Source organism: Mustela nivalis (genome assembly GCF_964662115.1).
Source record: "Mustela nivalis genome assembly, chromosome: 1".
In the NCBI taxonomy this organism is placed as follows: Eukaryota; Metazoa; Chordata; class Mammalia; order Carnivora; family Mustelidae; genus Mustela; species Mustela nivalis.
The window spans coordinates 71,360,228-71,421,175 of NC_139020.1; the positions used below are offsets into that span (position 1 = coordinate 71,360,228).

The 60,948-nt window shown below is 38.4% G+C and overlaps 1 protein-coding gene, 1 long non-coding RNA gene and 1 pseudogene across 11 annotated transcripts; 1 reads left to right on the top strand and 2 right to left on the bottom strand.

The window, feature by feature from the left end:
• The first annotated feature begins 4,359 nt into the window (after positions 1-4,359).
• Positions 4,360-8,330, top strand: LOC309854387. 3 transcript variants are annotated; one of them, XR_014306194.1, is made up of 3 exons: positions 4,360-4,443; positions 7,140-7,301; positions 7,719-8,330. It is a non-coding gene; the product is annotated as an uncharacterized lncRNA (long non-coding RNA). The 3 variants fall into 3 exon arrangements; XR_014306196.1 differs by lacking the exon at positions 4,360-4,443 and adding an exon at positions 5,005-5,247; XR_014306195.1 differs by lacking the exon at positions 7,140-7,301.
• Positions 8,331-12,681: 4,351 nt separating this feature from the next.
• PLSCR4 (phospholipid scramblase 4) lies at positions 12,682-58,866 on the bottom strand. 7 transcript variants are annotated; one of them, XM_082713274.1, is made up of 12 exons: positions 58,413-58,866; positions 57,904-57,952; positions 49,560-49,710; positions 35,332-35,568; positions 34,728-34,755; positions 33,322-33,432; positions 23,641-23,876; positions 20,279-20,321; positions 19,074-19,300; positions 16,467-16,628; positions 15,141-15,299; positions 12,682-14,279 (listed from the first exon to the last, which is right to left on the bottom strand). In XM_082713274.1, the coding sequence occupies exons 5-12, from the start codon at positions 34,732-34,734 to the stop codon at positions 14,232-14,234; spliced, it is 993 nt and encodes a 330-aa protein (XP_082569400.1). In that variant the 5' UTR covers positions 34,735-34,755; positions 35,332-35,568; positions 49,560-49,710; positions 57,904-57,952; positions 58,413-58,866; the 3' UTR covers positions 12,682-14,231. The 7 variants fall into 7 exon arrangements, with proteins under 7 accessions (XP_082569400.1, XP_082569399.1, XP_082569401.1 ...); XM_082713273.1 differs by having other exon boundaries at positions 35,332-35,571; XM_082713275.1 differs by lacking the exon at positions 57,904-57,952 and having other exon boundaries at positions 35,332-35,571.
• LOC309854344 (large ribosomal subunit protein uL23 pseudogene) lies at positions 26,834-27,339 on the bottom strand (annotated as a pseudogene). Its single transcript has one exon. The product of its transcript is annotated as a large ribosomal subunit protein uL23 pseudogene (transcript).
• Positions 58,867-60,948: the final 2,082 nt, after the last annotated feature.

Below are 60,948 nucleotides of genomic sequence, written 5' to 3' on the forward strand. Positions count from 1 at the left end.
GTTTAATTTTTTTAAAAAATTTCATGAAAACTGTTATAGTAGACTTGAATCTACAACTGGTAAGTTGTAAATAAACACATATTCAAAATTAGAAGAGCCTAACATAATGCAGTCTCTTTGAACCCTAAAAACAGAATTTGGTCTGGTTCATAAGGGGAACTTATATTAAATAGCTAATCTCTCTATACATATGGAAATATGACATCCATACACATATTTTTTCCATTTCACTTACTTTACCACTCAGACTTTGGGAATCTTCCCGTAAGTTGTCTATGACTCATCCTTGTGTCAGATGACTTAATGCTTCCATCTAACCAAGAGACGGGAACATGATTATTTAAGAAATCCACCATTCCCACTCAGGATGCCAGGAGCCTCTATGGGGGCTAATCTTGTGGCTTGGCACTTTTCATCTTTTCTTTTTCCTTAGAAAATCAGTGCTTACAGTTGGCCTGCTAACTGGCATTTCTTTTATCCCTTGAGGGTATTTCTGGGTCAGTATGCTTTGATAGTGTATAAAAGACTATAGAAGAGCCCAGCTAGATTTCTTTGTGCAGAGCAAAACAAACCCTGTTCCTCCTCTTCCTTCTTTTCTTTTCTAGTAAAACTGCTAATGTTTGGAGTAGTCCATTCCTAGCCACATAATTATCTCACTGGAATTTTCACAAAAACACTTATCAAAAAAGAAAAAAACACTTATCAAAACAAGCCAGGCACTGTGGTTTCAATTTTACAGATGGAAAAGTGGAGACGCACAAGAGCTTCATTTCAAGCCTCAGGTCACTTAATTATCAAGCGCAGCTGCTAAGCTCCAAGCAAAGTCTGGGCCCCAGAACGTCTTGTACACTCTTTCTGAAACACGTCTCTCCAGAAAACATCTAATACTTGCTGGAGACTTGCTTCCCCACCCCCAACTGAATATTGGACACGGATACAGTGTAAGCCTTCATTGTTCCTGTATACTTGTTATCTATAGTGGTGATTTTTGTGGTTAATAACCAATTCTAGGCATTAGAGTTCTCAAGTTGGTACAGAAAATTGTACTTCTTGATCTTTTTCAATAAACCATTTACTGAAGGAGAGTCTGTGGTTTATGTTTGAAACTGGCACCGAAACCAGCAGTTAGAAGATACATTTACCTAAATTCCTAGTTTAACACTGACAGGATATACCCCGAAGGTTACATTTCCACATCTTTTTTCCTTTAAGAAAAAAGAAGGTCTTAAGAGCACACACACACACACACACATACACACACACACACACACACACACACGGCAATCCAACTCTACATTTCCTTCGTTTAGAATCTTCTCTGTCTGGGTCAGAAAAAAAGATGATCAAAATCTTAAAGTAGGTTGCTTTAGTTGGCTAGAAGGAAAGATTAGGGTGGAATGAGAGAGATAAGAGCGGGGCTGGGAGTTACTTGCTTATTCATTGAGCTGGGCAGGGGAAATTGGCAAAGGAATTGAGCCAGTTATAAAATCCAAGAATACTGGGGAAGAGAGAGAAGGAATGACAACTTGTAAATTGTTTTACTGGGCATTTGCAAGGGGATCACTCTTCGCATCTTCCTTAAGTATTCAGTCTTCTTCTTCTTCTCCTTTTTTTTTTTTTTAAGAATTTAATTTTTTATTTGAGAGAGAGAGCATGAGCGGGGGAGGGACAGAGGGAGAAGCAGACTCCCTGCTAAGCAAGGAGCCCAGTGAAGACTCTGGATCCCAGGACCCTGGAATCATGACCCAGGCCCAAGGCAGCCACTTAACTGACAGAGCCACCCAGGGACACCAAGTATTCAATCTTCTTAAAGCTCCTTTACATACAGAGAAGTCTATAGTATCCTTCAGTGATTTTTGGAGTACTGTTTTTACTTTGCTTGTAGGGTTGCCAGATTTCATAAGTAAAAATATAGGTAGCCCAATTAAATGTGATTTTCTTACAAGCAATGAACAATATTTTGTGGGTGCAAGTCAAACATTGTATGGGATGATCTTCTACGAAAAATTAATATTTGCAATTTGAATTTAACCAGGCATCCTGTATTTCACCTAAAAACCCGATTCATTTGGCTAAGCTCTAGATAAAACAACAAAGCTTATTTTATCAGCTTGCTTACAAATTGAAAAGAAGTTTCCAAGAGGTTTCTGGGGAGTAACAGCTGTTTCTAAACTTAGCTGCGCCTTGTAACCATCTGAGGAACTCCAGATTCTGGTGATTTTGCTCTGAAATATAATCAGGGCATGAGATTTTTCAAAGCACTCCAGGTGACACTAATGTGCCCCGGTGAGGAGTTGGTGACTGATGTCCAATGGTTCTTATCCTGCACTACACCCAACAAAGACCTAAGAAGAGACTTTTGGAAAGTACCCATACCCAGATCCGACCCCAGAGCAAATAAATCGGGGTGGGGGGGGTTAAGGGAAGTGGGATGGGTCTCCTAAGTTGAGATTTAGGAAAATCTCCCAATGAATGCTGTTCCTTCAAAAGTCAGAAAGTCCTAAATTAGAGACTAAAATATGGCATGCGAGAGAGGGCAACTATAGGAAACAGTTAAAAGTTGATGTTTAATATTTTACATTATAAAATTAATATTTATTATAATAAATTCAAGCAATAAAGAAGTATGTAAAATAAAGATGACTCAGCCAATTCCACTTTCCAGAAGTATCCACTGTCAAAGCCTTGATCTGGTTTTCTTGGGCCAAGCATAAAGGGAGGAGGAGAGGACCAATGAGAAACAAACGATAAGTGTCAATTACTTCACTTTTAATGGACTAGAACTTTGTCATGTCACCACTTCAGGGAAATGCTGTGTTTCTTCCAGGCTTCACTGTGAATCTCTGAAATTGGGCGCTATATAACATAAGGGGAGAAGGGGAAGAGAGATGGGGGAGGACCAGACAACCTCTACCACAATTATATTCCCATCTGGACATCCCCCATGTAATGGCAGTGGCCTTAGCACTCCTGGCTGTTCCATCCTCTCATGCACTGGCCTCAGAGAGTAGGAATGACTAACCCAGACACTGAGTTGGAAAAAGGAACTGGGCCAAAGTGTCTCAGACCACTCTTTTTGTGTCTCTTTGAGGAGGCAACTTATCTTGCAGAAGGCACACATTCCTAGCTCCTCTTTGCGGTATGTTTTATAGGGTCAAGCTTCTACCAGGGATCACTCTGTTTTTCTGGCTCTGCCTGAGACAGAGAGGGTAATTTGATTCTACACCATTCTGTAAAACTTTGCTGCAGAGAACACCACATGTCCTTAAAATAGCCTTATCAGAATAAAAATACTTTGTATTTCCTTTCTGTGTCTGTCTCGCAAGTGGTTTCATTCACAAAGTAATCTCTCAAAACACCAGCAATATATAGTTTCCCTTAAAAAGTTATAGAGCTATCAGTAAAGAAAACAGTGTAAGTCCTTCCTGATTTTCATGTCGAGGCAGGTCCCATGACCACATCTCAAACCAGTAGCGTGAACATGTCATAAACAGAAAATCACAAAACCAAATAGAATGGAGAGAGATATGCAAACATATGAGATGCAGAGAAAAACAGAAAATTTTTACTAGTAGAGAAAATAATAGCAAAGCAATTGAAGGGAATAGAATAGACACTGAAATCTGCCAGGTATATAGCTGACTGTCAACTTGTATGCCTGATTCCTTAATAAAATATCCCCCATCAAACCATGTCATCTGTATGCCACCTGTCAGGACAACATGAAGCTAAATTAGGTCCCATCTAGGCAAGCATTGTGCTCAATTTCCCATTAGCTGTATTAGGTTTCCTTACTTAGAATAATGGCCTCATTGTCTTTGCTGGACTGACACTCCTTTCGAACTGACAATAACAGTTCTTCAAAGCAGGAAAATCTAGCAAACAAATAATAGCCTTTTACACGTACACAAATAAATATGCATATACACGTCCATCATTGTATCAATGAATGGATGAATACATAAACTTCTATGTTCCCCATGACGTAAACAATTTAAATATTTCTGTTGCTGTTGTACGACGGTAATTTAGTTTCCTCTCTATAGTTAGACTGTGAAATCACTCTGGTTTGTTGAGGTAGACTATAAGTATGTGCTTTAAACCGCGTTGGAACATTAGAACATAGAGGGCAGCGGCCGCCAGATCCGTACCATGGTTCCAAGCCCGAGGCTCGCGCCGCTCCGGCAGCTCCTGGTGCTGGGACTGGAGCGGGCGCTCCTGGGCGCCTCGGCCCAAGAGCAGGTGCCAGGCACCAGCCCAGCCCTCGGGACAGCTCCTGGAGTGCAGACTTACGCAAGTTCACGGACTGCACGTCATGCCCTCCCGGCGACTTCACAGTGCCTTCTGCCTGGGCTTCTCCGCAGCCCTTCCAGCTTCCTGTGGAGTTATTCTTAAGAAAATACATTGCAAGCCCTAAGGAGTAACTGTGCAAGCAGCTGAAACGTAAGCCGCATTCCTGTTCTCGGGCTATTGAACGCAATGGCCGGGTTGGGGCAGGATCCCACCATCTCCATGGCACACGATGCCCAGGGACGGGGCATAAGCTAGGAGCTATGAAAGGATGTGACCCTCAGTCCCTCCTTTCTGCACCTGGAGACTGCTAGCCCAAACATCCCGCTCCTCCCTTATCCCAAGACTAACTCCCTGCGTTCCTACGCGTAGGGGAGAATGCAAACCTGCTTTAAGATATTTGACGTCCTGTGCACTCCTTTGCCACGCTTTGAGGCATCTGTCCTTGCTTCTCTCTCTCTCTCTCTCTCTCTCTCTCTCACACACACACACACACACACACACACACACACACACACACACACACACACACACCTATGTGCAGGATTCAGCTGCTGCTGCTCTCGATCGCAGAAGCAGCGTTGCACGGCCGCTCGGATTGGTGTAGGAGAACTTTCAGTGCGCGACTACACTCCCATCCCGCCGCTGTGGCCCATCTTGTGGCGGGAGGGCGTGGGGTGGGGAGGTAAGCCTAGCCCTCCCGCTGGGTGGGACTGCTTTCTGGCTTCTTGGTCAGCAGCTGGTGCTGCAGGAAAGGGAAGTTTACTACTCCCATCCAGGAGGCCGGCGGGAGTGCCTTCCAGAAAGGACAGGGACAGTCCGGCGCGCCGGCCAGCAGGAGGCCCCACCCATTCATCATTCCTTCTTTCATCAGGAGCCAGCCCCTGCCCCTCAGTCCGCCCTCCAGACAGCCAAAGCCAGACTCGACCGAACAGCGGTGTGGAAGGATGGGAACGGGTATGACCTTTGTGAGGCCTGGGTCTCTGCTCAGAGGAGCCTTAGAGGGTCTGCGACTACCCTGTCTCTGGTTCCAGCATAGAAAAGGAGACCTGCGCTGGCTCACACCAGACAGTTGGCACTAAGGAAGCTCAGCATTTGCACAAGCCCTCCGCCTCCAACACCACGCCCAAGGCTTGAGCGCCAGGTTGACACAAGGCACAGGCACACCGCCAGGCCCCACCCTCTCAGATGTACTGAAATTCCACCCCAGCCCCTCAGCCTGAGGGATTAGGCACCAGCTCCGAACTGGCCCTAAGACGCCTCCCCTCCCCCTTCAAATGAGGGGATATTTATTTCGGGGAGAAAGTTTGGAGGGGAGCGAGAACATATTAATAAAATCAATTTTAACTTTAAAAAATGATTTAGAACATTAGAACAATTTGAAACAGTTTTTTTTATCGCTAAGATTCCAATGTTATGAAACATCACAATGTTTTTAAATCACTGCTAAATTTTTGGTGCGGTGGAAGGAAACTGGAATATAAGTGGAGATCTGTACTTTTACTTTTGGTTCTAAGTACGAATTCATGGTGTAACTTTGGGCACTATCTGGGCCTCTCTCAGTTTCTTCATTTATACCATAGAGTGTAGAGTAGACAGCCCTTAGTGCCCCTTTAACTCCAAAATCCCTTGATTCTATTTATTAAAAGTTCTAGATTAGTACCAATATATTCTTGGCTGAAGAAAAAAACAATGAGCAGAGTTTACTGAAGAGCCCATGAGCTGGTGCTGCCCCCTCTAGTAGACTGACAAGGGTTGGGGGTGAAACCAGAGAAATATTTTGTCATTCAAATTGCTTCTTTCAGTCTCTCTCTATGGGCCTATTCCTTCATAGTCAAGAATTCTAAAAAACAAAACAAAACAAAAAACAAAACCCAAAACACCAATTTCTGTTTGTTTCTAACAGTTATAATGAAAAGAATTAAAACTCAAATAAATTATGTTGAATAACTATTAGCTAAGACAATTTGAGCAAACATGTTAAAACTACTCAAGGCGAGGATTGTTTCTATAATTTTCCAAAATAAATTTATCTGAGCCTGGATTGCAGGAGAGATCGCACCGTTTTAGGTGAATCTGTTTTTAATTTAACAACAGTATTAGAGACATTAAACATATTTTAAGAGAATCTGGAATTCGATAATATGATAGAAAAAGAATTAATATACATAATTTCAAATTGAAAACAAACATTTAGTTGTAGATTAGGTCTACACAAATAGTAATAATATGAAAGTTCAAATTGTTTTAAATTTTGTGTTTAAAGCATTATCCCCTGAATATTTTATTTTATAATAAAATTATGTGCTGTTAAAAAAATAGATCAGTTCCATTGCTGGCAATATTGCAAGATCATCTTAAAACCTAGCATACCTACAAAGTCTAGCTAAAGTATAACCAAAAGCTATGTAAATGGGAAGTGAAGCTCCTAAGAGAGTAATAAAATTCAGTAGAGGTCAAAATCAGGCACAATCTGAAATTTCTGACTATTAAACACAGGCTGACACTTGCTTTGGCATCTCAGAGAAGAGTTACCAATCTTCATTGGCCGTGGCTTAGATTTCAGCTGCTAAGATGAGACAGGAGATGAGTCATGGGCTGAAGCAAAGATGTAGTACTGGAACAGAGACTACCAATAAAACAGGAACTTTCAAAGGGATACACTTCAGTGTAAAGTGTGAGCTAGAAAAGAAAAAATTCCACTGGCAAATAGAACTCAAGAGAAAGTTTGACTGTTCAGGCTTGTGCTACAGGTAAAGAAAAAAATTGCTCACTGAGAATTTGTCACTAAGACTTATCCTCATTGTTTTGATTTTCCTATTTAAAATGCATAATCCATTGGGAAGCAGCAAACTGACAGAACAGCATAAAAGTGGTCTTCGATCGGAAACACCACTGGGATACTAGCAGAAGCAAAAGCACATCTCTAAGAGAGAGCATACCCTTAAACAAAACCCCTCAAAGCCGCGTGGGCATCCCATCATAAACATCAACTTGAGAGAACACATGAGGTAACATACCATCGTCTTCCTTTATTTCTGTTTCCTATGTTTCTGAGTTAACACACAATGACATACCACATACCGCACAGAGATGAAAGAAGCACAAGGCATAGTGGTTTAGAATGTAGCCTCTGGAGCCATGTCAAATAATGGTTTTGTGGACATAAGCTAGTTGAGTTCCTTGGTGTAAGACACTTTTTAAAAATTTCATTTGTAAAATTGGGGTTATCTTATCTCACAGGATCATGAGAATTGAAATGAGTCAGTACATAGGAAGTCCATGCAATCAGAATGGTACCGGCAGTATAGGAGCACTAGAAAGAGCTCGCTACCACCACCACCACCACCACCACCATCATCATCATAGTTCGTTAGTTGCTCACATTATACCACCTGTCTCATGATTAGGCTCTTTTTCCTCCACAGGTGCCCGGATGGATATTCATCTCTGCTGGAATTGAATCTTGAGGTAAACCCAGCAACTACACATCTCAAAGTTGTATGAGTTCATATGACTGGCTCCCTTGTGGAGAAGCAGCAGAACGAACTGTAAGAAAGTTTAATGAACTGTAAGAAAGTTTACCACTAAGCGAGGTAATTACAGAATATTTTAGAATCCACTGCTTACTTTTTGTTTACATAGTATGTGAAGAGGCACCACTGCCGCTTCAACCTTAGCACCCAGCCCATCCCTGCCACACCCTCCAGTGAAGACGCAGCACCATGCCATTCTGGACCATTGGAAAATGGAGTGAGGAGATTAGCCTGCCTGATCAGATTTCTAGTAGGACTTTGAGACTGGGCAACTCTCCATGCTCTTCCATGAGCTGTGCTGTCTTCCAGGAGCTGTCATGTTTCTCACCTTTTATCCAACATTTCAATTTTCCTTCATTGCAATTACAAGAGGGAGGGGGAAATTCCTTAGCATTCCATCTTTTGTCATTACCTCTTGATAAAGTTTATTCCTCTGAAAAAATGGTATTGATGTTTATCTTGTGATGCAAATGTGAGAATCAAGTAAAACATATTTTCAAACAGAGTAATTTTTAGCTTCTGTAATAATTCTTTAAATCTGTGCTGTAATTGCATACTTACTGGCTTTATCCTTGCTGAGGGATAGAGGACTACCTCTTCATTTCTGTCTCCTTTAACACCTAGCACAGTGTCATACTTGCATTAGAACTATTTTCACTCATTCGAAAAATATTTGTTGAAGATCTCGGATGCACCACTCTCTTGGGTTCTGTGTTTAACTGTAATAAACAATCAATTCCTGCTTTGCTTGATGAAAATTTGCTAAATTGACCTTTTCAGGTATACTGACCATGTATTCAGCTTACAGACAAGACTGTAAAATGTACCTTATTCACCTCCAGCAGTGCCAGGAAGTGTACCTGGGCAAATGACATACCCAGCCAGCCTGAACCTTCTGATCGAATGGGGACAGAGATACATTAGATGGCACCTGAGATGGTGCGAGGGACATGGTCTCTACTGAATGTGCCAACATCCCATTGAACACATATTCATGTGGTCCTCATAGATGGGTATTTTCTTTAAAAGTCTGTCTCATCCATTAGTGTGTGAACCTCTAAGGGTAGTATTTGTGTATTTTTTACCTTTGCATTACCCTCTGCCTTCGGAAATAGTTCAATGCCTGAATTTAGGAGGTGCTAAATAGAGTAATTATAAATAGAATGAAATAGTGGAGAGAGGGTATATTTTTTAAACAGCAAAACTTTTTACTGGTTACTATAAAAAATATTTCAAAAATATAGCCATTGATTGTTTTGTTATTCATTGGGCAGATACTGAGTGAATGCCTAAGAGGTACTATTCTTAACCATGCTAAGTGTTATCATGGATAATACTATGCTATCTCACTGATACATACTACATTGGAATGTATTATTCTGTTTTTCTCTTTTCTGGGGTTTCTAAGACATCTAGAGGCAAATAAATGGGGAACAGGTTCTGTGAAGGTCAACCAAATTACGGGAAAGATTCACTTTCAGTGTTCATTATCACTAGCCAAAAAGTTGTATTTGGTTTAGTTTATTAAATTCATACCTATGGATTTTCCAAGTTTGCACCTTCCAATATAAGTTAAATTAAAGCTTTAACACTGGGGCAGGGGGCAGCAGGTCCTAAAAAGCAGCCAGCTATCCCAGCAGAGCAGGCTGCTATCCCTGGAATCACTGCTCATTCTATACTTGAACTTAACATCCAGCTGGTTGAAAAATTAGACTGGTAACCAGCTTATTGTATACTTTTTGGGAAATCTTGTCATTAAAATTGTTTTAAAATGTATCCTTTACTGACAGTTATAAATTCCGGCAGCTTTCCTGCATGATACACTACTGCTGAAACCATACCTAAATTTTAATGTGTCTTAAGTAAGTGGATTAGGAATAAGCATTTATAAATAACTTGGTTATATCAGAAAGCTAGTCACTACTATAAAACACTACAAAAATGACTTTATTGGAATTAAACATATACGAAAACAAGGATCCTGAAGGAAACTGATATATAAGAAATTCCTTTAAAAAATCCCTCTGAAGAAAAGTTTAAAAAAAAAATAACTGTCTTAGTCCATTTTGGCTGTTATAACAAAAATATCATAGACTGGATGGCTTATAAACAGCAAACTTATTTATTGCAGTTCTAAAAAAGTCCAAGATCAAGGCCCCAGCAGATACTGTGTCTGGTAAGAGCCAGCTTCCTGGTTCACGGATGGCTGTCTTCTCACTGTGTGTCCTCATGTGGCAGAAGGGGCAAGGGAGCTCCTTGCCTTCTCCTTTGTAAAGATACTAATCCATTCATAAGGGCTCCACCCTCACATTCTGATCATCCCCCAAGTCTCACCTCTAAATATATCACATTAGGGGGTTAGATTCCAACATACTAATTTTAGGGGACACAGACATTCAGTCAATGGCATTCCACCCCTGGTCAGGACAAAATTCATTTATTTCATCCTAACAGCCAAAAAGTCTTAACTTGTTCCAAACTCAAAAGTCTGAAAGTCCAAAGTTGCATCTAAATCAGATAGGGGTAAGAATCAAGGTATGAGTCATCCTGAGGCAAAGTCCTCTCTATCTAGGAACCTGCAAAACCAAACAAATTATGTGTTTCCAAGATAAAATGGTGGGACAGGCACAGGACAGACATTCCTAGTCCTAAAAGGAGAAATAGGAAAGAAGAAAGGAGTGACGGGTCTTAGGTAAGTCCAAGACCACACAGCACAAACAACATTAAATCTTAGGGCTTAAGAATAATCTTTGACTCAATGCTCTGTCTTTTGGGCCCCTTTGGGATGGCCTTGTACCCACAGGGCTCAGAATGGCCTTCCCTGCAGAGACTCTCTACCCGGGCCCTGTGATCTCCAGGACTGGGGTTCAAAGCCCGAGTTTTGCCCAGATGGCCCCTTTTGAAATCAAGGTGAAGGCAGCCATACCCCCTTGACCTATGCACTATGAGATAGGGCCACATGGACCTGTACCCTCTGGACAGGTGGCCAATGAAGTCCATGCCATACCAGGGCGCACAAGAGCATAGCTGGAGTGGCAGAAGCACATGGCAAGAGAGTGCAGAGAGCAAGCCCCCCGGCCCCACCATGTGAAGTGGTGCCAGGTACTGTGCACAGTTCCCATTGGTACTGAAGGCCCTTCCTTTGAACCACTCAGCCCCCTAGGCCCTTCCATTATAGGCCTGTCATGGGAGAGGTGGCTCTTTTGACCACTGATGTGCCGTCAGGGTCATTCTTCCACTGTCCTGGAGAAGAGTTTCCTGGCTTCTGTTCAGAAGGCTCACTCACACTGATCTTATCAGTACTTTGGCCATACCCTCAGTGTTCTCATTTTTTGCTATATGGATAGGCTGAAAATTTTCCAAGTCTTTACATTCTGCTTCCTTTTGCTTAACAATTCTGCCTGTAAGTCATTTCTCACTGCTTGCATTTTACTGTAAGTCAGAGGAACTAACTGCACCTTCAACACCCTGCTTAGAACTCGCTTCAGCTAAACATCCAGTTTCATCACTTGCCAGTTCTGTGTTCCGCAAAACATGAGAACATGAACATAATTCATCCAAGCTCTTTGCCACTTTATAGTAAAGAGGGCCTCTCCTCAGGAACAAGTTCCTCATTTCCACCTGAGGCCTCATCAGAATAGCCTTAACCGCTCACGTTTCTACCAACATCCTGCTCAGGATTACTTAGCTATAAGAACACTGAGGCTTCCTCTACAGCTCTCTTTTCTATCAGAGCTGTCACCAGAATCACCTTTAAAGTTCTGTTAAAATATCTAGGCTTTTTTTTTAAAATGCAACTCAAAATGCTTCCGGCTTCTCCCCATGACCCAATTCAGTGCTGCTTCCACATTTTTAGGTATTTGTGACAGCAGCACCTCCAATCTCTGTCTGAATACATTTGGGTAACTGTACAGAAATACTGTGGATGGGGTGGCTTTAATAACAAGTATTTCTCTCTCACCGTTCTGGAAGCTGGGAAATCAAAGATCAAGGGGCTGGCAGGTTATAAGGACACTCATCCTCTTGCATGACCCAATACTGCCCCAACATCATACACTGGGGTAAATTCTCAAGTTTGGGGTGTGGGGAGGGATACAAGCATTCAGTCTACAGCAAAGACTTAATCCCAAGTCAAAAAATAGAACAGTATTTTACTATAAACCAAATTATATTTATTTAAAAGCCAAAAACGATATGATGAAGCATGAAAACACACAAATTTCAGGGCAGTTTTTGTTTTTAGTCAATCTGATGAATTTTACACAATGAAATACCATTAAGACATATATAGAAACCATAGTATAAAAATATAAGACATATTGTATTACTTTTTTTTTTTTAAAGATTTTATCTATTTGAGAGAGTGAGTGACCACAAGCAGGGGGAGCAGCAGAGGGAAAGGGGGAACAGGCTCCCTGGTGAGTAGGGAGCCCCATGCAGGGCTCGATCCTAGGACCCTCAGAATCATGACCTGAGCCGAAGGCAGATGCTTAACCAGCTAAGCCACCTGGGCACACCAAGATGTATAATACTGCTTTTAAAGAAAGTGGAATTATAACTGTAAGAGACAACTTAATACCACAAAAACTTTAAGCAGAAATTTAAAATGTCATATGTTAATTTTTTTTTTTTTTTTTTTTTTTTTTTTTTAGTATTACACAGCAGATCTTGAGATGTAGGAATATGGGCAAGTAAAAAGAAGGTTTATAGAGATAAACTTTCTCAGTACTATTTGTCTGATTTCATATATAAAATGTCAAACATTATTATAAGAAATAATATATATGTCTAAGACTGCAATTATACTTTCAAATATAATTATTTTTTTTAGAAAGCAGCAGTTTTACTTTAAAAAAAAAAAAAGCAAGTAGTAGCACCTAAAAATAAAAATTACCAGAAACTGAGTAAAACAACTTCACTATGAAAAGATAAATATAATTTAAAAATGAAGCACCTTTCTTTGACTTCAAGAGGAACTATGGGCAAAGGCCCTCATCTCTGAATAATCCCATTGGAGAACACTCAGGCTTGTTTTACTTAACAGTAAGTATACATTTCATTCAATATACTGGCTGTGTTGAAAGAACACAGTCCATGTCCAGATAGGAAGGTAGAATGCAAAAGAGACAGGTTGACTCATTAGAGTTTATTCACTAATACACTATGCTTTTAACTAGATAATAAAAACAAGTACATACTTTAACTATGGTGATCCTACATAATTTTACTGGTAAGCTACAGTTCACAGAGAAGCAGCATGTTTGCTGTGTTTTATTCTTTTCTTTGCATAGATAACAGATTTATCATCTAAATAAAAAGCAGCTAAGAAATATTAAACAACGTCAAGATTTAGAGGTTTTGCTTTTACAAAGTGCTACACAGAATGTCACATTTCAAAATTTAGTAACAAAACCCTAACTCTTGCTATTAAAAAAGCACAGTGGTTATCAGGGATCTTCTTGGAAGTTAAAAAAAAAAAAAAAACCAATTATCTTCTCTGTGTCACATCAAATGAGAAACAAAGGTTCAAAAGGCAATCTTAGAGATTTGGCCAAACATATTTTATATATAAGGCATTTGTGACCAAGAGAGATGAAACATTAAATGCAACCTCCTTATAAGGGCACTGGTATCTCTAAGATGCTCAGAGATCTAGAATGGCTGTAGCCCTTGTCACCTCTTTTCTTGAGAGTCTGACCCTGACTCCATATACAGGCAGGTCCTGACTGACCATTCTGATGAATGAGGGAGTACACATGGAAAATACAAACCTTATGATTAAAAAAAAAAATTATTTGGTAAAAAAAATGAAAATTTCCAAGGAAACTTAGAAACTTGCAAAACAGGGTTTTGATACATATACACAAGTAAATGTTTCCTTGTACAATAAACACATAGTGTTTCGGTCTGTCCTCCTTTTTGTTTTTAAAGATCAAGAGTATCATTCTTTTCACCTGGAATCAAATTTGTCTTCAGTAACAGGACAAGAGGTAGGAGAGGGAGGACAGGGTTAGAGATAAAAGCTCTATTACTCTATCTCAAAGACTGCTCTAAAAAGCTCATCATTTCATGACTTATTAATGTGAGAGCTCTGGGATTCATTTTCCCTTATGTCATGGTAAAGTGTTTTCAAGCTTACTGTAATATGTTTACCTGGTTATTGAGTCATAGCTTTTTCAAGGTGAATGCCTAGTCTACCAAAGGGACAAAGGACAGATAAAATCAACTGAAACATGTTTAGATTGTATTCTTGCTCTTAACACTCTTAGCCTGTTAGAGCTAATACCCAGTGAAAAAAACCTGCAGAAGCAGACACATATATTTGCAAATAATTCAGGGAATAATAAGCCCGATCCAATTTTCTACTTTTTTTATGAGCCATAATTGCTGATTTTCGGTGTCCATCTATCTTGATGAATGCTGTGGTGGGGACCTTTCAAAATACATGAAGTCCTGAAATTAGAAAAATAATTATAGATACATATATTTATATATATATTATATATAGAGAAAGATAACTGTATGTATATAGATACATACATAATTAGATGCAAATCATGAAGTATTATCCTCATAATTTATCAGGTGACCCTGATTCTAATTAAGAATAAATAAATCTAATAAAACCTTTATGAAAAGGACCTAATATGAAGACCAGCAATTACAGACTTGGAACTGTTGGTAACCAGTAATATCTCCATTTGGGGATTCCGATTAACAAACTCTTCATTGTTAAAAGGAAGAAAAACTGGACACTCAATATTAAATACGTTAAATATACCAACTGCAATATGTTAGCTACATTTTGAAGGTAAATATATCCATTTTATTTCCACGTAACCACTGATCAGTCAGGGTTACAGCAAGGGAACTGTACCTAAATAAATCGAAGGAAGATACAACACCAAGGAGCCCACTGACAGAGAGGTACGGGGTGGGGGAAATGGGACATCAGCTTTGGGTTATTTATTTCATTAAGAAGTCATAGGCTAGGCATCTTTAAGTAATGGAAAAGACATGCAATGAGGGCAAGTATACCCCCTGGAGGCCCCATATTCTCCAAGTACTCTTCTGGCCCTCTACTCCTATGATAGCTCATGGTCAGTGCCCTGAACAATGTAAGTATTTTTATCTCCATTTTATAGGTAAGACAAGTGAGGCCTGAAAGTGCTAACCGCTTTGCAAAATACGCAACTAGTCAGCGGTAGAGACAGACACTGTCCTAGTTTCAAAGTTTACTGCCTGTCTCTTACACTACACTGCATCGCATCACAAAGAGTGATTCTCTCAAGACAGCTCAAAAGCAACACTTACAATGAGGAAGCAAGCTCCAAAAATCATGGCTTTCATCTTCACGTCCAGATCTAACGGGAAGTGAATTTCAAAGTGGTCAGCGTCCCCCATTGCTGATAAGAGACCGTTCCACTTCCTAATAATGCTGCCGATGCTGGACATGCCGTCAAGGGATTTGACCTAGAAAGATAAGAATGTGACTTTAGGATGATTGAAAAATATTATAATACATTTCATTCTTCTACTTAGAAGCAGCTTGCACTGCCATCGCATAAATACAGGACAGGAAGTAATAAATTACTGTAAAGTAATAAGGAATCATGGCCAAGAAGGCTTGAGTGCCTTGCAACTGGTTAATAACTGAGCGGGGGTATATCTGACAGTTTGAAGCACAGTTCTATGTACTTCACAAACTTCAAGTGATCATTCAAGTTTCTGTGTGCCAAATCCACCCTGTCTTCTTAAAGCATGTAAGATTTCTGAGGGGCTTCAGCTTCCAAAAGGGGGATTCTGGCACTTGCCAGAGAGACAACTTCCAAATACTAACTTTGGGGGATCAAAATGACCCTATATGCCTGTCCCTAAAATTTGGCTTATCTATATTTTTCTATTTCTCTACAATGGTCTTTTAATAAATAAGCAATACTTGAAGAACTAAAAAAAAAGTTTATTGGGTACCATAGGAAATATATGAATGAGCAAATTGAGATAATGAAGCTTGCTGAAATTGCAAGGCATTCAAGAAGGATTCTCTAAGAAGCTCAGGAAATATTTCTAGGAATCTCCTTTGTCAGATTTGTAAGATAATAAGCACTTATTTTGGAGTCACTGAGATAGAGGCAAAACAAGAGGATTTTTCATTTTTCTGAGAAAATATAACCCATTACGAGTTTTATCCTATCTCATAAGGACAGAGACAATTTCTACCATGCAAATAAACAATGTGTATAATCTCGGGGTACTCCAAATGTCCTGTGATATGTGGGGTACTTTCATCACTCAGGACCTACATCCCAATCCTGCAAATTGTTGGTAAAAATGGTTAATTAAATATGACCAAGAAGAAAGAAATGGATTCAGTTGGGCTATTTACTTTCAGGTTTAGTGTTTTAAATGGTTTCTTCTTATCTTTATCAAACACTGAAATCATAAAAAAGTAGCTCACACTTTGGAAAACTGTAAGCAATCCACTAACAATACTTTGAAAATGATTTGATGTCAACCAATAACCCTTTCCTCATTCTGTTTTATTCATTCACATGAAAACATAATCTGAAACCAACTCATTCCAAGGTCTGTTAGTACATATAGAAATCTAGTAAAAATGTCATTTTTACACTTGTTTACCTCAAAAACTGAATCTGAACCACAGCCATAGGTTGAACATGGCCCGCGCACTCTCAACACATTGTCTTTCTTCTCATTCTGGATGCTGTAAACTGCCCTGCACAGGTTCCAGTGTTCCGCAACAAAGCCAATGGTGACACCGGGAGGACACTGTACCTCCAGCTGCAAATGAGGAAGTGAGAGAGGGGAGGAAGCTATGCACCGATGTATATACATGGACACACCACCTAGATGTGCTCTGAGGTCTTTCAAGGACTAGAAACAATGTTACTAGTTACTAGTTCCATTTTACCCAGGCTTGCTCTTATGGCTGTAGATGAGAACAGCCTGGAGAGCTGAGGTCACCTTTCCCATGGGAACAAAAGGATTGCTTGCTATAAGGGACAGTTCTCAAAGCTCAGTATTGCTCAGCTGTATGCAGCACCTGCTTGGGCTCTGCTGATTCAACCCTATAGACCTTGGGAGCAAGGGGACTGACCCCAACATACTGCTCATGGCACTCACGCTGTTTACTGTGCTGTAGTAATGTTCTTTGTCTCTGCTCTAGGTGTCTCATGTCTTCTGGCACAATTCATGACAAAGTAGCAAGGTAACGTCTTAGATTTGAATCTCAGACAAGACAATTATAAGAGAAAACAGAAAAAGAGGCATTCTGAAAACTGAATATTGTGAAAACAACAGAATGTGTGAGTGAATATATAAAGCCATTTTATTTGTTTATTTGACAAACTGACAGAGAGCACAGCAGAGCGAGAGGGAGAAGCAGGCTCCTCGCTGAGGAGGGAGCCTGATATGGGACTGGATCCCAGGACCCCAGGATCATGACCTGAGCTGAACGCAGACATCTAACCTACTGAGCCATCCAGGAGCCCCTATAAAGCCATCTTAAAAAGAGTTTCAAAATTGTCCATGGCCCTGTTTTAGCTAAACATCTTTATAATATTCCTTTGTGAAGAACTAAGATCTTCATATTGATTAATAACAAGAGTCACAAAATTAAATTATTTAGTAAAAGCCCAGAGGTAAAGTTCTACTGGTAGCTTTTCTGGTGTCATATATAGTTTTCTAAGAGTTTTGAGTCCACTAGGTCTCAGCATGGGGCAGGACTACATAGCTTCATGAACTGTCAAGTAAAGATATAATATTTTAAAAAGATGTAACTGTTCATATATATATATTCACACATATACATAAACATACACATTTGATAGCTGCCTAGCATTAATATCTTTTACAAGTATAGGCCTAAGAGCTAAAAAAAAAAAAAAAAAAAAAAAAACCCACAAAACTGTATACAAGTAAATTATTTAAAGATTTATTTGAAGGATGCTTGGGTGACTCAGTCTATTAAGCATCTGCCGTCCCCTCAGGTCATGATCCCAGGGTCCCAGGATGGAGCCCTGCGTCAGGCTCTGGCACAGCGGTAAGCCTGCTTCCCCCTCTCTCACTCCCCCTGCTTGCATTCCCTCTCTCTCGCTATGTCTCTCTTTGTCAAATAAATAAATAAAATCTTAAAAAAAAATTCATTTGTGAAGAAAACCCAACTCATGAATATGAAGAATTCCTAGTATATCCCAAAGGACTAAGAATTAAAGGTGAAGATTCATCTCAACTATCAGGCCATCTATCAGTAATGATAGAGGATCAGTAATGATAGAGGAGGAAGACACCTGGGAACAACGTTCCCTGAGCACTGTACTATCTGCCAGGTCTGTAATGAACAGTTAACTTTTATTTACTACTTAATCCTCAAAGCAATCCTGTTTACAGGTGCTATTATTACCTCCATCTTACAGGAAATCAAAACACAGAAAAGGTTGTAAATAAATTAACATTTAGTATGTGCTGGCACTTACTATGTCTTTAAAATATCCCAGGAATCCTATGGGGTATTGTCGTGCATATTTATGTACCAGAGCACTGAGGCCCAAAGAAGATAAGTAAATTGCACAATTTAAGTAGGTGACATATCTGGAATTCAAAATTCTGGTGGACCTCTCACTAAAGCTGCTTCTTTCCCTACAGCAAACAGCTTTCCTAGAGCCACATGGGTTGTAGACAAGGAACCCAACTGTAACTCAGAATGCCTGCTCTGTAGGTCCGGCCCTCAGGGGACTGTAACCTCACCAGGCACTTCATCTTTTTGAGCCACCCCTTCTTTATCTGTGGCAAGTGTGGACTGGGATGCGGAGTGTGAAGTCATCCAAGGTCTCTTCCAATTCTAAAAGTATTTGATGATGTCTAGCGACATCTTATCTAGGGATACGTAGCTACATGTAGACAAATGTGTGTGACTTCTGTTTTAGGTCATAAATACATTTCCAATTCACTAGACACAACTGACAGAATTACAGTCACTGAATAAATAACCCTAATTTGTGCTTGACCCCCCCAACTAGCACTGGAAGGCAAGAATCCACAAGAAAAAGCCCTCTGTGTTTTTCCTTGCATGAGACAATGTGGCTTCCCCCCACCCCCACTCTCTTCTTTCATTCTGATCATCAGAGCCAGTGACAATCCCCTCCTGTGTCATTCTGGAAGGAGCACAAGGATGCTGGGAAGACTTGGATCAGGAAGAAACCAGGGATAAGACCTGCATTCTCTGACCTCTTGCCTGGCGGAGGGACAACAGAGGCAACAGCAGGTACATCTGAAAGGTCTCTGCATCGTCATGATTTCTCGGCCCATACAGTCGGTGACCCGGAGGACGAAGGGCCTTAGAGTCCGGTAAGCATTTCTGGTAAAGTCGTCTGTGTCTTCAGTTACGATGTAAACCATCTGGTCCAGACTGTTTTTAATATCGTATCTATTATTAGTTTCAAAAGATGTCATCACTAAAAATAATAAAATGAGAAAGACACTTTAAATTAGAAGCAGTTAAAATGGGCCTCAAGAAGTCCTTCTGTAGTATTTCTTAGGGGATTAAAGCAAAACAGCTTTTTAAAAATTTAAAGTGAAATATTACAACTGATTAGGTCACCAAAATAATTCAGACACCCAATACGTATTTAGTAATTTTGATTACGTATTTAGTACATATCTAAATACGTATTTAGTAATTTTAGTAATCTAAAACATTTCTTTTAAGGAGGTAGTATAAAATGATTTTTAAACTTTTCCACATAAATGCAAAGACTAAAACTATATTCCTGCAGTACCTGAATTTAGAAAACTTTAATTATAAAACCATTTAAATGAAATTATACATTTTACCATCAAGTAGTCAGCTCAAGAAATATACGGAGACGGTCAGAGTCATTTCTAATTGCAAATAAGAAAATGAACCAAGGAAGCTCCGAAGCTCTGTGTGGTGGTCACACGAATGTGCACATCTGGTGGCAAAGTGAAGGTCAGGAATCCAGTGAGGATGAACTGAGATTAAGCAGTATGTTTACTGTGATTTCTTTTTACTTCTAAACCAAGGGCAGTGGACCAGAACTTAGCAAATTTAGATTCTATTTCCAGCTCTACCACTGATTAGCTGACTGTTATGCCCCTGGCTAACTCATTTAGTCTCTTGGCTCCTTCTTTTCCTTTTCCATGAAAGATGAATATGCAAAATAGAGTGTTGGGGAGGGGTGACCATATAAAACATCTTTTTCAAGCCTAAGAACTTATTAGGTATGATACATAAATAGATACAATTATACAAAATAATTCCCTTTATACTTTCTTGAAGAAAGAGTAAAAGAAGATAGTCTTTTCTCCTTGAACCATTAAGAAATGATCTATATTAATAAGGAACTAGATTTGGGGTGATGCAAATTTCCACCTGATTCAAATACTGCTGAACATTATGAAATTATACATACTTTCCAGAGGCTCAAAATGCTGAAGGACGTGTATGCTGTCCAACTGTTGGGATAGAACAAAGAAATTAGGAAAAATAGAAATAACAGAATTAAATCAAATCAGTGTTAGAAAAGAAGCTAATGAGAGGTACAAAAATGTATTCATTGCTACCAAAATATCTTTTTGAAATTGAGTGGAATAAAAAAAGTTATTGAGTGAAATTAGTCTATCTGTATACCTGGTGAGCAGAGCTGTCCAGATAGGAATACCACTTTTCTCCAGTTCTATTTCAAAAGGTAAACAGTTGCCCAAAAAAAAAAAAAAAAAAAAAAAAAAAAAAAAAAAAAAATAGATAAGGTTGCCTGGTACACTGACTGTATGGAAGAACATCATCTTCCTGCTACAGTAACAGCATCTAGAACAAGCTGTGTTGGCACAGATTGTTTCTAGCTCAGCTCCTACTCCCTGATCTTATGGACATGTGTGTCACTCACACTCAACAGCCTGGAGATGCTCAGGAAGTTCAGGACAGTTTAACATGGACCAGCCACAGCAGAAGCTTTTTCTCAGTGGCTTACAGAGAGCAAATGTGCCAGCCAGGGACCTCACACAGGAGTATCCAGTTTTATTTTCACAGGTACATCTGGAAGATGTTCACACGCTGACTTCCATTCATTTGAGCTACTAATGGCAGGGTCTTCCCTAGGTGCATACTTTAATCAGGAGAGGGTCCATAATGCTGGAAGCATGTGATTAGGGTTAGGATAAAGGAGAGGAAACATTCTGGGATGGGATCTCTTAAAAAGGGTGTTGGGAACACCACTAGATACACTTCCATCTTACCTTCACTTAGGAATCACTCTAAAGAGAATTTGATGGGCCCACTACCTGACATTTTTGAGAATATTCTAGCAGACAAGAATAAGCCTCTTTGAGGACAGAGTAATTATATCTATATAATTTTAGATGATATAGATCATTCATAATCCCTGAGCCCAGAATATTGCCTGAAATTTGTATTTCACCAAATATTCATTGAATACATTAACTAAAAAAGTACATGAATGTGGTAATAAAGAACGTAAAAAACAGCTAGACATAAATATTTTGTGGTGTAACTGACTACAAGAGGGTATGGGGAAGATACAATACAATACAATACAATACAATATAATCCTTCCTTCATTAAAAACATTTTCTTACATGAAAACACAATCAGGTGAGGGGGTCTAAACATGTCTTATAATAAAATTCCAAAACTGGCCACTAAAGTGGTTTATAGTTCCTTTAAAAATCCAGAATGTTAAAGTCTAGAACTCAAAGCAAATATATTCAAAAATATTCAAAAAAATATGCTGATAAAAACGTCCACTGCTGAGCAAAATATTCTAACGAAAAATGACCTGTTAATGCCAAAGAAGGTCATACAATCAGACACTATGGTTACTATGACAAACAAACTGATAGAGTCACTGGCCAAGCCAATACTCTACAAACAATAGAATCCTGCTACTTTGCTCCAGGTTCTTGACAGTCCTGATAATGATGCACAGAATCTACACTGGAGATTGTAAAAGGCTAAGATAAGGAAAATGATAAAGCAAATGACTGGTTCTGTCTTCTGTTTGCATATGTGTTTCACCTAATAACATCCACAAGCTACCACCCATCGGATGTACCCTGTGTGCCCCAAATAGTAGGCACACTATAAACCTTAGCTCTTGAAAAATTCTCCTAACAACCCAGTAAGGTATGTATCGCTAGTACTACTTTATTGATGAGGAAACTGAAGCACCAACATGTTATGAAAGTTACTGAAGGCTGCCGAGTGAGGAGGCAGTACAGCTAGAATTTAAAACCAAGTTTGTCTGCCTCCATGCCTTCACTTGAGTCTTACGCATTCAACATGAAAGCAACTGTTGAAGATGAAAAACTTCAGGGCAAGATAAATGATGAAGACAAACAGAAGATTCTTGACAAGTGCAATGAAATCATCAACTGGTTTGATAAGAACCAGACTGCAGAGAAGGAAGAATTTGAACACCAGCAAAAAGAGCTGGAGAAAGTCTGCAACCCCATCATCACCAAGCTGTACCCGAGTGCAGGGGGCATACCAGGAGGAATGCCTGGAGGCTTCCCTGGTGGTGGAGCTCCTCCCTCTGGTGGTGCCTCCTCTGGGCCCACCATTGAAGAGGTTGACTAAACCAATCTGAGAATAAATAGGTTGAGCGTTGTTCCACACACAATATTCAAAGGACCCAAATTTGTAGCAAATTCCATGGCAGTTATAATGTTGAGCTGCTATAGCAAAAAAACTGGGCATTCTTGATACTTGAATATGGAATATGTGCACAGGGAAAGGAAATAAACATTGCACTTTATAAGCACTGTATTGTTAAGGAGAAAATGCAATGTCTTAAATAAAACTGTATTTAAAATTGGCACCAAAAAAAAATGCCTGTTGGTTTTGTTTCTTTTTTCACTTTTTTTTAAAATTCGAAACATCCCTGAAAGAGAAAACAGAGTTCATAAAATACTTTCATTTAACTCCCATCAAGAGTAGGAGAAGAAATTCAAAAACTAGGCAAATTAAGAAAACCGACAAGTTCCCTTGCTTATAATGTATTTCAACATCTCCTTTTTCTAAAACCGAACATGATTCAATAGGTTCTAAGGGACTTCCAGGACCAGCTTCATCTTATTTTCATTAAGCAATCCTTTCAGAGTCTCTGACATGTGGTTTTTAGCGATACCATATGGTACATGATCCTGACACACTGCCCCGGTTTCTGACCCAGATTTCCTGGTGCCTTCAGAATGTCTGTATCAATGGAAAGTACGAATCCACTGTGTTGTGGGAAGGGGGTCCCTGGAAATTTGCCTGAAGCAAAGCCCTTGCCTGAAGCAAAGAGCCCTTCTCCTCTTTTTATTTACATTATATGTTGGAGGGTGGCAGGAGTAGTTAATGAAAAGTGTGCAGTAATGAGAAAAAGGGACGGGCAGAGGCACTCAGTGACTCACAGTCTACTGTTCTGTTCTTTGTGTTGCTGTTCTTGGTGTTAACTCTTTACTTCTATGCAAACGACACCTCAAAGAGCATCTTCGATAGTTTCTCCTCTGTTCCTGTTCTTTAAACTGCCTTCCACAGGACACCTTGCATATCTTAAAATTCAACATGTATCCTTTAGACAGCCGTACCGATCCCTGCACTCACTTGCCCTTCACATTTCTAAAATCAGGACTGCCGCTCCTACGGTCTCACAAACAGGACCTCTGTCATCACCGACCCATCACCTTCATCCACTCTGTCCAGCTGTGGATCTCTTCTGTCAGATCCCCAGTCATACTTCATCAGAAAATTATTTGGACTTGTGTGGAGTACCTGGGTTAAGTATTCCAGACCAGGAGGACAGTTCGGCAGAAGAGCAGGGCCTGGCATCCACGGGATTGGAACAGGCTGATGTGGCATATGATATTTGCCAGGCTGGTACTGGATAGGATGGATACCAGCTGGTAGCTGGTATGAGGGGAAGGCACAGGGCTGCTGCGGGCTGTAGTATCCCAAGGGCAAGCCTCCTGGGTAGCCTGGGGGTACAGGGAGAGCTGGTCCAGGGGGTCCTGTATCCAAGAACAATGAAAGCATTAGACACTATTAACACTACAATACATTGGAAGTTAGAATGACCTTTTACATGAAAAATGTATGTGTCACACAACATTCACTATAACATGATCCATTTTCTGAATGGGTACCATGCACCAACAACGTACTAAGGAAGGGGCTTTACATATTAACTCGTTTAATCCTCTGAAACCTTATTTCTGAAAGTCTGAAACATCGAATAACATGTTGGCTTCTCTGTATTAGGTTTCTCCCTTGGAGATCGTAGTATACCCACCCACTGCACTAGCTTGTGGTGGGATCAGCACAAGACTTAGCAAACAATTAGCCCTGTACACTGATGTCGTCATATTTATGTTTATTGTTATTGTTTAAGGTCACAAAGACAGTAACTTCAAAGGGATGTTTTTAATGATGGCTATGAAATTCCAGAACAGTTTTATCACTCCAGAAAGCAAGCCCATACCCATTAGCAGTCATTTCCCATCTTCTTCCCTGGTCCCTGGAAACCACTGTCACTGCAGAGTTCCCTAACCTAGACATTTCCTATAAATGAAATCATGTAACATACAGCCTTTGTACCTGGTTTCTTTGATTTAGCATAATATTTTCAAGGTTCATCTGTGGTGTAGCAAGTACTAGTATCTCATTTCTTTCTATGGCTGAGTAATATTTCATTGCGTGGACATATCATATCACATTTTATGTATCCATTTCTCAGTTGATGGGCATTTGGGTTGTTTCTACCTTTTTGCAATTATTTATAATAATACCGCTGTGAAATTAGTGTACCAGTTTTGGTGTGAACGTAAGTTTTCAACTCTCGAGTACATACTTAGGAATGGAATTAGCCTTAATGTTTTAAGGGAATGCCAAATTGTTTTCCAGAGAGTGGCTTCACTGTTTTACACTCCTACTGCTGAACTCATTTATGAAGGCTAGTTGTTTGGACGTGTGTGTATTCCTTAGGGTTTTCTACATACAAGATTATGTCATCTGCAAACAGAGATAGCTTTGCTTCTTCCTTTCCAATCTGGATGACTTTTATTACTTTACCTTGCCAAATTTTCCTGGCTAAAACCTCTAGCACAATGTTGAATAGAAGTGGCATGAAGAGATATCCTGTCTTGTTCTTGACTTGAGGGGGAATGCTTTTGGCTTTTGCTATTGAGAATGATGTTTTTCATGGATGCCTTTTATTAGGTTGAGGAAGTTCCCTCCTAATAGCTTGTTAAGTGTTCTGAATCACGTGGGATGTTTCACTTGGTCAAATACTTTTTCTCTACCCAATATGATCATATGATTTTTGTACTAATCCCATTAATATGGTACATACATTGACTGATTTTCATATGATAAACTGAACTCTCACACTTGTCACAAACTGCACTTGGTCATGGTGTATAATTCCTGTTACATGTTGCTGGATTTGATTACTACACTGCTAGTATTTTGTGAGCATTTTTGTCTCTGTATTTATAAGGAATATTGCTTTATAATTTTCATTTTTTGTGATGTCTTTGTCTGATTTTACTAGTAGGGTAATACTAGCCTCACAGAATGGGTTGGGAAGTAAGTGTTCACTGTTCTTACATTTCTTATAAAGGGCTGGTATTAAAATCTTCATTAAGCACTTGGCAGAATTTACTAATGAAGCCATCCAGACCTGGGCTTTACTTTGTGAGAAATTTTTAAATGACTAATTCAATCTTTTTGCTTGCCATATAGCTCTATTCAGAGTTTCTTCTTGGAGTCAGTTTCAGCTGTTTGTGTTTTTCTAGGAATTTGTGTATTTCACCTAGGTTTTCCAGTTTGTTGGTATACAACTGTTTATTGTATTCTCTTGTGATACATTTTAATTTCTGTAAACTTGTTAGTAATGTCTCCATTTTCACTCATGATTTTTATGCATTGAGTCTATTTTTTTCTTGGTCAGTCTGGCTTAAGATTTCTCAATTTTGTTGATATTTTCAAAAACCAACTTTTGGTTTTGTCAGTTTGGCTTATTACTTCTCTTTTCTCTATTTCATTTACTTCTATTTTAAATTCTGTTATTTCCTCCTACTCGCTTAAGATTTGACTTCTTTCTAAGGTGGAAAGTTGGGTTACTGATTTGCAGTCTTTTTTTTTTTTTAATGTAGGTGTTGATAGCTATAAATTTCTCTTTGTGCTTCTTCTTAGATTTATTTATTTGTCCAAGAGGCCGCATGGGGGAGGGGAGAGAATCTTAAGCAGACTCCCTAGTGAGAGCAGAGCCTGAGTGGAGCTCACAGCCAACTGAGTCACCCAGATGCCCCTCTCTATGCTCTGTTTTAGCTGTATCCCATAAGCTTTGGTATACTGAGACTTTTATTTACCTCAAAAATATTTTCCAATATTTCTGTTGTGATTTCTTTCTGCCCTTTTGGTTATTTAAGGGTGGGTTAATTTCCTCAGATTTCCCAACTTTTCTTCTACTTTTATTGATTACTAATTGTATTCCATTGTGAAATGTATCTGATTTTATTTGTTTTAAATTTATGAGACTTGTTTTATGGCTTAATCAGTAATCTATCTTGGAGAATGTCCTACGTGCACTTGAGAAGAAGGTGTATTCCGCTGTTGTTGGGTAGAGTGATCTGTATGTGTCTATGTTTAGTTTGGTGTTTGGAGTATGGTGTTGCTTAGGCTTCTATTTCCCTTTCAACCTTCTGCTTAATTGTTCTATCCATTACTGTAAGTGGAATAATGCAATTTCCAATTCTTATTTACTGAATTGTCTATTTAACCACTGAATTCGGTATTATATATAATTGTTATGTCTTCTTGATGAATTGACACTTCTATTATTGTAAAATGTTCTTCATCTCTAATAACAATTTTTGCCTTAAGGTATATTTTGTCTGAGGTAAGCATAGCTATTTAATTCTTCTTTTTTTTTTTTTTATCATGAAAAAACTGTATTTAGATTTAGCCAGCTGGACTGAGTTTAGATGATCCCAATTTTGTTGGCAACATCCAAAGCATCATAGTCATGGGCCAGCCGAACATATGCCTTCTTCTCTCCATCAGGCCTGATTAAGGTGTTGACCTTGGCTACATCAATGTCATAGAGCTTCTTCACAGCCTGTTTGATCTGGTGCTTGTTGGCCTTGACATCCACAATGAACACAAGTGTGTTGTTGTCTTCTATTTTCTTCATGGCTGACTCTGTAGTCAGGGGGAACTTGATGATGGCATAGTGGTCAAGCTTGTTTCTCCTGGGGGCGCTCTTTCAAGGGTATTTGGGTTGCCTTCAGAGACGCAGAGTCTTGGGTCATCGGAACGTAGGTGATGTGTGGATCTTCTTTTCTTTGTGACTGTGGACGCCTTTCAGCACCGCTTTCTTGGCTTTCAAAGCCTTTGCTTTGGCTTCGGCTTTGGGAGGGGCAGGGGCTTCCTTCTTAGCTTTCGGCGCCATCTTTGTAAAAGCTATTTCACTAATTCTTATCAACAACGAAGTTGGAGAAACATTATTCTAATATAGTGTTTTACAATCTGTACATACATTAGTGGTCTGTGAAATCAATTTAATGATTCACAATTAAAATTTACTACACTAGAAAAAATAGAAAAAAATCAAACTGTATTGCCCATATGCTGTTTATTCACTATGCTGAGTATTACTTGATGAAATATTATATTTAGTGTATATATCGTAAATATATATGAATTTTTTTTATATAAATATATACATAGTTTACTGTGGGTCATAGTAGATTGTCATCAAGAATGTTTGGGGGGGTCACCTGGCTGCTTTAGTTAATACAGCACATGAATCTTGATCTTGGGGTTGTGAGTTTGAGCCCTACACTGGGTGTAGAGTTTACTTTAAAAAAAAAAGAAAAAAAAATAAATAAAGAAAAGAAGTTTGAAAGTCAGGGATTTAAAGAACCTTTTGTTTAGCCAATGTAAAAAAGCCAATATAGAATCCATTTCACTATTCTAAAATGGAAAAGATGGAGAAAAGGTCACAAAACTGTGATGCATAATCACACAGGAGTTTGTTTTCACCATGGTTGGAAACAGTTTTGTTGGAAACAAATCTTACCTAAATATAGGTAAACCTGAGTTTCTTTCTGAAAATTGCTATTTGTTTATAAAATTACTGTTTATAATGTGCGTATGTGCGTGTATCTATGTTTTCTTATACTGGGATGTTGGTCCAGAAGACAGCAAAGGGTGTCAGAAGCCGAGATTCACCTCCTGTCTAAGTAAGTGCATGGAAGGGAGCAGCGGGGAAGGCTGTAGCATGGCCTGTGATGCTGAAGCTCCACAAAGAGGTCCTATTTCCCGAAGCAACCCAGGCTCTGGGCCTGCGGCTCTACAGACTGGGAATCTGGTCTCTTTCTATAATCAAAAAGCAATGCCACACAGCTGTGTAGGGTGGGGACTGACACTTCCTGACAAATGTGAACAGTCCACCAGTGGCTGTTTTTTGAAAATGTCACTCCTGCAGAATGGAAAAAGACCCGAGAGAGGGAGTCAGGTGGAGACAATGCTCTCCCTTGGAAAACCCAAAGAACTGGATCCCAGACACCGTGCAGAGCAGGAAGGAGCTCCTATTAAAGAAAGCAAGGTTTACTATATATGACAAAAAAGGTGAGAGTTAATACTTGCTAAGCTGTTAATATGTTTTAGGCACTGTTGTAACTACTTCACATGTATTAAATCTTGTTAACTAAGTATCAACCTCATGTGGTAGGGACTATTATCATTATTATCCTTAACTTACAGTGGAAAAAACAGAGGCACAGGAGGATAAGTAACTTGCTAAAGAATCAATAGTATCAATATGTGACAGAGTCAGAATTAAAACTCAAGCATTCTTACTGCGGGGGCACCTTTAATTAAATTATGCGAATACTGCCTTTAGATCAGAGGCTAGGAGCATCCAAAATAGGACTCTGTGGATGGTCTTGAAACTATAGACTAGAAGAGCAATTATAGCTGGCAGCTGTTTTTATAAGGTGTTAAGTTTTGCGTGCACACACACACGCGTGCGTGCACACACACACACACACACACACACACCTCCTATAGGATGTCATGGTACAGAAAACATGGCTCAGCAGGTAGAAAGTTGGCTTTGGAAAGAGAAAGCAGTCACCAGCATATAGGTAAAGCAGTGGTCTGGGATCAGCCAATGCTGAGGAAACCAGCCACTACCAGGAAGGGATATTCCCCAAGACTTCCAGAAGTTGTCTGGGATGAGAAATAAAGACAGACAGCACTTCTTTTAAGGCAAATTGGACGGAGGGTCAGATTCCAGTGATTTGGGTATTAAAGGTAAGAGTGGCTTTTGATGCTCATGAAGTCTGGGACATTTTGGTTACTGGTTACATTTTGGTTATCAAAATCCCACTCAGGAGCATATGAATTGTGGAACCCTTTCTTCTAATACTGTCTGAGAACAAAGATATGAAATAAATCAAACATTTGTCTATTTGGAAAACACAGTACCTGGTCCATTTCAAGGACCAGCTACTGTGTTTGATGCTTTACACAGAAAGATGTAGAAAGATATGTCTGAGGACATTCAGTTCTGCAGAAAACACACAGATTTTTTTTTTTTTTAAGTGAATGGTTATCATGCGGCAAGTAACTCGTGGGATCAGAGGTAGATTCATAATGTGTGAAGAGATTAGAGAGGAAAGGAAGGGTGCCCAACCCAGGAAGAGGAGGATGTTAGTGCTAACACGTTAGACCCAGCCAGTGCCTCCACAACAGGCAAAGGTTTTACAGGGAGAGCAGGTGCTCAGTATTGCAAGGGGCAAGGCTACATACTGAGATTTAGCAGACAGGCCAGAAAGGAAGATGGGGAGGGACTGAAGATTACTCTGTGCAAAGAGTAAACTGTATGCCAGTAAAATAGAAAGTGAAGCAACTGGACTTACATTTAGACCCTTCATGAATGAGGTTCAATTAGGCAAGTTAATTACAGGAATAGAGATGGAAGGCAAGTTAATCTGTAATGTAAGAAGTAGTAAGGGGAGCAATAAGAAGGAATATTAAAGAGATGGTCCTGTCTCAGTAACAGACTGGATATGAGGAGAAATTCTCAAGTTCTGAGATAGATCCCTGAAACCTCCAGAGGAGGGAAATAGTAGAGGGTATGTGTATGGTGCAACAGGCCAAAGTTGAATTGCAGACCAATGAATTTGACGTCCAGGGCCCTTCTGGGAGAAGTGGTCTATAGGCAGTTGGAAATGCAAGTTCAGAGCACAGGAAATTGATATGGGTGAGTGCTGATAGATCCTTAAATGGTTAAAAGTAGTAAGTGATCTTACAAAGATCACTCAGGAGAGTGCTTGAAAGGTTAGATAAGTGAATAGGTGGGACAGGGAGATAAGGCAGGGCAGGGGAGTGACCCAACCGTGGGGAATACCAGTTCCTGAGGACAGAGGACATACAGGTCTTGATAGAGACTGAGAGTCAGGAGAGACTAAAGGAAACATAACAGTAACTAGAAACAATGTCAAATTAGAGCTACATGAGAAAAAACAAAGACAAAAAGCCCTAATGTCTTTAGAACAAATGGAAGAAATTCCATGTTTCAGTTCGTCATGAAGAATATACTTCAGTTCCTTTAAGAACTGTGTTTAAGAGCACCCAAATTAGACTGGAAATCAGATATCCCTGCCCCCTTTTTCTGAATAACTAAAAACAATGCAACTAAAAGTCATATAAATAATCTTAAGAACACTGTTTTATCACTTCAGTGAGTTGCTTAATTCTTAAAATATTAGCCACGTGATTTTAAACATAAAAGTACCTCATATAATAAAAATTGGGGATCATAAATTAGAAAATTATTTAGATTATGGGGCTATTCAGTATAGATTATATTTCTAAGAAAAATTATATATATGTTTATGTAATCAAAGGATTTCAATTTCCTTCTTGTGCATTACAGCGCCACAACTGGCATCAATCATCATAAATAAATATATAGTTCAGCCACTAGGTGGCGATCATAGTGAATTTTTTGTTAAAGGTATTTCTAACGGAAAATTCAGTTCTATGCTCTGCACCATGATGTTTTTCAACTTATATAATCATTTGATTTGAATGATACATCCTATGCTCTTGCTAATTTTTTTGAAACGAGAGGAATAGACACTTTCCCAGACAAACAGAATATGACTTATAACCAATGTTACTTAGAAACCTCTGTTCTAGGGGCACCTGGGTGGCTCAGTTGGTTAAGCTAAGCGGCTGCCTCTGGCTCAGGTCATGATTCCAGAGTCCTGGGATTGAGCCCCATACTGGGCTCCCTGCTCAGTGGAGAGCCTGCTTCCCCCCCCCCCACCTCTGCCTGCTGCTCTGCTTACTTGTGTGTGTGCACACGCTCTCTCTCTCTCAAATAAATAAATAAAATCTTTTAAAAAAAATTTCTGTTCTAATGGAATCTAGATTCTTGTATATAGAGTGATCCATGAATATAAGATAGATTATGTGGATCATGTTGACAGTCACTGAAGTAAATTTAGAGAAATGGTCAAATACAGTGTGATTATAATTTAGGACTGTTTAGACCTTGGATTTAGCAGGAGTTGAGCCAATAATGAGGACCAGAAATGCATATGTATGGGAAAAGGGAGAAAGGAAGCCCTGCTGTTTTCAGAAAACACTGCAAAGGCAGAGGTTAACTGAGTTCTGCGGATCTTATGTGTAGAGGCAAAACAACATTTTTACCATTATCTTGTGAGTACCGGGGCTTTTTCTCCTCTTTCACAGACTAACTCAATGGTTTCCACCTCTAAATATACACTTAACTATCTATTTAGAGAAATGTTGCTACACCTTATCTATCATTTTCTAGGCCACTAAAATGTATTTGCATACAACCCTGGTTATTTCCTTCCTTACTTCAAAAGTCAGTGTATTTCTAATTTTTAAAATTTTACACATTGCCTACTTTTCAAATTTTCACTACCTTTATGAGTATCCATTTCACTGCATCACCACCAGTAGTGCATTCAGACTTATAAAAATATTTGTATAACTCCTTAATCAGCACTCAAGACCATTCACCTCCATTTCTCCCTTGAATGTCTCTTACCAGATTTTCATGACCTTGGGCTTTTTCTTCTTCTTCTTCTTTTTTTTTTTTTTTTTTAGTTTAAATTCAATTAATAAACAGATAGTGTATTATTAGTTTCAGAGGTAGAGGTCAGTGATTCATCAGTCTTATATATTACCCATTGCTCAAAACATCACGTGCCCCCACAATGTCCATCAGTGAGTTACCCCTCATTCCCCCACTAAACCTGTGGTTTTGTGTATACAACTCCTTCTGCCAGGGGTGAGGGGTTGTTGGAGGGAAGGGGGTGGGGGGTGGGGTGCTTGAGGGGTAGAGAAGGAAAAAAATGAAACAAGATGGGATTGGGAGGGAGACAAACCATAGGAGACTCTTAATCTCAGGAAACCAGCTGAGGGTTGCTGGGAAGTGGGGGAGAGGGATAGGGTGGTTGGGTGATGGACAGTGGGGAGGGTATGTGCTATGGTGAGTGCTGTGAAGTGTGTAAGCCTGATGATTCACAGACCTGTACCCCTGGGACAAATAATACATTATATGTTAATAAAAATAATAAAAAAAAAAATACAGTTCCTTCTGCCAGAAAGAAGTCCCTTCCTCCTTTTCTTTGAGTGAGAAACTCCTTATCAAGCCAGAAAAATCTCACTTCCTCAGTTATATCTTCTCGCAAATCCCTGGTGGAGTCACTTACTGTCATCTTGGCCCTACAACATTCTCTTCATATTTTCATTATAGTGAAGAGAATGCCATCAGTGTTTGTTTAACTTCCTTCCTCAGTAGCCTACAAATATCTTCTAATGGATTTCTAGTAAATTACTTGGCATCCTGGAGGCATTCAGTATTTATTTACTAAATCATTCAATTACACAACTTTTTTTTTTTAAAGATTTATTTATTTATTTGACAGAGAGAGATTACAAGTAGGCAGAGAGGCAGGCAGAGAGAGAGAGGAGGAAGCAGGCTCCCTGCTGAGCAGAGAGCCCGATGCGGGACTCGATCCCAGGACCCTGAGATCATGACCTGGGCCGAAGGCAGCGGCTTAACCCACTGAGCCACCCAGGTGCCCGTCAATTACACTAACTTTTTTTTTTTTTTTTAAGATTTTTTTTTTATTTATTTATCAGAGAGAGAGGGGGAGAGAGCGAGCACAGGCAGACAGAATGGCAGGCAGAGGCAGAGGGAGAAGCAGGCTCCCTACTGAGCAAGGAGCCCGATGTGGGACTCGATCCCAGGATGCTGGGATCATGACCTGAGCCGAAGGCAGCTGCTTAACCAACTGAGCCACCCAGGCGTCCCCAATTACACTAACTTTTAAAAGCAATCTTAACTATTAGCATGGTTTTCTGGAGAGAAGAAATAATCTTTCTGATTATTCAACCCACCTGGTATAAAATGGGAATTGTAGTCAGGAGGAGCATCAGGCCTTGGATCAGGAGATTTGATCTGATTCTCCGTTTCATCTGTAGGTTGTTCCGGGGCTGTGGGGACCACACCTTGGGGGGATAGGTAAAGGGACATAATTCACAATGGAAGTGATAATGTGATAAGAGAATATATTCATTTTTTTTCTTATCAAGGAATATAAATAATATGAAATACACATATTTTTAAAAGATACATAATTCATCATGTATATAGGCTAATTATATTAACCTATTAATATATATTGATGAATTTTCAGGCTGAATATAGGTTTAAAAAAACTAAGAAATTATTTATATTGTGCTATGATCAAAGCAATACACTTTCATGCTAGTGGTTCAGATGACTTCCTGCTGATTCCTACCTACATAAACTCCTGGCACATTCGCAAAAATTATTTTCCCCACTATATAATATGGAGAACACAGTCATATGTAGAGTGAATCTTACTTTTTCCCTAATCCTTTTCGGAAAATGACTGTCTTTAAATAAATTCAAAACATCACACGATAAATATGTAATGGCATAAAACACAGTGGTACCAGGGCACCTGGGTGGTTCAGTCATTAAGCATCTGCCTTCAGCTCAGGTCATGATCCCAGAGTCCTGGGATCAAGCCCCACATCAGACTCCCTGCTCAGTGGGAAGCCTGCTTCTCCTTCTCCGTCTCCCACTCCTCCTGCTTATGTCCCCCTCTCTCTGAGTCTCTGTCAAATAAATAAATAAAATATTTAAAACAAACAAACAAAGAAAAACACAGTGGTGCCACATAGAACTCAGTTAGAGGCAGTTTAATCCACCTCTCCAGTGAAAGGGATCTCGGTCACTGTAATGGCTGCAAGAAAGGGACTGAACTCAATTTCCATGATGCTATCTCGTCCCCTTGTTGAGATCAGAGACATGTCTCCATGTACTCACTATAAGAAAAAATTCTGATTCTCTTAACTGATTTTTATCTCTGAAAAACACAGATCCCACAAATGTGGTGTTTCTTTCCTATCATCTCTTGCACTGCTTGAAAATGCAAGACCTGACTCTGAGCCCTTCTCTCAGTGAGCAGGCTGTCATCACAGGCTTCTTACTACTCCTGTCCCTCTTTGCAGACTTACTTTCTTACTTTTTCCTTTACTTAATTCTCCTCACATACTTTAGAGAACTTTTAGTACGTATGTGCCAACATAATTCCCTCTTAATCCTTTTCCATTAAAGATAGAAATGTTCATATATATAAATATATGCATATATGGTTTCTCCAAATGCTAAACAATAAAAAATAACTTCAAAAGGATATAAAACTCCAATTTTTACAGAAAATATCACAAAATTCATAAATAAAGCCTACTGAAATTTATTCATAAAATCTTACCTGACATTTTGGAGAATTCCACCTAGTCCTGAAAAATAAAACATTTTAATACCTTAGATAGATATATATGGTTACTATTATTACTTAGTGATACATGTAAGATTCTGTAATCTTTTTAGCTGCTAGTTGCCTTTCATTCATTCCTTCATTATGTCAATAAATACTTACTGAGCACTTATTAGGTATCAGGCACCAACACAGATGTTGAAAATACAGTAATAAACCAGAAAAACAGGTGCCCATCAAGCTGGAGATTTTAATTTAGAGGTATGAGATTAAAAACACATTAATAAATATTTAAGATTGAATCTACATTCTACAGTTATAAAGAAAACAAAGTGAAAAGATGAGGAAAGACATGGATGGGGTCCCAGGAGGCTCAGGGAAAGCCTCTCTGGGGCGTAAACTTTGAGCTGTTTGAACGAGGAGAGGAGGCCTATACTACAGATGCAGGAAGGGAGTTCTAGGAAAATAGGCAACATGTGCAAAGGCCCTGAGATGGCACTGAGCTTGGGATGCTCAAGGGTGAGGAAGACGTCAGATGTGACTGGGACCCAGGGAGCGAAGAGAAGAGAGTGAAGAGATGGAGACAAGGTGATCATACCTGAAGACTGAGGCAAAATGTTTGGGATTTGCTGTAACTGCAGCTGGGCAGTCTTCGGAGGACTTGAATCAGTGGGGAGATGAGAGCTGATTTATACTTTCTCTTGAGGGAGCACAAGTGGAAGTACACAGTGAAGATGGGATGGCAGCCGTAATCCCAGTGAGACGGAAGCTGGCTTAGACCAAGGAGGTCACCCTGGAGAGGTACAGGTGTGGTCAGGAGCAGAAGCTACAGGAGCTGCTGATGGACCAAGAGAAAGAGAGGAGTCAAGGATGAGGGTCGGGTTTTCAGGCCAGTGTACTGGAGTTGATGATAGTGCTGGAGAGGAAGATGGTGGGGAAATGGTAGGGACGGGGGAGGGTGGGAATCAAAAGCTCAAAATAGGCATGTTTTGTTTAAGAAGAGGCCAGAAGAAGTATATTTTATTTTATTTAAATAGACAGAATATATATATGTAAACATTATGAGTGTAACTCAAGAGAAGTAAACCAGAGGTTGAGATGAGATTTGAAACAAGGCGTGGGGGAGAGATTTCATGATTTCATTCAAGACTGAAAAAAAGTTATCATCAAGAAAGGAATTTTAGGATTTCTGAGTTCTGGATGATAACAATGAGCAACATCAACTAAGGCTATAATTTAGTAAATGCTTATCTAATGTCAGGCAACAGGTTGAATACTTTCCATACCTTAAATTACATGATTTCTCTCATATATAAATAGCCAACCTTGCTAAAATCAAGTAATTCTAAATTCAAAGTTTCTTTCAGACTTTCTTTCCACTGTGTCATCCTGCTTATCAGATTACAAAATAGGGTCGCTTGTGGAGTCTGAGCTGAGTAGAAAGTCACCAATACAGATGAGGCGTGTCAAAGAAACTTCAGATTACCATATAAGATAGTAGTCAATATGGATACTGAGTTGACTCAATGACCACCACCACGATATAAGCCAGTATGTAGATTTCCAACTAAAATGACTGTCTTGCCAAGCACCGATCAGTACCCCACCAGTCCCGCAACATTTCCACTCATTTCTGGAACTAGAGCTAGTTGTACAAGTCCTATGTGTCTTAAAGGTTAAAAAAGTATTCTGGAGTGAAGAGTGCTCCTGGGTGGCTTGGATGGTTAACCCTCTGCCTTGGGTTGAGGTCATGATCTCCAGGTTTGAGATGGAGCCCATGACAGGCTCCCTGCTCAGTGGGGAGTCTGCTTCTCCCTCTCCCTCTGCTTGTGCTCTCTCTGTCTCTTTCTCTCTGAAATGAATAAATAAAATCTTGAAAAACAAATAAAGTATTCTGGGGCACATCAGAAAGTCGGATCAAACTGCAAGTCAATCAAAGGAGTACAAGGAATGGATCCTACACTTTCAATGATGGTAATCTCTGGTGTTTAGAAATGAAGGTTTCTAGAACCTTAAATCCTGGACACTCTTAGGAATACACCCTCAAGTGACTCTTGTACATGTCTACAGAAGATACACTGACACACTGTTCATATTAAAAGACTCCAGGAAACAAACTGGGGGTTACAGAAAGGAGGGGGATGAGGAAGGGTTGGGGTAAATGGGTGATGCGTATTAAGAAGGGCACATGTTGTGATGAGTACTGGGTGTTACACGCCACTAATGAATCGTTGAACACCACAGAAAAAACTTAGGATGTATTATATACTGGCTAACTGAACATAATTAAAAACATTTTAAAAGATTTTAAAAAAAGAAACTAAAAATATTCCCAATGTCCATCAATGGTACATTGAACAAGTAAATTCTGGTACATACCTATGATGCAAGTGAATACCATAGTGAAAACAAATTATAGCCATGCACATCAAGAGAGATGAAACTCAAAATTACAACACTAAACAAAAACGTTACATAAGGCAGGATAATTTCCAGCTGGTACAAGCATGAATGTTGTAACTTAATCCTCCCTTAACATCCAATAGATTGTTTTCAGATTTCCCAATCACTCAGCAAGGACAGAAAGTGCCATAGGTCTAAAAGGGACTGGGTTTTGGCTTTACGACAGATGGTATTCAGATTCGAAAACTGAACTGAGTCTCCACAACAAGTTAGCATGGTATGGTTCCAAGAGCTCTTAATTTCAAAAAGTCTTCTGCATTTTTAGGGCTTAAGCTGCATACAGGGGAATCTAAGCTAACTGGAACCTAATAAAGAGGGAAAGGAGACATGGGCTGGAGAGGATGAGGCTGGTGAAGCTGTGGTCTGCTGCTTTGCAAGGCAGCCCCGACACCATAAATGGCATTCCACAGCAAGAGAGCATTTACATGGGATGCCCCTGGCTGCTTCCAACCCTGCAGCTGTGCTGTATCTCGCTCTTCAATTCCACTCCTGTAAACAGTGATGTGCTAGCAAAGTTCAGTGAAACCAGACTCTAGAGCCACACCATGGATATTTGAAACTTCAATCACAAAACTGAGAATGGTCAGTTTTTTGGAGTTTGAGTATTTACTGGAATGTGTCCTGGCCTCTTGGCAAGGGGACTTTTGGACATGTGATAATCTTGAAATTCTCTAGGCAGAAGTCTTGGGGATCTGCATATGCAAACTAAAACCTTGGACTTTGCATGTTTCCAGTGCCTTCCACAGTGAGAGGACAGAAAAGAAAGCAGGAGGTCACTGTACAATTCCTCTGCTTCTGACCAAGGGCAAGAAAAACAGCTAGGTCCTGTAAAGTCCTAGTCCGTCTACCACAACTGGCCATTTGGGTTTAACATGGAACTGCTAGGAGATGATATCCTTTGTACAGAAGGTAAAATACTTGGAGGAGGGCAGACTTGGTGGCTGGCAGGTGATGTATGCCAGCACACTTCAGGTAGTATGAACAGTGGCTCAGATACACGAATCCCAGGTATCCCTAAAGGCTGTGTGACATGAGAGTGACTGTTCTGCTACTGGGTTATCTGCTGTGTCATGGGCAGCATAATACACATTCTGGATCATGACAGACCACAGGACAACATACTTTACATACTTCACAGAACTGTTGTAAAGATTGACATGGTACATTCAGATAGCACTTTCATTTTTTAAAATTTTAATTTAATTTTATTTTAAAGAATTTATTTTATTTATTTGACAGAAAGGGAGAGCACAAGCAGGCAGAGAGGCAGGCAGAGGCAGAGGGAAAAGCAGACTCACTGCTTCTCTTTGAGCAGAGAGCCCCAAGTGGGGCTTGATCCCAAGACTCTGGGATCATGACCTGAGCCCAAAGGCAGATGCTTAACTGACTGAGCCACCCAGGTGTCCCCAACGCCCCACTGCACTTTTAAAACAGTGCCTGGCACACAGCAAAACCTGAACAAGCACACTCTATTACTATAATTTCACCAGGTAAAATAAACCAGCTGGTAAAGAGACCAAGAATAAATGTCTGTCTTCAAGTGTCGCATAAAAAAGAGCTGTTTGCCGTTCAGCCATTTAACAGGCATCACCAAGCATCCCTGTGAAGACTTCATCCTGGGTTTTAAGCTGACATCAATAACTCCTCACTGTCTACCAGCAGTGAGTATTGTTCTAGCAGACATGATTTTAGAAGTGCTGTTGGTAATGAGTTTCAAACTGGAAAGAAATAGGAGAAAGAAAATGGAGGCATTGCTGGAGGGCTTTTTCCTATTCATAGCTAAATGAAAGACACATGAGTTAGAGCACTTCTTACATGTCTACAGGATTTGCTTTTAGATTTTAGTAGGAGTGATATTAATTATGTTATTCAGATGAATGGATTTATCTAGTAATGGACTTTAAAAATTGCAGACAATTATAGCTACATTAAAGATACCTCCTAAAAATTACAATATTCATTACCTCTCCAAGATATAAATATTGAGGTTATTTTTTAAGTTATTCTGCATTATGAAATACTGAGTATTTATATTAGTGTACCACTTCATGGCATATTTTCAAATGAGATAATATATAGGTAATATTACATTTGGTTTATTTGAAAGCCTTGATGAAACTCTTAATAAATGTAAATGTTGGTATTTTTCAAGCACACTTTATAAACCTCTTATTTCACAAGAATCCATGCTAGGTAAATATAAGTTAATGTGCTAATAGTCCTAGGATTGTATACATGCCTTGCTTAAAAAATATTTATTAGGTAGGATTTTATTAGTCTCTCATGTATTAATCATTTCTTCCATTTTCATAGGAAGCGATGGCTACTCAATTTCAGTGGTTACATGTAACTCAGTGTTACTGTATATGGAAGATTTTGTCTAGCCTTTGTCCCAGGCTCTGGGGAGAAACTTCTGAACCCTTGGAATTTTCCAAGTGATGTGAGTGCCTTTATTAATCATGGTGGGCCCTTGGATCACCCCTCAATTTATGCTAAGGAGATGTCACAGGTTGGGGGCTGATCACGCCAAAAGATCACCATGTGAACTAAGAAGGTGATATTTTGGGGCACCTGGGTAGCTCAGTGGGTTGGGCCTCTGCCTTCGCCCAGGTCATGAACTCAGGGTCCTGGGATCAAGCCCCACATTGGGCTCTCTGCGCAGCAGGGAGCTTGCTTCCCCTACCTCTCTGCCTGCCTCTCTGCCTACTTGTGATCTCTGTCAAATATATAAATAAAATCTTAAAAAAAAAAAAAAAAAGGGTGATATTTTGAGCTATGTTATATTTTACTTATCTCTTAACCTCTGGGGAGATGAGAGTGGCTGGAGACTTAGTTCAACAACTTGGTTAACAAGTCAAGTAACCATGCCTATGTAGTGAAACCCCAATAAAAACTCTGGCCAATGAAGCTTGAGTGAGCTTCTGGATGGTCAACACATCAGTATGTTGGGAAGGGAAGCTTTCTGACTCCACAGAAAAGAGGCATGAAAGTTTCAAATATGAAATCCTACCAGATCTTACCCAACATGTCTCTTTTCTTGACTGGTCCTGATTTTAACATAATAAAACCTGCACTGTAAATGTAGTACTTAGAATTCTTTGAGTCATTCTAGTGAATGATCAAATCTGAGAGCATGATGAGAACCCCCACATTTGTAGCCAGTTGCTCAGAAGTGTGGGTGACCTGGGGATCCCTGAAACTTATGGCTGGTATCTTCAGTGGTGGCAGTCTTACTGGGGAATGAATCTTTAAACTTGTGGAGTCTGTGCTAATTTTGGGTGGTTAGTGCTTAGATTTTTGAAAGAGTTGCTAAACTATTACAAATAGAGGTACAGATATATATTTCTCATCACAACACTAAAACATCGTCATTTGTAAAACATCGGTGAGTATAAAGAAATGAACATAACTCTTAAACCAACTTCCAAAAATAACTATTCTTAAAATATTGGTGTCCTGTGAGTGTATATGTATGCATGACTTGTATATGTGTGAATGCATGGGGGGTTTTATAATAAATATTAGAAATACTGTGAACTAACAAATGTATGTGTTTAAATGCACGGTACCAAAGACTATCTTCATTTATTCAAACTATTGTTCACACCTTTCTAGTACTGTGACTAATATTATAAAATTTCCATTTACATAAAGGTTGGTACACACACCTTATAATTAAATAATTTAAGAAGGATTTGTGTTCTATAGGTGAATGTTTTTACAACTTAGGGAACAGTCTGCCGAATTATTTTCTTTCTAGCAAGGCTCCTTCAGTTTTAAACCCAAATCATGGGAGTGACCATCTCAGTGTTAATACATATTACCTCCCTTTAAACTTGGCCAATTTGCTAAGTGAAAAATTTCTTTTGTATTACCATGCTATTAAACACAATTCTTAATTCAATAAATATTAAAAATACTGTGTTTCCTCAAAGAGAAATTTTAACTGATATGGTGCCTTACAGATCTTAGAGAATCACTCATGTGAAAATATTACAAAATAGCAGGTACTCACACCTGTATGGAAGGAACTTTTATTTATGCATTCAAAAGGATTGTTGATTCTTCTTTTTTTAAGTGACCCTTTAAATATCTCTTGGTAATTAAAACATAAAACTTTTATTCACTTCTTTGAATGAGGCAAAACAAAGACAAATGGAAATTTGAAGGATGCCGAGAGAAAGAGCCCCCAAAATTGAAGGTTTAAAGGCAACAGGTGCATTGTGTTTCTATTTCACTTGCTTATGGATTCTGGATTGAATATTAAAATAGCTCTATCCTTCTGAAAGAAAATCCAAATTAACACATATGTTCAGGGGTTGCCTCTGGGAAATCACTGCTGGTGAACAAACTAATTCAAACCAGATTTGACTGGACCATCCAAAAATATGGCTGCTAAGTCTCCCTAAATCTTACACATTTAGAGTTTAATTATATTTTTTGCAGTAAATTCACTAAACTTATTATGTGTTCCTTTGCTATTTTTTTTTTTACCTTTTTAAATCTCCCATTAATGGATGAAAAAGGCTGGGATGTCCAAGAACTGATTATTATTTTTATGGCTAATATACCAAATCAAAATCCAATTATTGATTATCTCTTTTTTCTTTAAATTGTATTTAATGAAAACACTTTAAAGATCTCTTTACAGGCAGTATACAGATAGTAATTTCATAAAAAGCTTTATGAGAGGTACTATAACATAGGTGGAAACTGAGGCACAAAAATGCTATTTGAAGTCTTTTCCCCAGGGTTGCACAGCCATTAAGAAGTACTGTCAGCAAGTGGCCAGTAATCCAGTGCCCCCCAGGCTACAGCACGTTGCTGCTACACCCGTGCCTCCTTCTTATCCATAACTGCAGCCGCACCAGAACTCTTCTGGTGAACCCTACCTCTGCAGTAGGGTGGATGGAGTGTAGAAACAAGAGAAAAATAAATACAATCTAATGAGCTACTTTTCCCTGTTTCTGGTGATAGACAGTAAAATTAACAGGCAGAAACAACTAGTTCAAATATGCTTCTTTTTGAATATGAAATTCATTTCATACATGGGTGGGTGTGGTCTTTGAAATGTTCTTACAGTAATGGTGATACATTTATATTAATCCATCTATTTTGGCTCAGCTAAAGTTCTGTGGATTATAGATACACTAATTCATATGTGTGATTACCAAGGATAATGTTAGCTATAAATGTGAAACTCAGTTTACTTACTTAACTGAATATGATAAGTGAAGAATTCATTTCGCACAAAAAATTCGGCAGTAAGATGTCTCATGACATAAACAAAGCCCACTAAGATAATGCTCCCTGCGGAACTGGCGCAAGGGGAGATCATGTTTCTAAAAGGAAGTTCTGGGGTCTCAGCTATTCTACTGTGGCCCAAGAGACTCGATGGATCACAAAGAAAACACTTTCTGTTTTGGAGGTGGTGCCATGTGGTGGAGAGTGAAGAAAAGCAGGTAGACTAGTTGAGAGTGAGCCTCCTGGTAAGGAAGCTTAGAGAGAACACAGAGAGAAAGTTAGCAGGAATCACAAGCATAAACAGTTTTGGAAAGACAAGGGTTTTAAAGAGAATTAAATTTTGGTGGAAGCCCTAACTAGAAGGTAAGTTTCCTAAAGGAAGAAATTTTTACTTATATTAATTCCCTACATATTCTGGATCATGACAGATCACAGGGTAACATACTTTACATGCATCAGTTCCTCTGGATTAAAAAGAAAAGGCTGTTGTGTATTCTAAATAAATTTAGAATTAAATTAAATTTCTTTATGTAAGGGCTTTTTGAATGTTAGCTGATCCACATGGAGATAGTTCCCTTAATATGCATATTTTTGTCACTTTTGCATTAGTCTGTATTATTACATTGTTCTCATAAATTATAAAATGTAATTCTCTTGGCCACATACTACTTCTACAACCCTGCTACATAGAAACAACTGAAAATGGTAAGTTTTCATACCACTTACCTACACTGTATATATATATTGTATACTTACATCTATTTATATGTTATTTAAACTTAAATATATCATAATACTAAACCACAGAGCTGGAAATAAGCAAACCAGTCATGTTTCCAAATTCTCAAACAGATAAGCCATCATTACATTCCAATGTAAAACAAACTGGAATGAGGCCAAATAGAAAACATGATTCTTTTTAATTGAAAAATTTTTATACTTTTTAGAGGAAATTTAGGGTACTATTTAAAGAAGCAGTTAGCTAGAGAACTGTGAGGTTACCACTGATTAATTAAGACCCCAAATAAACCCATATAATATATTTAAAACAGTTTCACTAGGTTACAATTTTAGATATCATTTACTAATTATCTAGGAGGTGTCAGGAACTTTGTATATTTTGAGTGAAGAGGATATTATGACTTCCATTACACAGGTAAGGAAAGAGAATCTCAGAGTTTAAATAACCTGTTCAAGGTCAGTTTTATGACCTGGGGAAACTATGGTTTCAAATACCCTCATCAGAGGCCAGACTACTTTTCTAAATCCCACTGAAAAGTGTCCCTCCTATCCCACCACCTTCACATTGCCTTCAAATTGCCCAACTCTCCTGCTACTACACTCTAATATGAAAATAGGCCCTTCTACTGAGCTCCCTTTCACCTCCCATTTTATAAGGTTTGGGGAATATATGTATCATTTAGAAAGAAATTCTCAGAGAAAAAAATTTGTAACAGATCACCTGTTTCAGTTCTGGGTAAGATCTAGTAAACCTATTGTACCCTATCTCTCCCAACGAATGCCATGAATTAGCCCAGACAGAAGGATTAGGCAGCTATTTGAAGACTCTAGAAATGCCATGCAAGAGCATGGGAGAAGGCCAAACTAGAATCAGGTTCCTAATCTTCTTCTGGTATCCCTGCCCTGACAGGTTTTAAGGCAGTCTAAAACCCGGCAGGTATGGTAGGCACCGGGGCAGAGAAAACTCTAGAGGAAGCAGGGGGTAGGGGAATTCCTGAAGTTCAGAAAGAGAGTTTCTCAATATTTTTTCTTTTTCTCACTTTCTCATGTCCCAAATCCTGGAAATTCCACTGTGGAGAAAGGAGTGATTGTATCCAAGGAGGCTCAGAGATGCCTAGGGGAATCTTCCTCTGGATATAAGGAGCTGTGGTCCCAAAAGGATGGGGAGAAACTCTTCCCTTTGTTTCTTTTTTCTCTCTGTCCTCCTATAACTGGGTCTCATATACAAATTCATTTGTGGGAAGTACACAGCAACAAAAAAGTAAATAAAACATTTTTTTTTTCTGGCCCAAGAATTGAAAAGGAGAGGCCCAGAAAGCTAATAAGGAGATTAGAGTGAAGAAGAAGCTTCAGAAAGTGTCCTAGTAAAGTTATTTATAAACTTCTGCGTTCATCCCTAAGTGATGCATGCATGGATCTGATCTTAACAAAAACTTTGAGAACTGAAGGGAGACCACAGTCCAGGTGTCAGATTGGCTGCTGGACTGCAAAAGAGACTAAACAGCATGACCAATGTTTCATAAAAATGAAAACTGACATTCAAATCACAACATACAGAAGTCTGGCAGAACCTATGGCCTGAACCCAAAGGAGTCAACTGCCTGACAAAACAATGAGAAAATCAATTTCCTGCATAGCTTCTAAACAAGACTCTGAATCTTTAAACATAATATTCAAAATACAATATCTAGGATACAGTACATATGTACAAAAGACCATAAAGGTCTCAAATCATGTGTTGAGAGCCACCACTAAAAGCACTACTCAAAAGGTATAATCCAGAACAAATAACAGATTCAATACTATAAAAAGACTGAATTGCTGAAAAAAAAAAAAAAAAGCCAGGAAATGAGACACAGAAGAATGAAAAAGAAAACAAGCAAGTATAAATTCAAACACAGCAATAGTTACATTAAATATAATGTACTAAACATATTGAAAAAGAGACATATATTATCAAAATTGATAAATGGATTTTTTAAAATGATCCAATAACATGCTCTCTAAAAGAAATTTATTCAAATGTAATGATAAAATAGACTAAAAGGAAAAAGAAAAGACATATCAAGCAAACATGTAAAAGAAAGATGGAATGTTAAGACAAACTGAAAACAAGTAGCAGCTGAGTTTCCATCAGTAGATGAATGGATGGAGAAGATGTGATAAGTGTGTGCATGCGTGCACGTGTGCACACACAGGTATGGCACAAGAATATTATGCAGCCATAAAAAAGGATGAGCTCTTGCCATTTGCAACAACATGGATGAACCTGGAAGGTATGATGCTAAGTGAAATATGTCAGACTGAGAAAAATGAAAACCATCTGATTTCACTCATGTAAAATCTAAAAAACAGAACAAATTAACGAAAAGCAAAAATCATACCTATAAATACAGAGAACTGACAGCTGCCAGAGGGAAGGGGGTTGGGGGATGGGCAGAAATGGGTGCGGTGGAGTGGGAAATACAGGCTTCCAGTTATGGAATGCATAGGTCACAGGAATAAAGGTACAGCATAAGGATATATAGCCAATGATATTGCAATAGAGGTGTATGGTGACAGACTGTTGCTACATTTTTGGTGAGCATAACATAACTCATAGAGATGTTGAATCACTGTGCTGTACACCCAAAACTAGTGTAACACTGTTTGTTAATTATACTCAAATTAAAAAATTTAAAGAATATGTCTGACATAAATCCTACCCTAATAGGCATGGGTTAAACAATTCAATCAAAGGCAAAGATTGGCAGAATGGGTATAAAAGGAAAAAAAATGGCCCAACTATATGTAGTATATAAGAGGCACAGTTTAGATTAAAAAAAAAAACACACACACACAGGTTGAAAGAAATGAATCAAAAGGTAACTACCATGTGAGCAAGTGCTAACCCAAAAGTACAGTGGCTATCGACTTTAAGACAAAAACTATTACAGGAGACAAAGAAGATATCTCACACTAATAAAAAGATCAATTCACCAGGAAAATGGAACAATTATATATATATGTGTGTGTGTGTGTGTGTGTGTGTACCTAACAAGAGGGCCACAAAATACACAAGCAAAACTGGGCAGAAGTAAAGGAAGAAATAGGCAATTCAATGACAATAGTTTGAGACTTCAATATCCCATTTTCAATAATGAATGGAGCAACTGGGCAGAAAATCAATAAGGAAACAGAAGACCTGAACATTTTTATGAACTAAATCTAAGACTCATTGATAGAACACCGCATCCAACAGTACCAGACTACATACTTCTCAAGTGTACATGGGTCATTCTCCAAGAAAGACCATGCATCATTCCATGAAAAAAACATCGATAACCCTTAAAAGACTGAAATCATATAAAATCTTCTCTGAAAACAATGATATTAAATTTAGAAATCAAAAACAGAACAAAATTTGGAAAGTTCATAATACATGGGAATTAAACAATACGCTTCTCAATAAGCAACAAATTAGCAAAAAATTCACAAGGAAAATTAGAAAATGCCTTGAGATCAATGAAAATGAAAATAGAAAATGCCAAAAACTTATAAAATGCAGCTAGCTCCATGCTTAGACCCAAATTTATACTAGTTAATGCACATGTTTTTAAAACAATGGCTCTCAAATCAATAACCCAATCTTCCACTTTAAGAAAATAAAAAACAATTAACAGATTAAAACCAAAAGAAGCAAAAGGAAAAGAAATAGTAAAAATTCAAGTAGAAAGAAAAAAATAGAAAATAGAAAAAAAAAGTGAACAAAAACCATTTTTGCTTTGAGAAGATCAACAACACTGACAAACTTTTAGCTGAACTAATGAATAAAAAAAGAGAGAAGACTCAAATTACTAAAATCATAAACAAAGGAGGCATATTGCTGTCAACTATACAGTGAAAAAAGGAATTATAAAAAAATAATATGGGATGCCTGGGTTGCTCAGTGGGTTAAGCCTCTGCCTTCAGATCAGGTCATCATCTCAGGGTCCTGGGATTAAGCCCCGCATTGGGTTCTCTGCTCAGCGTGGAGCCTGCTTCCCACTCTTTCTCTCTGCCTGCCTCTCTACCTACTTGTGATCTCTCTCTCTTTGTCAAATAAACAAAAAAAATCTTAAAAAAAAAAAAAACAAAGAAATAATATGAACTACCACATATCAAAAACTTAAATACACTAGATAAAATGGAAAAATTATTAGAGATATAATCTACCAAAACTAATTGAAGAAGAAAAAGAAAACCTGAGTAGAATCATAACAAGAGATTGAATTAGTAATCAAATTCCCACAGAGATCTCAGGCACAGATTCACTTTGGTAAATTCTACCAAATGCTTAATAAAAAATACTAATCCTTCATAAACTCTTCTTAAAAAATAAAAGTGAACATATCCCAGCTCATTCTACTAGTCACTATGACCATGATATCAAAATCAAAGACCTCACAAGAAAAGAAAGCTACACTAAAATCCCTTATGACTATAGATAGAAAAATTCTCAACACTAGGAAACTGAATACAGCAACATATAAAAAGATGTCTATACCATGACCAAGTGGGAGTTATAACAGTAATAAGACACTGGTTTAACATACAAAAATCAAGGAATGTTTAAATAATAAAAAGTAAAAAAACAACACAATAAGCTCAATAGATGCAGAAAAGTATTTGACAGAATTCAGTACCTTTTCATTACCAAACAAACAAACAAACAAACACACACCACCAGTGGACAACCTAGAAATGGAATGAACCTTCTTTAATCTGATAAAAAGCATCTATTAAATGCCTCATGATTAAGATTATATTCCATGGAGAAAGACTGAATGTGCTCTCCCTAAGACCAAAGAATAAGACTGGAACGACCACTATCACCCCTTTAATTCAACTGTACCAGAACTTCTTTTAAAGGTTTTATTTATTTGGGAAAAAGAGAGAGGGAGAGGCACAAGTAAGGTTCGGGGTGCAGACAGAGAGGGAGAAGTAGACTTCTCACTGAGCAGGGAGCCTGGACACAAGGCTCCAACACAAAAACCACAGGATCATGACCTGAGTGGAAGGCAGATGCTTAACTGACTTAATTGACTGAGGTACATAAGTGCCCCTGTACTAGAACTTCTAGCCAGTTAGGTTAGAAAAAAATAATAACAAAAGGTATTGAGATTAGGAATGAAGAAAGTGACAGATCTTACACACAGACATTCGCAAGGAACTGCTAAAAATTATTAGAACAAATAAACAAGTTCAACAATGTGGAAGGACATAAAATCAATATGCAAAAATCAGATGTCTTCTATACACTGGCAATGAATCAAACAAATAAACCAATTCCATTTACAAAAGTATTAAAAAATAACATATGCAGGAATAAAATCAATGAAAAAGTATAAAATCTATGTATTGAAAACTAAAAAATAATGTTGAAATAAATCAAAGATTTAAATAAAAGTACACAGTTGAGATGACAATACTCCACACTTCAACTATACATTTAACATAATCTCTATCAAAATCAAAGTTGCCTTTTTTAAGGAATTGACAAGCTAAACATAAAATTCATAACAAACAAAAGACAACTATAACAAGCCAAAATAATCTTAAAAACAAAGATGGAATTGACAAGCTAAACATAAAATTCATAACAAACAAAAGACAACAATAACAAGCCAAAATAATCTTAAAAACAAAGAACAAAGATGGAGGATTCACACTTCTTGATTTTAAAACTTACTACAGTTTTTCCAAAGAGACATCCAGATGGTCAAGATACATGAAAAGATGCTCAACATCACTCCTGATCAAGGAAATACAAATCGAAACCGCAATAGATACCACCTCACTCCTATCAGAATGGCTGAAATTAGCACAGGAAGCAACAGATGCTGATGAGGATGTAGAGAAAGGGGAACCCTCTTACACTGTTGGTGGAAATGTGAACTGGTGCAGCAACTCTGGACAGTGTGGAGGAGCCTCAAAAAGTTAAAAATAATGCTACCCTATGACCCAGCAACGGCACTACTATTTACCCAAAGGATACAAAAATACTGATTTGAAGGGGCACCACATGCACCCTGATGTTTATAGCAGCATTATTAACAATGGCTGAATTATGGAAAGAGTCCAAATATCCATTGACTGATGAATGGATAAAGAAGGTGTGGCATGTATGTATGTATGTGTGTGTGTGTGTGTATAATTACTCAGCCATCAAAGAATGAAATCTTGCATTTACAATGATGTGGATGGAACTAGACTGTATCACACTAAGCAAAATAAGTCAGTTAGAGAAAGACAAATATCGTATGATTTCACTCATATGTAGAATTTAAGAAATAAAAAAGAGGAAGGGGAAAAAAGAGAGAGGGAAGCAAATCATAAGAGACTCTTAACTAGGGGCACCTGGGTGGCTCAGTGGGTTAAGCCTCTGCCTTCGGCTCAGGTCATGATCTCAGGGTCCTGGGATGGAGTCCGGCATTGGGCTCTCTGCTCGGCAGGTAGCCTGCTTCCTCCTCTCTCTCTCTGCCTGCCTCTCTGCCTACTTGTGATCTCTCTGTCAAAAAAATAAATAAATAAAATCTTAAAAAAAAAAAAAAAGAGAGACTCTTAACTACAGAGAACAAACTGAGGGTTGATGGACAGGAGGTAGGCAGGGAATGGGCTAAATGGGGTGATGAGTATTAAGGAGGGCACTTGTGTTGAGCACTGTGTGTTATATGTAAGTGAAGAATCACTAAATTCTACTCCTGAAACCAATATTACACTGTATGTTAACAAAATGGAATTTAAATAAAAATCTGAAAAAAAAACATTAAAATCAAATAAATAAATAAATAAATAAATAAAGCTTACTACAAAGCTACAGTAATCCAAATAGTGTGATACTGGCCTATGTTAGACATGTACACCAGTGAAACAGAATTGGATGCCAAGACTATTCAATGAGGAAGGAATAGTCTTTTCAACAAACTGCTGGGAAAACTGTGTATCTATATAGAAAGAATGGATTTGGACCCCTACAACATCCCATACAAAATAATTAAGTGAAAATGGACCATAAAACTAAGAAATTTTAGAAGAAAAATGGGAGCACATCATCATCACTTTGGGTTAGGCAATCGTTTCACAGATATAACACCAACAGCACAGGCAGCAGCAAGAAAGAAATAAGTAAACTGGACTTTCAACAAAATTTTAAAAGTTTATAGTTCAAAGAATACCATCAGGAAAATAAAAAAAAAATAATCCACGGAATGAGATAAAATATTTGTATATCTGATAAGGGACTTTTACCTAGGATATAGGGAGAACACTCAGAACTCAATTAATAAAGACAAATAACCCAACTAAAAATAGGATTTGGATACTTTTCCAGGGAAGATGCATGAATGCCAATAAGGACATAAGAAGATCCGCAACATCATTAGCCATCAAAGGCATGCAAATCAAAACTACCATCAACTTTTCACATCTACTATGATAGCTATAATCAAAAAGACAGACAATAACAAGTATCAGCAAATACGGGTAGATACTGGAAAATCCTCATTCACTGATGGGGGAAATGCAAAATGGTGCAGTTGCTCCAGAAAACAGTCTGGCAGTTCCTTGAAAGATTAAACATAGAGTTTAATATGGTTAATACAGTTAAACATATGATAGCAATTCTATTCCTAGATAAATACTGAAGAGAAATAAAAACAAACATTTTCACAAAATGTGCACATAGCAGCATTATTTGAAATAGCCCCCAAATGGAAACAACCCCCAAGTCCATAAACTGTTGAAGGGATGAAATTTGTAAAGTGGTATATCCTTACAATGGGATATTGTTCAGCTGTAAATGGTAATAAAGTCTAATACATACAACTTGAATGAACCTTGAAAACATTAACCGAGTAAAAGTCCGTCACAAAACACCACATACTGTCTGATTCCTTTTACATGAATTGTCCGGAATAGCAAGTCTATAAAGACAGAAAGGAGATTAGTGGTTCCAAGGGGCTGGAGGAATAGTGACAGGAATGCGGAGTGACTGCTATTGGGCATGAGTTTCTTTCTGGAATTATGAAAATCTTCTAATATTAGACTGTGGTGAGGGCTGCGAAACTCCGTTGAGTACAGTAAAAAGCAAGAAACTTCAGGTAAGTGAATTGTATGATACGTAAACTATATCTCAGGTTAATAAAAGAAAAATAGCTGATTAATATCCCACAAGTAGATTTCGGAGCAAATAAAATTATCAGAGGGCCAGCATTTAAAAGTAGGAGTCAAACCAACAAGATACAGTGATCCTAAACATCACTGCACCTGATAATACGGCTTCAAAATCCATGAAGCTAACACTGACAGCACTGAAAGGAGCTCCAGTTATCACAGGAGACTTGAACACTTAGTTCCTTCTTCAGTAATCTAGAGCATCAGTGGAGAGATAATCAGCAATGATACTGAAGAACTAAAATATCAACCAACAGCAATATTGATAGAATACTCCACTCAACCACATCAGAATACCCATTATCTTCAACACATAGAAACTTCACCCAGACAGACTATATTCTGGGTCATAAAACAAACCTTTAAAAATTACAAAGAATTTTTTAAAAAAATTACAAGGTGGGAGCACCTCAGGAGCTCAGTACCTGAGCTCTGTGGGTTAAACCTCTGCCTTTGGCTCAGGTAATGATGTCAGGGTCCTGGGATCGAGCCCCCCGCATCAGGCTCTCTGCTTAGCAGGGAACCTGCTGCCCCTTCTCCTTCTGCCTGCCTCTCTCCCTACTTGTGATCTCTTTCTGTCAAATAAATAAATAAAATCTTAAAAAAAAAAAATTACAAGGCACCTAAGTGGCTCATTTGGTTAAGTGGTTCCTTCGGCTCAGGTCATGATCTCAGGGTCCTGGGATCAAGATCCATTGTGGGCTCTGCGCTCAGCAGGGAGTCTGCTTCTCACTCATCCTCTGCCCCTTTCCCCCACTCTGCAGCGTGTGCTCGCTCACCCTCTCTCAAATAAGTTAAATCTTAAAAAAAAAATTACAAAATATTAAAATCAATCAAAGTGTGTTTTCTGATGAAACTATAATGTAGCTGGAAATCACTAACTGAAGAGTAATGCCAAAATTTCCAACCGCTTAGAAATAAAAACAATACACTTCTAAATAATCCATACTAAAAAAAGACTTCTCAAGGGAAATAAGAAAATATTTCGAACTGAATGATAAAAATAGGTCATGAATGTGGTGAACTCCCAGAAGTATATATATTTTCCAAGGATTTTATAAACTGAAAGTTATTCATATAGCAATTTCCCCAAAGAACAACCTCATGTGTGGGTTTCAACTACAGTTAATACAACTTCCTCAGGTAGCTGAAATACTACTGATATCATATTTTATTATCTACTTGCAAACTGATTGATTTACATTTACATTTGAATGTAAATGTAAATCTTCACTTCACAATATTAATAATTTCCTTCTCCCCTTAAAAATGTGATTGTCCCATGGTAAATTTATCAAAGTCAATAGCTTTCTGGGATTTAGCTATTGCAATGATCATATATTAGATTCTGTGTGGGGTCAATTCTTCTCACAATAATGAAATATTCTGTAAAAACACTGCATACATAGGTTAAGGACTTTCCACATGTATCACAATGCAAACAGTATCCTGAATACAGCAAAATCCACCTCATCGTGCCTCAATAAAGTCATCACCTGTTTAAAAATATCTTATTATCCTTCCTTGGATAAAGGCCTAACACTGCCATCAGAAAGGAAAAAAAAAAAAAGTAAAGGGATAAAATACATTTCTACTGGGAATATTTAATTATTCAAATGTAGAAACATAATATGCATATGCACATATTACAAACAACTAAGAAAATGATTCCAAAAATCTGGGACATAATCAAATTTGCAGATCCTTTATTTCTTTTTTACTGGGAAAACTTTTCAAAACTTTTATGAGCATATAAACCTCCAACATTAAAACAGTACAAAAACAACTAAGATAATAAAATTGAAATAAAATTAACACTTTCTACAGCTGAATACAATAGTGGTGTCTTGTGCAGATTTTTTTAGCTGGATTGAGTTGCTAAGGGTATTTTTAAAGTAAATATTCTTTGATTATGACATTAAATAAAGTTTTTTTAACTTTGCTAAAATGCTACTCAAAGTTACTTGACATAGTAGAAATTTTTAAAAGATTATAAGATATGCAATTTTCCTACAAAAACTTTCCAAATACTAACTCATCATTTGATGTTAACATTTCCAAAATAAATGTAGAGTTTCTCTGCCTTCTTAATCCAATATTAACAATATTTAAGAAGGTCAAATTTGCTAAATATGTTATTAAATAATATGGTCCAGTTTGTTCTCGTGAATGTAAATACTACAAAATTTTCATCACTTTGAAACTGAAAAAACTATGCAAATATTTTGTAAAGAGAACTTTAGTCACATAGAACACATACAAATAAAAATGTGCTAGGTATATAAGCATGAAGTTTTGAGCAAACTGATTTCCAAAGTTCCTTCCCACACAAAAATCTGTAGTTTAGCAATCAAGTACAATATTCTCAAGGAGGAAGGAGAGGGTGGTGCTTGTGTGGCTTAGAGGGTTAAGCATCTGCCTTTGGCTCAAGTCATGATCTCAGGGTCCTGGGGAGGAGCCCTGCATTGGGCTCTCTGCTCAGTGGGGAGTCTGCTTCTCTCTCTGTACTCTCCCTCTCTCTCAAATAAATAAATAAATAAAATCTTAAAAAAAAAAAAAAGGAGGAATGAGGTGTATAAGAAATTTGGAACCATTCCAAATATGCCATATAGCATATCAGACCAGGTGATGCTGACATTGCTAATTTAGTATCACACTCTGAGAACCAAAAAGCTAGGGGACTTCTTTCTCTAAGAAGGCTTGAAACCTATGAGGCTTGAAACCACTTCCCAAGTGATTCTGATATATCCCTCACCACCCTTCCACCCATCTATAACTACAGATCTATGCCCTCTCTTTCCCAAGTAAAAATCCATCTTCGAAAGGAATCATATCTTAATAAACTAAATTAAATCTTCAATTTACGAATGCAATACCTATCTAATTTTTTTCTCAAACCTCATTGGTAAACCTAAGTAAATCTCTTCTGAAGTTCAAAAGAAATCCAAAATACGCTGTAAAACTTTTAAGTAATACATTCTCCTCTTTGTATAAGGAATCTAATCTAATAGATTTTATAATCTGAACTGAAAAAGAATAAAAATAAAACTGACAACATACTCTCTTGTAATGTATCTGTAACTATTTAGTTCACCGAAGTTGAAATGTTTTACACACACTTCCAAGTATTTATAGACTTTAAGCCAAAATCTTGGCTCTTGTAAGTATGTATAATTGTGTTGATTAATTTTTGGGGTTTCTTAGTTACTAGGGAACTGGATAGTTGAGTGGGCTCAACATGAATGAATTTAAGTCCAATGACTGTGAAGAATTTAGTCACTTTCTGTTCCACACCGTGGCAACTTAATAGGTTGCTGTCACACAGCTAGAGTTAAAAAACTATCCTACTCAAAAAGCTACTACAGAAGCACTTACTTCTTGTAGTCCAATTTTATTTTTCCTTTTAAGCATCTGTCTCTCATCCTGAAGTACTGTAAAGGTTAATTTTCATTTTAGTACACTGCTGCTGAAATACATAACGAACATGAACACTCCTGCATTTTTTTGTTTGTAAGAAAGTTAACAGGCTGTGAAATCCCTCAGGCAAAAGTTTTCAGTTGTGTGTCTCTAAGAAACATCATAGCACTCAATATTTTTTTTTAAAGATTTTATTTATTTATTTGTCAGAGAGAGAGATAGAGAGTACAAGCAAGCAGTGTGGCAGGCAGAGGCAGAGAGAGAAGCAGGCTCCCCACTGCAAGGAGCCGGACGTGGGACTCAATCCCAGGACCCTGGGATCAAGACCAGAGCCGAAGGCAGTGGCTTAACCGACTGAGCTACCCAGGCACCCCCATAGTACTCAATATTAAGGAAGGAGATAAAGGAAGAGATTTTTCAAAGGCAGAAGCTGAAAGAGGACATTCAAAAATAAAGTAAATAAGGAGAACAATATGGAAAGCTTTATGAAAGAAAATATATATTTTCTACATTGAATGATAACTAATATATCCAGAAAGGAATTATTCTATATAAATTACTATACACTTCCAGGATCTTTATTATTTGTTACTTTATTATTTTTCCCATTATAACAACATCACTTTTCCCTTAGACACATATGTATTATAGAAGAACATGGAAACACATAATATAATTTAGTCTAGTTCTACATTATTTACAAAAATGTTGTTACTGTATATATTCTACCTTTATATATACTGTTTCAGCTTGTTTTTTGTGTTCCAATGTATATTAAAATTTGGACATATTTTCACTTTAGAACATTTAGAGCTATCAAATGTTTTAAACTATACATTAAACCACCTTTGGATGTACCATAAATTATGTAACCAAATCCCAACCAATGGTTATGAAGCTGTTTCCAAGTTCTCTGTATTACCAACAATACTACTGTGAACATCTTTGACATAGATTTTTACTTGCATGCTTAAGAGAATGATAAATTCCAATAACTGAGTATTTGTAAAGTTTAATAGTTATCACCAAAAAAAAGCTTTATCAATACATTTCCACTGAGAGTTTGTTAGACTGTATTTGTCTTATCACATTATCAACAATACTGAATATTATCAGACTTTCAAAATCAGTAACATACACAAAAACTCTTACTTTAATTGCACTTCGGATAATTAACCTGGCTAATGCTTCCCATTTGCATTTCTCTTGCTTTGAACTGACTCTTTATGTCCTCAAATTGACTGTTGATTTTAAAAATCTTGATTAGAGTTCTAGGAATACTAATATAATTAGCGCTTTTTCTGTTAACAATTCCCTATTTGTATGTTTTCTGAATAAGAACTGTTAGTAAGCATGTTCCTAAATAGGCTGTAGGTTTTTTATCAACATCATCACCCACATGCCAAATTCACAAATACTCACTTAGGTTTTCCTCTTTTACTTTCAGGTTTCAAACCTTTAGATTAAAATTAATAAGTCATCTAGATTACATTTGTGTACTAAGAGTAAGAAAGTTTCAGTTCTAGTATTAGTTTTCTCAAATAAATACCTGATTATTTAAGCATGATCGATTATATGTCATTTCTTCCCCACCACATGATTTGAAATGTTTATACAAGATGGGATTGGGAGGGAGACAAACCCTAAGAGACTCTTAATCTCAGAAAACCAATTGAGGGTTGCTGGGAAGTGGGGGAGAGGGATCGGGTGGTTGGGTGATGGTCACTGGGAAGGGGATGTGCTATGGTGAGTGCTGTGAAATGTGTAAGACTGATGAGTCACAAACCTGTACCCCTGGAGCAAACAACACATTATATGTTAATAAAAATAATTTTAAAATAAATAAAATGTATGTTTATAAAATGACAGCATTCCTTTATTCTTAAATCTATCTCTTCAGTTTCATTGTCTTGTCTGTTCTATTCCTTATTCCATTGTCTTTTAATCACTATACCTTGATAATACCCTTTATTATGTAGTAAAACATACTACTGTTTTTCCACATGGGCTTAACAGTTGACTTAGAAACAAAAAAAATTCAATTAGGAATCTATTCAATTTATATATTCTCTTAAAGAATTATATCTTTAGAAAAATACATTTTATTGCATTTTTACTTACACATTCATTATATTTTCACCATCTAGTTTGACCTTTTTTTAAAATAAGTTTTCAATTTCATGTTGTTTCAGGATAAATTGAATGTTCTATTTTGTTCAATTGTACTTTTTTAATGTAACATCTATTGATATCTGTTAGATGCAACTGGGCACTTCACTGAATTCTTTTTCTAGGATATTTTTAATTGCTTCCTACAGACATTCAAGATACATAAACACATTATGTGTAAAAAAGAGGTAAACTTAGTTTCTTTTTTTCCTAGTCAGAATGTTAATGTGTTCCCTTGCCTGAAACCATTGCCCTATACAATTAACAACAACATCACAGAATGTCATGAAGGGCATTCTTGGCTTTTCCAATCTAATGGAAATAACGCTAGTATTTCAAAATTAACCAAGACCATGGAGTAAAATATTAAATTCATACTTTTTAAAAACATTTTTTAAAAATTTTTATTTATTTGAGAGAGGGAGAGATCACAAGTAGGCAGAGAGGCAGGCAGAGAGAGAAAGGGAAGCAGGCTCCCCGCTGAGCTGAGAGCCCGATGCGGGGGCTCAATCCCAAGTCCCTAAGATCATGACCTGAGCTGAAGGCAGAAGCTTAACCCACTAAGCCACCCAGGCGCCCCAAATTCATACTCTTAAGTAGGTGGGAAGTCAATCTTTTATATATGTGTAAATCAATCTTAATGCCTAATAGCTTCACCTGTACTCGTTTTGGTAGCTACATTTTAAATACATAGAATAAAGTATAGAATAAAGAACTCAACTGAACTGTAGATCCTAAGATAAGAATACTGGAAAATAAATGAAAGGAAAATCCAAGTCTTGAAACACAAACGTTTAATTTTTACAGAAACATCATAAGTACACCCCAGAATAAATTACACCTCCCCAGTTTGTCTGCATTTTTAAAATGAGAGCAGGGTTCTCTCCTGTAACCCCCGCCCCCCCGCCCGCCAAATTCGTAAAGTAACCGCAAACGCTCTTACCTGCGAATCCACCTGGAGGGAGTACCTGAGTGCAGCGCCAAGGGAATGTCTGCAAGAGATGCAAGGGGAGTCGGATCAGGCAGGACCCGGTCTGCGGGACAGAGACCCTCGAGTGGCGAGGGCGGCCCCCAGCAACGCGCTAGAAAGGAGACCCGGAGGGCTGGGAAGCGCAGCCAACTCTTCCAGAGCGCATTTTTGCTTTTGCAGAACGATCTTTCCAACAGCTTTCATTCCGGCGCCGCAGCCGCTCACGTCCAGGGGGCCCCGACCCCCAACCCACGGCTGGAAAGAGGCTCTTTCTGTCCCGCCGCGTCTCCCGGCAGACGCGCGCCTGGAGCCCCGCAACTCCCGCACCACCTGAGGATGCACCGCGCGGCGCAGGGGGCGGCCGAGCACCAGCCCAGGACGCCGCGCGCCCCCGCATCCGCCAGCCCCGGCCTCCCCTCACCACCCAGGCGGCCCTCCAGCCTTCCGGACCCCGTTCTTCGCCCGCCCCCGGCTCCACTCACCGCGGGCCCGATGTCCTCTCCGCACCCGCGACGCCAGGCCCCAGGGTCTAACCTTCCCGGCGGAGCGGAGTAGAGAGGAGGGACAGGGGAGGAGAGAAGGAAGAGGAGGACGTTTCAAATGGAAAACAAACGAGAGCCCCGAGGGGAGGGGACTGTGCGGGGCTCAGGGGCGTGGTCCCGGCTCGCCCGGACCCTCCCCCGGGGCCAGCGGCCGCGCGGACCTCGGACCCCAGCCCCCGCGCTTGGCCCTCGGCCGCCGCGGGTCGGTTGTGCGGGAGGCGCGGAGCGGCACGGCTGTAGGCGTCCAAATGAGAAAGGACGGAGAGGGGGACACGGAGAGAAAAGTTGTCAGAGCTCTAGTGTGAGGTGAAGAGGGAGGTAAGGGCCTGTCGCCGTTTGCCTCTAATCCGGGAGGCAGGTTCCGTAGCCTGTGACAGAGATTACTGTGCCCGGAAAGGAAGCGAAGAAACCACTGTTTCGCAAGAGCCCGGTTAATTTGCATCCGCTCCCACCCCTCAGACCCTTGGCTTGGAGAATTGGCCTTGGCAATGCAATGCTCCTGGAAACACTCGGGCGCGGGCCCAGGCATTCTGTTTGCTTTTCCACAGGGCTGGAGGAGGCCGATTTGATGTTGGAGGGAGGGAGTCCAGGAAAAAGAGAAAGGGAGAAGTGTTGCCTAGTTTTTTGACCTTGGTAGAAAACTGTCATTCGTTAATACCATTGTTCAGCACAAATGCTTCCTCCCCACCCCAAACTCCTGGGGTTCAGCTAGGGTGGTCCATGGGGAGAAGCACAGTCCACTGACTGGAGCTGGGGGAGTCTAAAAAGGTCCCTGACGTTATAAAAAAAAAAAAAAAAAAAAAAAAAAAAAAAACAGAGCTGGGCAGAAATAAATTAGATGAAGCTCTGAAGAGGACTTGGCAGTGCTCCACTATGGGAATAGTTTGGATATGGGAAGGCATATGGGAATGGAATTCTGGAATTTTCCATTTTTCTTTGTATGTATGCTATTTGTTAGTATGAATGTAAGAATGGGTTTTAAAAATTCATATTGTATTTCTCAGTAACAATTGCAATGCATACAGAAAGAAAGAAAGTTATATGGAAAGCATAAAAAGAAGCTGGTGCCAAAACTGCAGCAAAATAATAATACTCTTTATTAGCTTTGTTCTGAATTCATGAATGATCAGGAGATTGAGCTTTTGAATGCAAACATTCACAATGGCCACATGAAAGATGGCAAAAAATTCAAAAGCAAAACATGTCTTGTGAAACATACTGTTTTGAGGGGGACAGGAAAAGACATTAATGGCAGTGCCTCTTATGCCCAAATCAGAAGTTTTGAGGGGAATAAAAAATGACTCAAACCCATGTCTTTCTGAGATTCCTGATCTGATGACATTTCTACTTGAATAATTCAAGGGATGACAAATTCATTATTTCTTTGTACTAGTCCTATTTTAGTTGCTTTGCTTCTTAGCTACATCTCTTTGTATTTTGTTTTTACTGGGTGTGCTTACATTACCACAGTCTGCTTAGAGTTAATACTGTATTTCTTCATATAAAATGAAAAGATTTGCCACAGGACTTTTTGGTTCCTCAGTACTATGTGCCATTGCTCTTAGGCTTTACATGCATTCAAATTATAAACTACGTAGTAAAAGGTTGTTTTGATAAAGCAGTTGGTTGTCTTTTACAGATATTAAGAGAAGAAAAAAGGTAACTTTTATATTTATCGCCATATACATAATTGTTGCTCTTCATTTTTTCTTGTAGATACTTATCTCACTTCACTTTAGTCTGGAGAATTTCCTTTAGTATTTCTTTTGGTTCAGAACAGCTACAGATAAATTCTCTTCGCTTTTTAAATCTAAAAATATTTTTATTTTATATGCATTTTAATGATAACTTCACTGGATATAGAATTTTGGGTGCACAGATTTTTTTTCTTTCTCTATAGTTTTAACTTCTATTTTTATCTGATGGGATTCATGTTATTGATTTTGAGATAAAATTTTTTAGCTTTGGTTTTCTGTGGTTAGTTTATGATTTGCGGTTTTCTTTGTATTTCTCCTACTTAGAGTCCTCTAAGTGTCATAGATATGTATGTTGATCATGGTAAACTTTCAACCACTATTTTTAAATTACTTCCCTAGCCCATTCTTGCTCTTTCCTTTCCTTCTATTAATCCAATTAGATTAGTTTGTTAGACTACTTAATGTTGCCTCATAGATCATCAAGACTTTGCTTACTTTTTTCTAATTTTTTTCTCTTTAGGTTGAATAGTTTCTGTGGATCGCTCTTCATAATATACTGGGCTTATTTCAATCTGCCGTTAGGCCCATTACCAATATTACACTTTCAACTCTAGTATTTCTGTTTGGTTCTTTTTCACAGCTTCTGTTTACCTGTTGAGATCGCATACCTGTTCATTCATGTTAACCATCATTTTCTTTATATTATTAAGCATATTTATAATACCTGCTTACTACCCTATTCCAATATGTGATTCACCTTGGGATCTGTTTCTGTAGGT

Coding starts and splice junctions, on each gene's coding strand:
- PLSCR4 (XM_082713278.1), bottom strand. Junction 23,877..33,321: donor CAATTCCCATTTTATACCAG/GTGGGTTGAATA, acceptor TCTTGGATACAG/GACCCCCTGGACCAGCTCTC. Junction 20,322..23,640: donor GTCTGGAATACTTAACCCAG/GTACTCCACACA, acceptor CTATCCCAACAG/TTGGACAGCATACACGTCCT.